Below are 72,089 nucleotides of genomic sequence, written 5' to 3'. Positions count from 1 at the left end.
ACAGTGGGGTACAGCTTGCAAAGCCACAGTACTTGCATATTAAGGATACACAGTAGTCACAGTACTTGTATGTTATGGGTACACAGTGGGCTACAGCCTGCAAAGTCACAGTACTTGCATGTTATGGATACACAGTAGTCACAGTACTTGTATGTTATGGATACATAGTGGGGTACAGCCTGCAAACTCACAGGTTTGTATGTTAAGGATATATAGTGGGTACATCCTGTGAAGTCACAGTCCTTGTACGTTATGGATACACAGTTGCCATAGTACTTGTATGTCATGAATACACAGTAGGTTACAGCCTGCAAAGGTGCAGTACTTGTATGTTATGGATTCACACTGGGGTATGGCCTGCAATGTCACAGTACTTGTATGTTATGGATACACAGTAGTCACAGAACTTGTATGTTATGGATAGACAGTGGTGTACTGCCTGCATTGTCACAAAACGTATATTTTATGGATACTCAGTGAGGTACAGCACAAAAGAAAAACATGTTTTTATTATTCTGTTAACTTTATTTAAAAAAAAAATTTTTTTACTTTTCCTGACTTTTTCAAAAGTTTTTTCAAGTTTCTTGAAACTTTTTACCTTTTTAACTTTTCTCTACTTTTTTTTTCTTTTTTAACACTTGAGCGGATGGACACTGGACATCCACGTGATCATCACTGGAGTGGATGGACACTAGACAGGTGCATCATTAGCACTGAAGAGGGTGGACACTGGACAGATACGTTGGCAGCACTGGAGCGGATGGCTACTGAACAGGTGTAACAACAGCACTGAATCAAATGGCTACTAGACAGGTGTATTTTCAGCACTAGAGTGGATGGACACTGGACAGGTTTAATTGTCAGCACTGAAGTGGATGAACAATTAACAGATGCATCAGCAGCACTGGAGCGGATGGATATTGGAAAGGTGCATTGGTAGCACTGGAGCGGATGTCCACTGGACAGGTGTGTTGTCAGCACTGGAGCAGATGGACACTGGAAAGGTGCATCAGCACTGGAGTGGATGGACAAGAGACAGGTGCATCAGCAGCACTGGAGCAGATGGACACTAGACAGGTGCACCATTAGCATGGGAGTGAATGGACACTGGACAGGTGTGTTGTCAACCTGGAGCAGATGAACACTGGTCCGGTGCGTTGTTATCACTGCAGCGGGTGGACACTGGACAGATGCGTCAGCAGCACTGGAGCATGTGGACACTGGAAAGGTGCTTTATCAGCACTGGAGTGGGTGGACACTGGACAGGTGCATCGGCAGCACTGGAGCGGATGGACACTGGACAGGTGTGTCAGCAGCACTGGAGCGGATGGACACTGGACAGGTGTGTCAGCAGCACTGGAGTGGATAGACACTGGACAGCTATTTAATGGACACAGCAGAGCTACTTCTGGATGGATACAAAACAGGCCCTTAATGAACACAGCACAGCCACTTTAGATGGACACAACACAGCCACTTGAATATGGAGTCTGGACAATTTAAAGTCACTTTTATGAATGGACACAGCACAACCACTAGTCTGGAGTCTGGACACAGCCACTCATGTGAACACAGTGCAGACACTTGCATGGAGTTTGGACAAAGGACCTTAGTCAGCTTCAGTTGTAGTTTTGGTAATGTAACAAAAGTACAATTGCTAGCAGTCGCATGTTGGGGGCCGCCCAGCGCAGGGCAAGGCCACCCAGCATGCTAACAGCCACCTGCAATGCAATCACAATGCAATTACGTTCACATCGCAGACCCGGTAAAATAAGGGTAGCCCCCTACCTGCACAGCCTGGCTGCGAAGGCAGTCGGACCACCGCCATCTTGCCCATCAAAGTGGCTGCATGTGATGTCATGCAGTAGACCCAAGGCCCTGACCCCCTCATTTTTGCTGCAACACCCCCACAATGCCATTTTGCCACCCCTGACCACACCGCGAACGCCTGTGACTGTCAATCGGGAAAATGCGATCACATTGCAGGTGCAATCACTACTGAAAAAGGTCCACAGTCTGGACACAGCACAGCCACTTGAACAGCAGAGTACAACGCAGCACACAGCAGCATGCCTGAGTACAGAGTGAAATAGCAGAGTCACCGCCGCAGGTCCCTTATATAGAATCCAAAACCTTTGTGAATCCAGTGCCAGGATGAAGATGTTTTGGAATCCGAGTCTAGCGGGAAAACCCGAGCTGCGGCCCAGATTGACCCAGATTCCGAAAGTTCGGTTGGTCTCGGATTCCAAGGAAAACAAACCGCTCATATCTACTTATAAATGTTGATCTTTAATACAGTGCACTTTGGAGTACAGAAATAATTCAACATACACATAAATTACATGTCACTAAATATTCTAGGTGTGTGCCAAATAATTACATTTGAAAGAAGAATATTATTTCTCAATTTAATCAGGAATGTGGGAATTAACGTCCATATATCTCTATAGCAGCAGTGCTACATAATTAATTTGTAACAACGCAGATAACGAACTCAGCTAGTAAAAAACACTTAATTCACACATACTATAGTCTTATGTAAAACATATAAAGTTTAGTATGTTACAAACTGAGCATAAATATTAAGCGGGGTCACACAATCATTCTCATTCCAAACTTACATTTTTTGCTTTTCTTTAAGTCAATGTAGCATTCTCAAAACTAACTAGAATTCCACGGAGATTTAGATTTTTTAATTGAATTCCAGAGGGATAGTGTGTCAAAGGACCTTATTTCCTAAGTGTGTTACTGCCAAATAACTCCCTTCTCGCTCACAGGAGTATATATGAATTGACATCGTGATCTAAACAAATCTGACTAATATTTGACATGAGCTTTCCCAATGCAATTTTAATTCTTGAAATTATATTAAATCTTTGTATAAAATTCAGGTTCTGTGTAGGATTTAAAATGTAAGAATTATGTATTGACTGTTTCATATTTCAAGTAAGTACAGTACAGTATTGCAGATTTTTTTTGTACTACAATTTTTATTCTGTGTAATATTTTAGCAATATCAATCCATCTCGAAGGGAAAAAAAAATTATATATACATATATATATATATATATATATATATATATAAAAAATAACCAAAAAGTTTAAAAATACAAAACTTATTTTACTAATTTCCTTTACTGTGAAACATGTTGAATGGATTTTAATTTTAGGTTTTGTAAAAAATGTTGCTACACATTGAGAGTTATTCAGGTTTATTAGCAATCCAGAAAAGCCCACTAATAGGCAAAATCATGCTGCACTGCCGGTGGGGCAGATGTAACATCTGCAGAGAGATTTAGATTTGGGTGGGTTATATTTGGGTTGTGTCTGTGCAGGGTAAATACTGGCTGTTTTATTTTTACACTGCAATTTAGATTTCAGTTTCAAAACAACCCACCCCAATCTAATCTCTGCACATTTTACATCTGCCCCACCTGCAGTGCAACATGGTTTGCTAACAAAAATGAATACGGCCATTTGTATATTCCAAAGTGTACACTATTCTTAAATATTGCCATTGCTTTTGCTAAGTCTTATTAGACAATAGTAGGCATATGCAAATAATTATAATTAACATTTGTATATAAATAAATGCAACAAGCCATTTTTGCTTAGAATGACAGTTACAGATTACGGCTGTGTTTTTATTCATTTATACTTCATCAGTTGTAAGCAGTACCACTACATTATTTTGATGTGATTTTTAATTCTTATAACTAGCTTGAGAAAAAAAGAATAAAGCATTGAAAACATTTCAAAAACTAATAAAATAAGCATCTAAACTCTTGTCCAGTGATTCTAAATGTAAATTACTATAAATCTTGTACTTTAGCACCTGTTTGCTTAGAAATAAAACACGGAATAAATAAGAGTATAGCTGATATTAATAAAAGTCATCCGCTTCCTTTCTTTCAGGGATACAGTGCCGCCAATGTGATGTACTCTGTTGGTGAACTCTATTTAAATTAATCAATGTAAACTGTTTTATAATTAACACAACAGAACTCCTTCCATAATGAAATGCTTTGAAAACATCCTGGGCTTTATGTTAAATATAAATATCTTACATACAAATAAGGTAACTTCTTTAAAATAATGCCTTCAAACTTCTTTCAAACAATGCCTTAAAACTGTAAGTACAGTATATGGACATGCAAAATCTAACAAGCATTATTGTATTATTTTTTTATTTGCTACTGTGTGGCTTTTATTTTACCTAATCCATGACCAGCAAGAACTTTGTAGTACACCAGTGCTGTCTATTAATGTAGTAATTAAAAATGCATGGACAGTAAAGTGGAAACGTGAACAAAATAAAGAAAGACAAACTATAAAGATTCAAAGGGGGGGGAATTCAAATGTTTGAAAAGTCGTTTGGGTGTCTGTTTTTTCCTGTCTATTAGATAGACAGACACCCAACTGACTTTTCAAACAATTGAATACCCCCCAAATAGTCACTAAGCATCTAGTTCCATATGGATCAAAAATATTTATACCATAAAGAAAGCAAGTGAAAGTGAATTCTTTGTTTTATTTTCATGGAGTTAGTGCTTCAAGCCAATGAATCTACTTGGCTCTTTTCTCAATAAGATTCTGTTATGGTCTCCTTTTATTTTTAATGATGGAATATGATTAGGTGGCATGAACTATAAGTCTATAAGTTTACTATAGGTCCTTTATGATGAAAGTGCATCAATTTGGGCGCAATGGTTTACACTTATTTAAGCCTTTTTACTAGACAACCTGTTTATAGCAAATCTATCCATGAACATTCTAACAGCTTTTCCAATGTAAACTAGTTTGCATGGACATACAGGGTGGAGTCACATTATTATGACCATAAGCTAATAGCCAGAGTAACCGCCACGTGCAGCACAGACAGCAGCGAGATGGGCTGAACGGTCATTGTAGAAGCACCTCTGGTAGCCCCCAGGTTTCTTTTGATGGTGAGCTTCTGCACTGTAGTGACGGTTGGCCCTTATACACCTTCGTAGCCGACGTTCACCTCTCACATCAATGGCACGTGGTACTCCACAGTTTCCACATCAGTTGGTGCCATTTGTCAAGTCACGATACACCTTCACCACAGCAACACGCGAACAGTTCACAAACTGCGCTGTTTCAGAAATACTGCCACAGCCAATAATCATACCTTTTTGTAACTCTGATAAATTGCCCTTTAACCCATGACAGCAACGAGTGATATGTGTGCAGACGGCCTATTGCACACCTTATATAGCCGTCAAGTAAGTTGTAGTATGGTATGCTGGCGGCCGGGCTCCCGGCGACCAGCATACCGGTGCCAGAATCCCGACCCTATGGCATACAGACAGCTGGGCAAGCACAAATGAGCCCCTTGCAGGTTCGCTACGTTCACCATGTTGCGAGCATGGTGGCATGCTACGCAACCCACACTATCTATTCTCCCTACGGGGGGGTCGTGGATCCCCAAGAGGGAGAAAAGGTGTTGGTATGCCACGTGTCAGGATTCCGGCGCCAGTGTACTGTGCGCTGGGATCCCAATAGCTGGCAAACTAAAGACCACCCATCAAGTCAGCACATGACATGTAATGTACTTCATGGGCTATGCGCTGCCGACGTCAAATACAGGATGTGGTCATAATAATGTGACTCAACCATGTGTTATTGCATACATTGCATATTTGTTCTCATCTGTCATATGAAATCTGATATTATTGATATCATTCAATCCATTAAATTTATCTCCAGTGAGAATTTGTTGGCAATGAACACATCCAAAATATCTGAACACAGATATCTGAATTAGGTATCAGCCAAATAGTCTGAATTCCGATGCTACAGTAACTTCTAAATGTGTAATTATGTCTTTAATGTTTGAACTTCATTTATACAAGAACATTGAGGACTGTTGCAATTCTTGTACTAAATTAGGGTCAGTTTGTATGAAGTGTCAATGTCAGAAAATTGCTGTTTTGGTTCTTTTGAACGAAATTGAGCTTGTGCTCGAATTTACATTTCAAACACTGTTATATGTGAAGGGAGATGCGCAATCTGCTCCAGTCTCCATTTCATGTAGCACCAGCATAATATGCCTTATTTTACATTTACATGAGGACAAATTGCCAATAATGTAGAAATTTGTACCAGGGGCATATTTAGAGAGGATGTTGTCCATGTACAGTCTCCAACTTCCCTGCAATTTTGCATGGCCACCATATCAGCCGCTAGAGATATCAGTACTGAAGAAATGGGTGCAGGGAATTTAGTGTGGGCCCCTGGATCTGAGGAAATTTGTTAGCCGTTGGGCAAAAAACCATGTGCACTGCAGGTGTGGCAGATATAACATTTGCAGAGAGAGTTAGATTTGGGTGAGTTATTTTGTTTCTGTGCAGGGTAAATACTGGCTGCTTTATTTTTACACTGCAATTTAGATTTCAGTTTGAACACACCCCACCCAAATCTAACTCTCTCTGCACATGTTATATCTGCCCCCCCCTGCAGTGCACATGGTTTTGTCCAACTACTAACAAATTTGCTGCTGCGATCAGGTCTGAATAACCCACATTGTTCAATAAGTAAGTTTTTCACATTGCAGCACATTTATCAAGTACATTGTATAAAATGAAAGGTAAAAGCTGACAGGTTGTTAAAGATAACTTCTCCATTTAAACATTGCTCTAGTTTTAGAAATTTTGATACCTGTATGTTCTGTTCTTCTAATCCTCTTTTTAGTATTTTTTTTTTTTATGTAGCGTTGTAATTGTGTTTTCACAAAAAGGACTATGTGGTCAATCAAACTGTCTGTGAAGGGGATGAGTTCCCATAGCAAAAGTGTAGAAACGCCAACAATGGCACTGTAACTCATCCTCCTTATGGCCCAATTTCACTCCAGACTCGCAGCTTTATGGGACTGCGAACAAAAACCTACGAGTCCAGCGGTACTATAAGTGCTGCATATAGCCACACTTACCCACAGGGGATGCAGTCAGTTTACCTCCAATCAAAATCCCGACGTTCAAAATCCCGACACCAATTGACCGATGGTCAAAATTCCGACAAGGTCAAAATCCCGACATGGACATAATACCGGCATTTAAAATACCGACAAGGTCAAAATACCGACATGTAAAATGCCAACAGGAAATGTGCGCAAGGCAGCACTAACAGACCAAATTCCCCAAGGTGTCACCACACCCAACACAAGAATTTAGACAACAAGGAAAAAGTGGAGAATTCTACGTCTATACAGGCGCCATGGAAATAGAACAGTAAAGGATTACAATAATAAATCATTATAAACAGTAAAGAATTATATTATGTTCCTTAAAGTTTTTCTAGTCAATCTTCTTCTAATCCTTGATTTTTTTTCAAACAGGTATTTCTCAGTCCCCAATGGGTGTATGAAAAATTAAACACAAAAAAATACAACGTGTAGTATTGTTTTACACTATATATGTCCTTACAGTCTCCAAATCTCAGATGCAAAAAGAAGGTTAGATGTGGAAGTAGGTTTTGGCACAGAAGGCCTACCCCAACTCACAGAAAAGCCTCCCAGTAAGTGTGCATAAAGGTATCTTTACATCTTCTAAATTCCACGTGTGGCCTTCACCAGGATTGAATGAATGGTGCGTACCCCACTCCCTTTTGACACAGATTCTATAAAAAACGTAAAGGTATCTTTTCCTTATGTGTAAATACAATGTCATGCGTGCCACACTCACGGGTTAAAATCATAAAGGGACTCCTATCTGGGTTTCTTTACATCACAATCATCTCCTATTTTCACAAAGTATGAAGGATGTATTTCCCCACCAGTACATGCAAAGTTGAAAAAGTACTTGTATCAGCCAAAACCACATATACAATAAAAAAGTTTATTTCACATAAACCCTATAGTTGGAGTATATAGGACAAAGAAAAAAAGATATTAAAAAATAGTAAAAAAGTCCGTCAAAAATATATACAAAAAGCGGATGTCCACATGGTAAACAACAATAAAAATACCTCAGATTTCTTTAAAAAGATGGTATCACAGTGCCCAGTTCTGTCGATGCGTTTCGGCTCAATTGGAGCCTTCCTCATGACATGTGGGCACTGTGAGGCCTCATGCTATTTAACTTGGATGTGACCAATCCTAAACACAGGAAGTGACACGATGATTCATAATTTAATTAACAGAAATATATATCAAAACAAATCCTAAAATATCTGCATATTCAAATACATATAGCGCACAATATAATTTCTGATGATATCATCAAAATTAAGTTTATAGCTTGTTTTAATGAGTTATATACCCCAGGAAGTGATACTCTCCGGAAGTGTTAGATCGTATACTACCAGCGTTTATAATAATAGTTCAAACATTTACTGCTATTAAGGGTAACCGTTCCAGGATAAATATCCTGGGTTAGGGGTGGAAATGCCATTAATCTAATGGAAAACAGACAGTGCCACTTTGCGTTCCAAACGGAGCTGTCTGCATTCCACTGACAACTTCCGGGAACCGTCAGCTGCTACCTTATTGGTCCAGCTGACGTTCAATGCGTCTGCGTTCCACGGCAGCTTTCCAGAGTCGCCAGTTCTTACTGATGCAGTTAACGTGAAGCGGAGGGAAGAGTCCCCTGCGTTCCACGATGATACCACCCTGCGCTCCATATACATTAAACAAGAAGCGGAAGAAAAAAATTACATTCCATCAAAAACAAATCACTACTTCTTTCAAATTAGACCTAATAATATTATTATCATGGAATCTATATAAAAGGGAATATTTGAGCATTGGTCCGGTCTCCCATTAATCCAATACCCCTGTGTCACCTGGAAACAGGCATCCATGGATACAAGGAAAAATGGGAGAACAAAACAAGACCACTGCCCAAGAAGTTCACCAAAATTGAAAAAATACGTGAAAATAGGAGATGATTGTGATGTAAAGAAACCCAGATAGGAGTCCCTTTATGATTTTAACCCGTGAGTATGGTACGCATGACATTGTATTTACACATAAGGAAAAGATACCTTTACGTTCTTTATAGAATCTGTGTCAAAAGTGAGTGGGGTACGCACCATTCATTCCATCCTGGTGAAGGCCACACGTGGAATTTAGAAGATGTAAAGATACCTTTATGCACACTTACTGGGAGGCTTTTCTGTGAGTTGGGGAGTTGGGGTACGCCTTCTGTGCCAAAACCTACTTCCACATCTAACCTTCTTTTTGCATTTGGGATTTGGAGACTGAGAGGACATATATAGTGTAAAACAATACTACACATTGTATTTTTTGTGTTTAATTTTTCATATACCCATTGCGGACTGAGAAATACCTGTTTGAAAGAAAATCAAGGATTAGAAGAAGATCGACTTCAAAAACTTTAAGAAACGTAATATAATTTTCTTTTTCATCCACTAGGGGTCACTGGAGTACTCTTGGGATATGGACGGGCGCAGCCGAACAAAGGCACTGAATATTTAAATTTAGGACTCTCCACCCCTCCATATCCCCGAGTACCTCAGTGTACGACCTCAGTGTTTTTTCGGTGCTCACAGCACTAACATCGGCTTGTGGGAAGATTCCCACATTTGGTGGAAGATTTTATTAAATTTTTCATTTTTACTTTTTATTTTTACACTTCCCTTCCCAGTTTCTAGAAAAACATGGGTCCGGGATGGTGCCGCTGCAAGGCAGCGCATGGCGTGCTGGTCCTCACAAAGAGCACCCTCACAGCCACAGGCAGCCCACTGTCTCCTGCAAAGAGCTGGACGGAGCTTACAGAAAAAGCCCCGTCACAGCCAGGAACAAGCTGGACGGAGCTTACAGAAAGAAGCCCCATCACAGCCAGGAAGAAAGCCCCGTCACAGCCAGGAACAAGCTGGACGGAGCTTACAGGAAGAAGCCCTGTCATAGCCCTCACTACATGCGGCACGACGAGCAAGGTATGGTGGGGTGTCAGGGCGGTCAGCTCACGCTGCCGCCCTGCTGTGTGGGGAAAGTGCTCCTTTACCGATGGCCGCCGCTGATACATACTCCCGCCGCTGCTTACAGGTGCCGCCGCTGATTATCCAGCCACCGCTGTGCGAGGCCGCCCGAGCCAGCCACTCTACGCTGTCGCTATCTAGGGGAAACAGCTCGGAGCGGCCGCACGTCACTCAGAGACGCCGGCCGCTCTTCCAGCGCTGATTACCCGGCCACCGCAGCCCGCCGCTGATTACCCGGCCACTGCTTTAGGAGAGGCGCCGCCCGCTCTTCCGGACGCAGCTCCCCGGCGCTATACACAGCGCTCCCCTGCTTCCGCTAGGCTCCCTGCACCCGCTCCCGTCCGCTGCAGGTACATGAGGGGAGCAGTAGGGGGGAGAAGCTACCTCACAAGCAGCGCAGCTGCAGGGGGGGTGAGGGGGAGTAAATGCCCATAGCAGCAGCACCATATAGCAAGGCTGCATGGGTTAAGAAGTCATAGGCTGTCCAGCTTTTTAAACAGACAGTTAGTTATAGGCTATCAGTGTCATAACCTAAACTATGTTTCTAACTGTAAGCATGGCAGCCATTTTTAACCATGTTTCCTGGTTTTTCTGTTAAGGCTGCCATATAATGTTAATACAAAATTCACTGCAGGCAGTGTTTATATTAACTGGAAGGCTAACTAAAGGCATGTATTGTAAACTGCATGTATTTTACTGTATACTAGACCTGTGATTATCACTGTATAATAGGCTATTAAGCCTATATTAACACTGCAGCAGGTATTGTAACCTGTCCTGTGATTTTCAGTGTAAGCATGGCATGGGGGCCATTTTAATCATTACTGTTTCTTCCAGTTTATAATTCCAGAACATTCCGGCCATACACCTCTACTCCACAAGGAGGCGCAGGGGTGTTAGTGGGAATTTTGGTTCAGGTTTCACATAAGTTAGCCATGTAAACTGTATTTCGACATAATTCTGGAACATTCCTGCCCTACATCTCTAAGCCACCAGAGGCGCAGGGGTGTTAGTGGGAATTTGGTTCGGGTTTCACATGCCCATGTGAACTGCTTTTCACATAAAGAATACTCTGGTTTCTCTTCACATCGAAGAAATCTTTCGCTTTTACTAAAGATTTCCGTAGAGAGAAACAACCATGAGTTTCATATCAATATGCTGTTCAGCAATAAGATATATATATCTCACTTTGGAAAACATTTTTCTTCTAGCCTTGGCTTCGGCAAGGGTTTTGTTTTCATATTTGGGTGCCTTGTATTCCAAGCCACCGTATTTGAGTTTTCTCATGACAAAGCAGATCTTCGGACGAATTCCGCTTTCGTATTCTTCACATCAATATACCAATAGTGGTTCCTGTGTGGACAGCACATTCTAGAATTCTGAATGTGGTACACGCATTACGCGTTTATATATGTCCCGAACGTCTACAGTACGTGATACGGATACGTTGTTTGTTCTCGATGATGCTGCCAACTGGAGTTAGCCAGTTTCTCAGCAGACATTATCCAGTTGGATAATAATGACTACAAGTCAGGCTTACTTTAAGGCTAAGTTACAATCGCCTACGTCAGTAATAGCTCATCCCACAGGTTCTGTGGGAATGTCAGACCCAGCGGGTCGTGGAGCGTCTACGACGCGGCTACATAGCCTTCAGTGCACCACGTTTGTGCACGTTTACACGTTATGAATGGTGGCGGCATCAGCATCTAGCTTTGGCTGCCTACTGTTACAAGTATCAAACAGCTCTCCCGCCCACGAGGGAAGCTTTGGTACGTCCCAAGAGTACTCCAGTGACCCCTAGTGGATGAAAAAGAAAATAGGATTTTGGTACTTACCAGGTAAATCCTTTTCTTTGAATCCATAGGGGGCACTGGACGCCCACCCAGAGCAGTTTTACCTGGGTTGTTTTAAGCTCAAAGGAGCTTAGGGTAACACGTTTTACCTAGTTGGTATTAAGCTCAGAGGAGCTTATGGTAACACATTTTCACCGATTGGTTCAAATTATAAAGTTCTGTCGGTTATGGTGTCAACTGTTTAGTTGACAGTAAAGTTATGGGTCAACTTTGTTGTTGTCCATTATGTTATAGGAATTCTCCATTGTCAACCTCTCTATATAGTTCCTGTTCGCTCAGTAAAAAACACTGAGGTCGTACACTGAGGTACTCGGGGATATGGAGGGGTGGAGAGTCCTAAATTTAAATATTCAGTGCCTTTGTTCGGCTGCGCCCGTCCATATCCCAAGAGTACTCCAGTGCCCCCTATGGATTCAAAGAAAAGGATTTACCTGGTAAGTACCAAAATCCTATTTTTTATTGTTTATAATTCTGTATAGTTGTAATCCTTTACTGTTCTATTTACATGGCGCCTGTATAGACGTAGAATTCTCCACTTTTTCCTTGTTGTCTAAACGCTTCTGTTTATGAACTATTGTAATTTAGTTTTGTATCCTCCAATAGCACCTCTGTGTTGACGGCTTATGATCATTAGGTCAACAAGACTTAGGTCGACAGTCATTAGGTTGACCACTATTGGTCAACATGCTCTAGGTTGACATGATCATTAGGTCAACATGGTCATTAGGTCGACATGAACAAGGTCGACAGGGAAAAATATCAACACGAGTTTTCACATTTTTTAAATTATTTTTTAAATTATTTTAACTTTTTCATACATTACGATCCACGTGGACTACAAATGGGAATGGTAACCTGTGCTGAGCGCAGCGGTAGCGGAGCGAGGCACCTTGCCCGAAGCATGGAGAGCAAAGTGAGCCATGTGAGGGGACACGGTGCACTAATTGGGCTTCCCCATCACTTTACAAAGAAAACGACACCAAAAAAAGTAAAAAAACTCATGTTGACCTTTTTCTATGTCGTCCTTGTTCATGTCGACCTAATGACCATGTCGACCTAGTCACCATGTTTACCTAATGCATGTTGACCAATAGTGGTCGACTAAATTACTGTCGACCTAAATCTTGTCGACTAATGACCCATACCCATGTTGACATCATCTAAAATGTCCTCTACTACTAAGATTTCACCTTTTTTCTATGTTGCGTGACCAACTACTGTATCTCACTGCTATTTCCACATATCGAAACAAGTGAGTTTATGATCTTCTTTCATAAAATGATCTTACTTTGTCCTGGTGTCTTCATCAAATCAGCCTCAATTTCAACAATACTGCAAATTTCCTAATCACCTTAGTGTAACCTTATTACTATTCTCAGCTCTACTCCTCGCATTCTGTCTCCCTTGCAACCCTGTAACCGCTACCCTCACAATTTTTAGAGTATCTCACTTACTCAAGATGCAACCAAAACTCTTATCTATGGTCTCATTTATTTCCCACCTCAACAACTATATCCTTCTCATATCTAGCTTTCCCTTCATCCTAAATGCTAGAGAATAATAGATTTTTGTCTCCTGTTGATACACATTCACCACAGCACTTTATAAATCTATGGAATCATTTGCCATAATCCAATTTAAATGACTCACCCTCACCTACTAAAACCTCAAAAACACAATCCCTTCACATGTCTCAAAGCTCATATTAAAATATTCTCCATCATGCCTCTCACATCTGATTCAGATCTGCATCACACCTCTCTGATACTCACTCGTCACACATACAGTAAACAAGATTTCTCCCATTCACTTTTTCACTTATGGATAGTTCTACCACTCCTGATAACCTTATCGCCCAGCCACCAAATCTTTAAGCACTGTCCAGAAACCAACCTCTTTACTGGAACTTATCCTGCTCCAACCTATATTACTCACACTGCTACTTCAATAATCTGCAGTACAATCCAGATCGGTCCGCTTATCTCAGAGCTGCACTTTTTCCACTAGAATCTTAACTTTCTCCCTACCTTTTGTTTTGCATTTTTTTTTTACTTTTTATATCTTTTTTTATATATATATATATCTCCATATATTTTCTAAACTCACAATTCATATTCCACTGTAACAAATAGTTTACATTGGAAGACAATATATCTTCATAACAATTTTCATTTAGCTCAGTAACAGTGATGCTTGAAAGTTTGTGAACTCTTCAGACTTTTCTTATTTCTGCTAAAATTTGGCCTAAAACTACATCAGACTTTCACACAGGTCCTAAAAGTCGATAAAGAAATCCAAATCAAACAAATGAAACAAAAATATTAGACATTCTAATTTTTTTGTTGAGGAAAATTATTCAATATCACATAACTGTGTGGCAAAAGTACTGTATGTGAACCTTTAGGCTTAGCAGAAATTTTGAAGGTGCAATTAGTGTCCGGTTTTTTCAATGTGTGCTATGACAATTAGGTGAGTGGAAAACCTGTATTTTTAAAAGAACAGTGATCTATCAAAGTCTGATGTTCACAACAAATGTTTGTGGAAGTGTATCGGGAGTCATTCCGAGTTGATCGTAGCTGTGCTAAATTTAGCACAGCTACGATCATTCACACTGACATGCTAGGGGACGCCCAGCACAGGGCTAGTCCTCCCCGTTGTCAGTGCCGGTTCCCCCAGAAGTGCAAAGGCATCACACAGCGGCGATGCCTTTGCACTTCAAGAGTAGCTCCCGAACAGCGCAGCTTTAGCGTGCTGGCCGGGAGCTACTTGTCGCAGCCGCTGCGGCCTTCCCCCCCAACGGTCCGGCCATGCCTGCATTGTCTGGACCGTGCCCCTTAAACAGCGTGCTGTAAAAATAAAGTGGCACTGTTCTGGGTGCTGTAAAAATAAAGGGATGCTGTAGTCCTGTGCTGTGTGCTGTAAAAATATAGGGACACTGTTCTGTGTGCTGTAAAAATAGAGGGGTGCTGTAAAAACAAAGGGGCACTGTTCTGTGTGCTGTAAAAATAAAGGGGCACTGTGGCCCTGTCCTGTGTGCTGTAAAAATAAAGGGCACTGTTCTGTGTGCTGTAAGAATAAAGGGGCGCTGTGGCCTTGTCCTGTGTGCTGTAAAAATATAGGGGCCCCATTCTGTGTGCTGTAAAAATAAAGGGCACTGTTCTGTGTGCTGTAAAAATAAAGGGGTACTGTGGCCCTGTCCTGTGTGCTGTAAAAATAAAGGGATACTGTAAAAATAAAGGGGCACTGTTCTGTGTGCTGTAAAAATAGAGGGGTGCTGTAAAAACAAAGGGGCACTGTTCTGTGTGCTGTAAAAATAAAGGGGCACTGTGGCCCTGTCCTGTGTGCTGTAAAAATAAAGGGCACTGTTCTGTGTGCTGTAAGAATAAAGGGGCGCTGTGGCCTTGTCCTGTGTGCTGTAAAAATATAGGGGCCCTATTCTGTGTGCTGTAAAAATAAAGGGCACTGTTCTGTGTGCTGTAAAAATAAAGGGGTACTGTGGCCCTGTCCTGTGTGCTGTAAAAATAAAGGGGTACTGTAAAAATAAAGGGGCACTGTTCTGTGTGCTGTAAAAATAAAGGGGTGCTGTGTCCTTGTCCTGTGTGCTGTAAAAATAAAGGGGCATGGTTCTGTATGCTGTAAAAATAAAGGGTTGCTGTAAAAATAAAGGGGTGCAGTAAAAATAAAGAGGCACTGTTCTGTGTGCTGTAAAAATAAAGGGGCACTGTAAAAATAAAGGGGAACTGTTCTCTGTGCTGTAAAAATAAAGGGGTGCTATAAAAATAAAGGGGTACTGCTCAGGGTGCTGTAAAAATAAAGGGGTGCAGTAAAAATAAATAGGCAATGTTCTGTGTGCTGAAAAAATAAAGGGATGCTGTGGCCCTGTCCTGTGTGCTGTCAAAATTAAGATGCACTATTCTATGGGCTGTAACAATAAACGAGCACTGTGTCCCTGTCCTGTATGTTGTAAAAATAAAGGGGCGTTGTCCTGTGAAATGGAGAACAAAAATTTGGAGTAAAAAATAGTAAAAGATCAGGAACCACTTCCTAGTACTAGTGCTGAAGCTTCTGCCACCAGTCATGACATTGAAAATGCAATTCCATCAACGTTGTCTGCTAAGGCCAATGCCCAATATCATAGAGGGCATGTTAAATCCAAGAAGCAAAAATTAATAAAAAAAAAAAGAAGAAATTATCTGATGAGAAACGTAAAATTGGCAATATGCCATTCACGACACAAAGTGGCAAGGAAAGGCTAAGGCCTTGGCCTATATTCATGATTGGTGGTTCAGCTTCTCATGAAGATGGAAGACCTCCTCCCTCTCAAAAAATGTAAAAAATAAAGCTTGTTAAAGAACAGGAAACAGCTGTGCATTCAGAGATATCGCAAATCCCGAAGGAGAGTCCAACTGTGTCCACGGTTGCGATGTCTAGGCTTGACCTTCACAACACTGTATGGGAAGAGGAGGCTCCTATCTCCATTTGCATGCCCTCTGCAAGAACTGGGAGGAGCACTGCCAGTCCAGTTGCTGAAATTGAGATTGAGGATGTCACTGTAGAAGTACACCACGAGGAGGAGGATATTGGTGTAGCTGGTGCTGAGGAGGAAGTTGACAATGAGGTTGCTGATGTGGCTTGTTTGAATAAGGCACCACTGGAGACAGTTGTTGGGATGAAAAAGCCCATTGTCATGCCTGGGCAAAATACCTAAAAATCCAGATTCAAAACCAAAACCTGAAAGGGTGGTTTTGGCAAAACCAATCCAGATGCAAAACATGAAAGGAGTTCCAGATCCAAAACAAAAACACAAAACCCGAAAAGTGTCCGGTGCACATCTCTAATAATATTGCAAATATTCTTGTGAACAGTAGAATACAAAATCTTAGGAAACACAGTTTCTCAAGTCTGAGCATTTTAATTTTTTCAGGTATGAATTTTTGGAAATGTATTTGGTAGAAACAAAATAGATGATGATTATTATTATTATTATTATTATTATTATTATTATTACTACTACTACTACTAATACTACTGCTACTGCTACTACTACTACTACTACTATTACTACTACTACTACTACTACTACTACTACTACTACTACTACTCAGAAATGACTATGGCCAAACAAAGTTTACAATCTAAGCATCATGGGAAACACTTGACAAATAAACAGCAGTTTGTGGAGAAAATCCTAGCTACTTAAGTGATTCTTGATTCCAGAGTATTGGTAAATACAGGACCATGGCTGCAGGAAATTAGTAGTCACATGCAAAGCATCAATTTATTTTAAGTAGGCAATCACAGAGCTAGATTCTGGCTCCAGACAGTTGGCTAATTAGGTACAATACTATCTCCTACCTATAACCAGTTAGTAATGGAAGCTAACGACCTAAGGTTAGATGTGCGAAAGCTTCTAAAAGTGAAAAGTAAAGGTGTTGTCCAGAGCAACCAATCATATTTTAACTATCAATTCTCTACTGCATTTTAGAAATGATAGACACAATCTGATTGGTTGCTATTGGCAATTCCCTATTTCTGTTTTAGAAGCTATAGTAAATCTACACCCCTAGTATCTATTTCTAGACAGTTGGTAATTACAGGTACTTTGCTAGTTTCTTACTCTTAAACTGGTAAATACAGGGGCTGTGCTAATTGTATGTTCCTTGCAGTTGGTTTAAATAATTTCCAAACATCATCGGCCAGGACTCCCTGGCAGTAGGTGTGGCTCCATATTTGAATTTTGGGCCTCGCTGCAGCCCCACCACTGGAAGCATACAAACCCACATACAGTTACCTTTACCCATTGGAATGTATGACATAAGCCACATATTTTCCTGATTTGTTTTAAAACCAAACCTGTATGAAATCCAATGTAGCTAGTATATGGTTGTTGTTATCTGAAACATAATTGAAAACTACGGTAGTGTATAGAGAATTCAAAAAGTAAATATCTGATAATTGAGAAATGCATAACAGAGGTGCCTTCCTTGCTGTTGAGAAATTCTTGAAAAATAAAACTATTTTTAAAAAAGAAATAATTGTTTTATTGAAGCAAAAATATTGTACAAAATCCAGACAAATATAATAAAACTTTTAGTTTGCCCACACTAACAGTTTTGTTATTTTGCAGGATGTACTTCTTGAAAATGGAGGCTAATAACATCACTGTAGTTACAGAATTTATTCTATTAGCTTTTGAAGAGCTCAACCAAATGCATATTCTGCTTTTTAGTATAGTTTTATTAATATACAGCACATGTGTTTTCGGAAACATTGTTATATTTTTACTAATTACATTTAATCCATCTCTTCATACACCAATGTACTTTTTTATTCGTACATTTACCATTTTAGAAATTGTATTTGTTTCGGTCATTGTCCCCAAGTTCTTAGATATCCTCATTGCAGCTAACAGCAGGATATCGTTTATTGCCTGTTTTATACAGTTGTATTGTGCAGACACTTCTGGTATAGTTGAATGTTACCTCCTCGCTGTGATGGTCTTTGATCGGTATTTAGCCATTACCAATCCATTGCATTATTCCACTATAATGAGCCAAGCCTGTACTAAACTTGCAGTGTTTCCATGGGTTGTCGGCTTGGCGGGCTGTTCCATACCTACCACCTTCACAGCCTGTTTGAATTTCTGTGGTCCTAATCTGATCAATCATTTCTTCTGTGACTTGCCTCAACTGCAGAAATTGGCATGCTCTAAATCTTACGTCAGTAATCTGGTTACAAGCATAACAGCCATATTTGTTGTGCTTCTTCCTTTCATCATAATTATAGGATTCTATACACAAATCATAATCACTGTCTCAAAGATTAAGAGTGTGGAGGGTAAACAGAAGGCCTTCTCCACCTGCACTTCTCACTTAATGGTAACTAGTCTCTTTTTTGGTACAGGAATCATCGTATATGTCAGGCCAAATGGCAGCCAGTATGACAAATTCCTAGCACTAACATACACTGTTGTTACGCCATTGTTGAATCCTTTTATTTATACACTGAGAAACAAAGATGTCAAGAAAATTTTCTTTAAATCAATGAGGTTGTTCTTAAACCTGACAATAACTAGAAGTGGACACATTGAGAAAAGCTGCACTGTAAAATCAAACTACTGACAAATGTAAAGGTTATGGGGCCTATCCAACATTACTTAAGGGTCTGTTACACATGTGTAAACGCTGTTTTAAATAAGACTCCCATTCATTATTAGGAGCCCAATAGGGCCACCTGCTATTAAGCAAACTCCAAAAACTGAAAGTTTTCTAAGTCTGCCTGCGAGAACAGCGTTTCTTCTATGAGCCACCTATGGGAAGCAGGTCCAGGGTTGCAAGGAGGTATCCAAACTGATCCCTCCTCCACCGCTTCACCGCGCATCCTTAGGCTGTGTGCATGCATGACCTTAGATCACAAATGTGCAGAAGCCAGCACAGGGGTGGTAAATACTGTATAACTACTATGGAAGTAGCAGTTTTAATGATAACAGGGGCAGCTGCTTTTTGGAGCAGGTGTCCCTGCACTGACGCCATGCTGAATTACTCCCTTAATTAAGTATCCATAGCCACAACTCATGACAAGTTGAATACTCAATCATTGCTCCCCAATGATGAATAGACCACTAAATGTTTAAATATGTGCAGTATTTCAAATTATTTTAGAGAATTCAATTGAAAGATAGAAGTACAGTTAGACAGCAGGGCATACAATATGTCAAAATCAGTCCAACTCACCTTTCAAATAAGCTTTTAACCCTTGTTTAGCCATCATAAAAGCCTGGTGACCTTTCAAATTGAATTCCAGATCCAAAAAGACTTGCATGTGTGGAGAATGTTTGGTCTATTTCCTCCGCTGCAAACAAAATTAGCCAGCAAAATATTGCAATACTGTAGTAAAGAATGTTTATGCATGTTAAGAGTTTATTGTATTTCTTGAATGATCATTTTATGTAATTACTTCACTTAATAATTGCGTAATTCAAAGCATCTGTGTAAACACACTGCCCCACCCTCCACCTCTATACTTACTGTACGTTCCTTGATGCCTGTTTATTGTTTCTTAGTTGTAAAAAGGTTTAAGATATGTCATTTCAGAATGGTATTTTCTATGCTTCTAAACGGTTGTATCATTGTCTCTCTGTTTTCTCTACCGCAATATATGTATTTATTTATGTAATCTTTCATGGTGCCCCCCTCTCCCCCCTTTTCTTTTATCTTTTTCTTTTTCTTCTTCCCATTTCTTCTTCTTCTTTTTTTCTTCTTTTTTTTTTTTGGGGGGGGGGGGGGGGTTATAAAAAAAATGTCAAAATTTGTGCTGTTGATATGCCTCTTTCTTTATATTCTATGTGATACATGGGATTTTGATTCATAATGTTCCGTAACATCATTACCTATTTATCTATGTTGTTGTTTATGATATTTTTCAATAAAAATAACTCAAAAAAAAAAAAAAAGGTTTAAGCTACAGGACTGTATTTTGAGGGTAGAAACAGTCATTTGTGTGATTGCTCTTAGTTTATACAATTATCCTATTCACGTCATTCTGAATACTCTGTCTTTTATTAAAGTTTAAATTAAATACATTTGATCCATGTCAATAAATACATATCCAGAACCATTCATCTTCTATGTCACCTTTGCGAGTGTGAGATCTTTGGTACAATAAAAAATTATGCAATGAGCTATTATTGTGGTTGGAGGATTTTGGGACTAATTTAGGAAGGATCGCTACTGCGATTGCCTGCGCAGTTTCCCGCATGTGCAGAATGGATTATGCATGATCGCATGCAGCCCTCCATAAGCCTCTGCCCGATTGACAAGCAGAGGCAGTTAGCGGGGACAGGCAGCATTGCCAGAAACAGTGATGTGTTGCCCAATTTGCCAGGAGTGGCAAGGCCAAGGTCTGTGTCTAAAGACGTAGGTTTTATGACCTCGCAAGGTCCCCTGCGACAGCCTGCGATGTTGAAGAGCCTGCGATGTTGAACCAATACTGTGACGTTGGTGACACTAATAATGACACTCATAGTTTTAAGAAAAATTGGCTATGAAAATGATTTCAGTGCATGGAAACCACATCAGATGTTTACTCTCTGTGAATTGGACTTTTCAATGTAATGTAAATCATCTGACAGTAAATTAGTTCCCAGTATCAATTTTGCAAACAAAAGTAAAAAACACTGGATGGAATCACTAATACCACGTATTTAACAGTTGGTTAACGGTCAGCATAATACAAAGCTTTGTGCGTAGCTGATTCATCTGGTCAATTCACCTACTGTATTTTGGGTGCATTTGTTTGTTGTACAGTAAGTGGTTTATTTGTTGAGTGTTAGACAGCATTCTCAGTTGAGCTGCTACAGAATACCTGTACTTGCCAATTTTATTATTATTGTGTTTTTTTGGTTAGTTTTATTTTTTCACTCAGCATTGCATTCTGGATTTATCAAATAGTATAAACAGTAATATTGAGAGAATATTTTTCAGACACACTAGTTATAAATATTATATATACATATGTTTAGGAAGTGCAAGATTTATTGTGCAGTGTTTGTTATGCTAATTTAATGGTTATGCTTGTTTGTATGATTGCAAGGCTGTGCATTTGCTCCATTTGTAAAACATATGAATACAGTATTTTAATGGTGTTTCATTATGACAAATGTTACTAGTAATTATATGATAAGGAGATTGTTTCATTGCTAATTTTTACAGTTAAGGGAAAAGTTTTCAATTTTAGAGGTGTATTTTTTTAGACTTTTAATAGTACTGTTATCACATTTTAATGAATATAGTTTTGTTCTATTAGAGATGCTTTAGAGGTTTACTTGCATCCTTTTTCTTGATGATGACCATGGCATTGACCATGGTTATATTCTTATGAAATAGGAATTAATGACAAAATGCATCAGAAATGCTTAATTTCTTGAAACCATTCTGCAGCAACCATGCAAGTGACAATTTGCACAATATTCGTGAAATACCTGAAAAATCAAACATCTTATTTAAGGATTATGGATTACTTTGTATTTAAAGACCATTTGTGGGATCTGTTCCAGGAACAAAAGAAAAACACCTGTGTGATCTACAGCTAATTTCAATTGTCTGAATCCCAATGATCTCCTCTGTGACAACTGGCAGTCATCTATAAGTATACCATGCTCAAGTGTGCCGTTTGCTTTCACAGTCCCAACACTGTCTGTTCTTGTTGAATTTATGTGATATTTTCCTGAGTGCCTGTATGTTGGTCTGTTTAACTTCAGTTGTCTGTTATGAGGAAGTAGTGACAGTATATAAGGAGCTATGGCAATTTAGCAGCATATACTGTTCAATAAAGACGATTAACAGCTTCAAACTGAATTTAATGGAAGACAGAGTTTTGTTAAGTATTATTATTCATAGTATGGCTAATGTAAGATATATTGAATTGTGTCTATAGATTAAAATAATGTTTTTATCAATTGTATGTATTCTATTTTCTATCACCATTAAATTATGTTTTACAAAAGAGATAGTATAGTTTTTTTTTCATATATTTGATTATATGTTTTTTTAAAATCTTACTACAGTGCTGATAAACTAGATATTTGCTGTCTTTAGTACAGCTGGCTCAGTCAGACCCTAATTATTTCCTACTGCCCACTATGGTATTCCCTTTTCTGGTTCAATGTTGTGTGACATTGGAAACAGTGCTTGAAGAATTTCATTAACTTTTATATGACATGCTAAGAAAAGAAAATAATTATATTTTTATTGGACATATACTGTTACAGTGGCAAAAGCAAAGGCAGACCAGAAGTCATTGAGGAGACTATGTGGCAGTTACATGCGGTCAGGGTAGGCACAACCTTACCTGTCATACTCTAGTATACTCCAGAGTTTTCACTATAAAAATAATAAGAATAATACAAAGAAGATATTTATAAATATTTATAACTTATACATATCATCTTTATATTATTCTAATAATTTGTATAGTCAAAACTATCTAGCTACTAGCCAATGCCTCCCTAACTATTGACCCCACTGCACCTCACTGCCAGGCATAATTAGAGCCCGTTTGTGTGTCTTGTTGAGGCATATTAAGGAACACACTGACAATAACTCAGAGACCATGTAAATATCTGGCTTCTCTATTTATTTTTACAATAAATATTTTTGCTCACTTTTTTTAAAGTAAGTTCTGAAATTAACATTTATTATGGGTTCGTTTTTATTGAGAAAATAAGTTTTCGCATTACAGAAATTCTGCACCATTGTAGCCATACATAAACTATACCACAAAATGACAACCATTCCGTAATGTAGTTAAAGGACATAATAGGGGAAGGGAAGGGAAGAAGAGAAGAAGAAATAATGAATAAATAATGATAAAAAAATAAAAAGAGAAAACAGAGACAAAGTACAATCGTGTCAAACAGTACATAAGTACAGTTGTGGGTATGAGCACACGCATGCCCCGTCAATACACATTCACACATCCGTGTAGACGTAACATAGAATTTTTAAGATCTACAGTATCTTGTAAGCGTGGTATATGCAGAAATTAGAGAGAACAAATGCTAACAAAGACAAACCATCCTAAAGGACAAATTAGCACTTAGCTATGACATCACATAAAACAATGAAGGGATAGAGTAAGATTATTACAGTTTTCTGATTCAAACTATGTCTGGGGCAACATGGGTATTGTAATAGATCGACTTTAGTAAACATTTGACCAGGGAAGAAGAAGTGGCCATAGAATACTTAAATCCTATTGTCTCCATTTCATAACTGCACTGGACATAAGATATAATCTTTGCTAGCTTTGGAGCGTCAGTTCTTTTCCAATATCGGCCTTGAACAGCCCTAGTAGCGATCAATATATGATCTATAACATATGTATATACCACTTGCATGGAAGGAGGGAAGTGGTGTAGAAAAACAATTTCAGGTAGCATTGGAAGGGAAATATTTGTTACATTCTTCATCAATTCAAAGACCTCATCCCATAATAGTCTAATTTTTGGACACATACAGTACATACATTTAATACTATATTCTAAGATCAAATGTTTCCACCTCCTTGACAGAGAACACTGACCGCAATAATAAACTGAGCTGAAATAGCAACACTGTATCATAAAGTCTTTAAACAGACCTACCAGGGCTGTTAGTAAAGTGCTACAATAGTGCAACAATAGCCAGTGTCTAGAGTGAGGTTTCTTGTTTCTTGTTCAGGTGTAAACATTTGATCTTAGAATATAGTATTAAATGTATGTATGTGTGTGTGTATAATAATTTTTTCTTTATTAAATTCTATATTTATATAAGCAAGTTCCCTTACTGTTTGTGTGAAGTCAAAGTAGACACCTGATATTTATTAATTAATACATCTAGCGCAATACACTATTTTTTCTTTTTTGCTTCTGTGGTTTTGGGGATCTTGCGAATCCTTTAGTGTTTGCAGCTGATGTTGGACTTAATTAATTATTAATCAATATTTCATTGGTTATTTTCGACGGGATTTGGGGTGTTTTTCACCCCTGAAAATTAAATTTTTGGACACTGCAAGAATACGTGAATTAAAGTGCCTTCCAGGCCACAGTGTCTCCAGCAGAGGATTCCGGCTAGATTTTATGTAGTTTATTTGAGGTATGGTAAAGACCATGAATCACTTTAAACATCATTTCTGAATGGTTGATTCAGTTAAACATTTTAAAAGTGTTGATGAAAACCTTCTCCCAGTCCTCATTCATTAGTTCAATATGTAACTCTAGTTTCCATCCAATCTGTATTTGTAGTTTTGGGTTATCTAGGGGGGCTTATGACCAGAAGGGGAAAACTTAGATAACATATATGGGGGAGGGGCCGGGAAAGAGTTTATGTCAGATGAGTTTGTTAAATTCCAATGTCTAATGCGTAGATACTTATAGAAATCTTTAGCTGGGACAGAATATTGTGTTTGAATTTGTTGAAATGTTTTAAGAAGAGAATTACTATGTAAATCTCTAATCGAGTGAATGCCTAAATCCTGCCAGTTCTGTAGTGAGAGATCAAGGATTCATTTAGATAGTGCCAAAAGGGAGAGGTTAGAGGTTAGAGGAGGGGAGGGTGAATTCACCTAGAAAGTAAATCAATTTATCCCAGATTGTCAGCGTATGTGAAATATTCTTTAAAGACAGAGCTGAGCGAGGTAGCCTGTATCCACAGTAAGTCACTCAGAGGGAAGCCTTTGCACATATGTCTTTCAATGTCAACCCAGGCATCGTAGGTCCCAGTAAAAGTCAATCTTTCAACTGGTCAAGTAGACATGCCTGCTGGTAGATTTCAAGGCAGGGAAAAGCAAGTCCCCGCTTGCACTTGGAACTTTGTAGACAAGCCCTGGCTATCCTAGGTCTCTTATTCTTCCATAGAAAATGAGTAAAACTTATTAAGTAAATTAATTGGGACTAAATAAGGATTGGTTCTGAATAGACAGAGGATTTTGGAAAAAAGCATCATTTTAACAGAAGATTGACAACCCATCCAGGAGATATCATAATTTATCCACTTCTTAGTTAGATCCATAAACTGGGTAAGAAGGGGTAGGTAGTTAAAGGGTATCCCATCTGAAAATTGTGAGGGAATTTTACTTCTGTTGAAGGGAGAAGGTTTGCCAGGAGTAGTTATAATGTGACTGTAATGTTACCAGAAGAGATCAATCTATACTAAGGGGAAGTGCTTCAATTTTAGAAGTGTTTAATTTATAATATGATATATTGGAATAATCCTCAAGAATTCTATGAAGAACAGGAAGGGAAGTATTGTACATATTGGGAACCAACGTAGCTGTGTAGAAATTCTTATTTTTTCCGTTAAGGGCTCTATCGCTAAGGCAAAGATTAGGGCTGATAGGGGGCATCCTTGTTGGGTACCATTGGAGATAGGGAAGGAGTTTTAGAGAAATCCATTGCTAAAAACCTGTGCAGTGGGGTTAGAGTAAAGGTGTAAAATGGCTTGCAAAAACCTCAGTCATATAGAGCCTATGAATCCTATTGAAAGCGATCTCTGCATCAAATGAAAGCAATAATAGAGGTTTCTGGGTAGTGGAGTGGGCTTCTAGCAGATATAATACCCTTCTTGTATTATCTGAAGCTTGTCTGCCCATCGTAAAACCTACCTGCTCTTGAGCAACCAAGTCAGGGATCAATGGATTTAACGTATGTGACTAGTTTAGCGTACATCTTTATGTCTGTATTTAAAAGTGCAATAGGCTTATAATTCTGACATAAAAATGAATTCTTGCCGGGTTTTGGAATTGTAACAATCTGAGCCTGTAACATTTCGTGCAGTAAGGGATTTTTTTAAAGTGTTATTATAAAGATTTAGTAGGACGGGAGACAGGGAGTCTTAAAAGGTAGTATAAAAAGTATTAATAAACCCATCTGGGGAGGAGATTTATCTTTTTAAGACATTTCAGGGTGGTGTGGAGCACTTCAACAGTCCAAGGATAACATACAGTAGTTCTAAGGCTACTGAGGGCAGATAGTTGGTAAATGAACGAAGTCTAGAAAAGATTGTATGAGTGATACCGAGGGTTGAGGTGTAGTGTTATCTCGCTTAAGATTATATAACTGCTCATAATAGGAGGCAAAGTGATTAGCAAAATCCTTGGGATTAGAGAGTGAAGAGCCATCTGATTTAGATAAGGCTTTTATTCAACTGATTATATTTTTGCCCCTTAGCTTACATGCTAAAAGTTTACTTCCCCTATTACCTAAAGTATAAAACTTCTAATTCAGTTTAGTAATTGTACGTTGTATCTGGGAAAGGGGCAGGCTCTTAAATTTGCATTTAGCTTCAGTTAGGGTTGAATGAACAGCAGAGTCTTTGGGGGATTTTTTATGTTGAGATTCTAACTTCACAACCTCTTTCTGATAAGCCACTTGAACTTCATGATTACGTTGCTGTATTCATGCTGTTGCCTGAATTGCAGCTCCTCTCATGACTGCCTTAAGGGAGCACCAATGGTTGTTGATGGAGGTGTCTACAGGGTCATTGACCTCTAGATATAAAGTCAATGCTTGTTGTAAGATATTTTGTTCATCTTCATCATTTAAAATATAATCCTGTAATCTACAAGGTCATAGGGGAGAACTAATCGATTTAGAAGACCAAGACCACACTAAGGGGGCACCGTCAGATCATGTTATCGGTAATATTTCAACCTTGGGGATAAGTTGCAGTTACCAATTGTCGATGAGGAGGTCAATTCTTGAATATGATTTGTGTACAGCAGAATAATATGTATAATCTTTTACTCCAGAATTCCTGATCCTCCATGCATCATATAAATTGAATTCTGCCAATAGATGTGAGAAAGATAAAGCTAGAGCATGTGATGCTGTACTAGAATGTTTGTCGAGGGAGGAGGATTTGTCTAACTGGGGATTGGGTAAGAGGTTAAAATTTCCCATTATGAATACTGCACCCTTTTTAACTTCCTATAATTTTTGAAGGAAGTTTTTAAGGAAGCGAGGTTGTCTGGTATTACGGGCATATAATGACGTGAGCGTAACATATCCAAAGTGTAATTTACCTACTAAAATCAGGTATCTGCCATCGCTATCTACCCATTTACCCTCTAATTGAAAGCAGCCTGACTTATGGAATAAAATGGCTACTCCATTCCTCTTAAATGGACCACAAGAAATATATGATAATGGATAATTATTGTTAAAGAATTGAGGGGGAGAGTGCAACAGAAAATGGGACTCCTGTATAGTGACAACATCTGCCTTTTGGTCTGCAAATTATTTCAGAGCTAAGCGCCTCTTACAAGGAGAGTTAAGGCCTTTTACATTAAGGACAAAGAATTTCACCATGGCGGATATTAAACATGAAGTGATACAAGACTGTTAAAGATATCAGCGGATTTTCAGATAAAGTGTGAGAGGCATGCCTATACTTCACAAACAGCAAATGTTAGAAGCATATGTCATACGATGATACGAACAAAAAGTCAAATAGATAAGAAAAAGAAATGAAAGAAAAAAGAACAGAAATAGCGTCCACAGAGGAGCTAAAGATTCTGGCACTGGAAATACGTGATGAACTAGACATTATGGGGGTGGGAGGGCGGGGGGTCAGCTGTAAGTACCCATCACCGCCTCCTAACTGTTAACAACAAAAACAACAACTAGTAGTAATCCTACTTGTAATAAACAGTAGATATCAAAGAGAAATAAGACAATCATGAAAACCAACCTAGGAAATCTATACAATGTCATATACTAGAAGAATAAATCAGATTGTATCTCTAAGTATCAGTAGCACCTACATGTATAGATAAATACATATGGTATATACAGTATCAAAACCAGTAAACACAACCTATTGTAATTTACAGGAAAGAGAAGGAGATAAGTGACAATAAAACAAAATTACCACATTTTCTCACAATCGTAGATCTTAACTTGCAGCTGTAGATCATTCTGTAGGAATTTTTTTAGGTGATGAAGCAGATTGGCTATTGATAGATATGTCCAATTCTTCAAAATTGTAGACCCGTATTCATGAGACTGTATCACTGTGGGTTTTCCAATGCGTAAAACTATTAGCTTGGTCAAAAATCCCCATTTGTACTGTACATTTGCTTTTCTCAGGGCGGACGTACTGGGACAGAGTGAACATCTCTTAGTTAATGTTACAAAAGAAACATCCAGGAAGAGCTGAAGAGAGTCCAAACAGTCCAAAGTCAATATGGAAGGCAGTGCAGCCTGGAGAATTTGTTCTTTAACATGAAAAAAGTAAACTCTCAAGAGAGTGTCTCTAGAGGCTGTGGCAGGGGCTTGTTTGTATTTTGGAAGTCTGTGTATTCTATCGATCAGCAAATCTGACAGCAGTGTGTCCGGTAAAAGCTTCTGAAAAAGATCTGTGGCGAAGTCATAAAGCTCAGCATTTGTGACCGAATCTGGAATGCCCCTTATCTTTATATTGTTTCTTCTAAAGCGATCCTCTAGATCTATAATTTTCTCACAGACAGAAATAACTTCCTCCTGAAGAGAGTCGTGGGCGGTGATTAAGTCAATATGTTAGGCAACCAGCACTTCCATTTTAGATTCTATGTGGTCTGTTCTGTTGCCAATCTCAGACATGTCAGACTGCAGCGCTTGAATATTAGACTTAATGGGCCCTACAGACTTGGCAATGTGCTGCCGAGGTGCCCGACGGATTATACAGCCAGCGGGCGATCCAGCGGCAGGGGGGGAGTAACAGGTGGAGGGAAGTTTCTTCACTCCCCCTGTCATCCAGCTCCATAGCAATGCATGCTAATATGGACAAGATTGTCCATATTGGCCTGCATGCATGAGCAATGGGGCACCAATGATGGACGAGTGCTGGACCACGCATCATTCATTGTTGGTGCCTACACACTGACTGATATGAACAAGATCTCGTTCATTAATGAATGAGAACATTCATATCGTTCAATGTTATCTGTCAGTGTTTAGGTTCCTTTAGTTCCATGGCAATGTCCATTTTAAAGGTAGAGAGCATAGAGTGAATAGAACAAAGGGGGTAATTCAGAGTTGATCGCAGCAGCAAATTTCTTAGCAGTTGGGCAAAACCATGTTCACTGCAGGGGGACAGATATAACATTTGCAGAGAGAGTTAGATTTGGGTGGGTTATTTTGTTTCTGTGCAGGGTAAATACTGGCTGCTTTATTTTTAAAGTGCAATTTAGATTTCAGTTTAAACACAACCCACCCAAATCTAACTCTCTCTGCACATATTATATCTGCCCCCTCTGCAGTGAACATGGTTTTGCCCAACTGCTAACAAATTTGCTGCTGCGATCAACTCAGAATTTCCCCACAAATTGTGACAGGACCATCCAGTGAGTCCGTAAATTCTTGCGGAAGTGTAACTGAGTGTTGTGGGATAAGGAAGAAGACGAAGCTTGAGGGGCCGATGCGGATTCAGAAGGAGATGGGGTCGAACAAGCTTTGCCTCCCGAGGATGATTAGCCAAAGAAATGGTCTGGAGGGGCAAATTTGGACCCTTTGAGCTTTGTTGGAGGCATGTTGGAGCAACTGTGATGCAGATTTTTGAGTTATATAAGTAGGTGCAGGATTACTAATTCAGAAAACCATATCAGCAGGGGGTGGCATGAGGACGAAGGTAATTAATCACATTGTCAGATGCTTTGATAATGAAACATAAAACTGCATAGGATGTAACTGTCAATTAAATCCACTAGGTGGTAGAGCAGAAGACACCAGGATCAAGATACATTATTTTCTATTTTCTAGGACCCGATTTTCATATTATTTTTATTATATTTTTATTTTTATTTATATTACATTTCATTCCCTTACAGTGAAAAGATCTCCTATAGATGGTTCACCGGACTGAGACATAAAAACCGTCCCAATACTACCCAATTAAACCAAAAAGGAAGAACAGCTATTATAGTACTAAAAAAATAACAACATTGATTGTTCTTACTCAAAGATTAAGAGAAACAGAGGACCATACAAAGTTTTAATTTTACATCAACATGTGTGCACCCCTAGATGTTATCAATTTCTATGTTATCTTTAAGACCCAAAGGAAAAAGGGACCCAATAGAGACTATCCAGAAGGCTTACATAATCTGCCAAATATATCTCCACCCCTCTCTGTGGTGGGGATACATTCGATGCCCTGTATAGATAGACCTTCAATAGTGCCCTGATGTTTAGGCTGGATATGAGCTGATAGACTATGTGATCTAACACCCTTGATGATATTGCGTCTGTGTTCCAAAAATCTTACATTAAGCTTCTGAGTAGTGAGGCCCACATATTGCTGTCCACAAGTACAAGTTATCAAATAAATTATATATGTAATATTACAATCAATATGACTACATATCTCAAAGTCACTCCCAAGTATTGGACTTGAAAAGTGTGCTCTTGTCTATCATATATCTACAGGTTATACAATTTGGTTGGCTGCATCTAATGCAAACATTTTTGATAAATGATTGTTGAGCCAAGTATTCTGTTTTCTTATTTTTTGTTGCACTGCAATTTAGATTACAGTTTGATATGGGATGCGGTCAAGATCCAACCAGACGGAATCCCGGCGGTCGGAATACCGACACTGGAATCCCGACCAGCACAATCCCGACATATTCTCCCTCCGTGTGTGTCCACGACACCCATAGAGGGAGAATAAATTAGTGTAGCGAGCCCGCAAGGGACTGCGTTCCGCTCACCACCCCTGTCGGGATTGTGCTGGTCGGGATTCCGGTGTCGGGATTCCGACCGCCGGGATCCCATCCTGCGGGATTTGGTACTGACCCCTTTGATACACCCCTCCCAGATCTATATCTCCCTTCACATTATGTACAGGATGAAATGAAGTCCAAGTTCGGCAGCCGTGCATTGTTTAGCCTTGTACATGATTGACCCCTTAAAAAACGTCAGAGTTCAACTGGCATCCCGAACTCAGACTTCCTTACATCCTGATCTTTATATCTGCTTCACCTGCAGTGCAGCATGGTTTCGCCCTCATGGGCTTGCTCACTTCCTGTGCATGTGCAGTTCTGACCCGATTGCTGCGCTGCGAGAAACTGCGGTGAGCGATCAGATCGAAATGACCCCTAATGTGTTTTATATTTTCCTGTTGCAGGCTGGGGGTTTTTTTCAGTAGGGGCCAAAGTTTTTTTTCATGGAGGGGCCAACGTGTTTTATTTTTATTATTTTCTGTGGGAGATTATGTGGGGGGGTTTCTGTGGGGGACAATGTATTTTTTTTGTGGGGGCCCATGTGTTTTATTTTTATCCTCTGCGGGTAAATGTATATTTTTTTTGCCCATGAGGGCCAATGTGTAAGTGATTCCTGTGTGGGCCAATGTGCTTTATTTTATTCTTGTCCCATGTTTTTTGTCTATACATGAGTCTGAGTTGCACCAAGTATATGTCCTGATGGTGTCCATAAAGAGTTGTAGTACAGATTACGATGTATGCCCCAAGAAGTGTATTAGAATTGTGTTGGGTGTTCCTAGGTGATTCCAGGGGTTTGGCTAAATAGTGCAGATGTAAGGTACTATGCATGTGTTGCTGAGAGTAGTTGCATATAGAGACGCTGAATTGCTCACACTGAAGGCCATAATCAAACGGATGATCTGTACCTAGCATAGGGCTGGTGAAAGATTCATGGTGCGACTGATGGTGGCATCTTAACACACACGAAGCATGATTAAAGCATCTGTAGAAATTGAAAGTGGGTGTCTCTGTCCTTGCATTTTGGGACACACAGATGTACACCAGGGAATGGCATTATAGTATCATTAACATAAAGTCACAGTCACAACTGCAGCAAAAGATGCAAGGAGTACTGCAACTGCGTCCAATTCAGAATCAGGCCCTATCACAAGGGATCCCGTCCCCCTCAACAGACCTCACCCCCTCAACGGGCCCTGCCATCATTAGGGTTTCTACCATAAATTTCCCGGATTAGTTGTCCATCCTAATCTGCCCCTGCTTACCAGCAACTCCTATGATCCAGTGATCATCATTAAAGAATCTGGCTTGCACATAAAAAACGAGAGTGTTTCAAACATGCATATACATTGCAATAACATCATATGCTCTTTTCTTTAAAAATAAGGCTTTACACTTCAATGCTATAATTCAATAGTTTCATATACTAAAAACTGATTCAGTATGATTTACCAGCGGATGGGATGCTGGCTGTTGCCATCCCGACAGCGGCATCATGCCTGCCAGAATGCCTGCAGAGGGGCAAGCGCCTAGAGTCCCCTTGCAGGCTCGCTGCAGTCACCACGCTGCAGTCTCAGTGGCTCGCTGCGCTCACCACAGGATCTATTCCCACTCTATGGGTGTTGTGGACACCCACAAGTGGGAATAGCCCTGCTGTGCCAAGATTCTGGCTGGCAGCATTTCTAGCTGCCAAGGTTCAGGCATCAGTATTCTGACTGCCGGGATATCGATATCTGGCAAATTGACTGCATCCCCTGAAAACATCAATTAACATGTCTCAAATATCATTGTTTCATCAAACATGGTAAATCTTTCCTGAGACATGGACTGTTCTCTGTTATGAAGACTGTCATCTGTGTCAGGTGAAGGACTTATGGGACCCATGCATCTGGCAAGTATCAGGGCAATTCCTTATTTTGTCAAAGCCTGGGTTGGGAATCGGGGAAACCCAACATGTTGGAAATCTTTGATTCACTGATTCTGAACAAAAAATTATCAGGATCAGCGAGTCATGATTAAACTAATTCCTCAACAGATTGATAATTGTCTGATTGGATCAGCAGAACAGGGAATTGCAGCTCAGGAGTATGGCCACATTACATTAATCATGTTGTCCTCATGTTTGTTAGGTTGAGGTCTTAAATCTACTATACCTGATTATTTCTTATTTCTATTCATAGAAGTATCCAACTTGGATAAGGGCAAAAATTATTGCAAATCATAATAATAATAATAATAATAATAATAATTTTATTTAGGTAGCACTCTTTCTTCAGTAGTACTCAAGGCGCTGAACAGACAATGAACATAAACAGTACAGAAACAATGAAGTACCAAAAAGCTTTTCATAAAATACAGAGAGCATGGAGATACTAAAAAAACCATTAAGGAAATGCTTGAGCAAACATGGAAGTCTGGAGTCTGTTTTTGAAGGATTCTAGAGTGGGGGCCTCTCAAACTGTGCTCAAGTACCATAGAGTCGGATCTGGTTCATCACCCAGATGAATAACAGAGATTCTGGGTACTGCTAAAAGTCCTTACTCTACAGAGCGCAGTAATTGAGCTGGAGAGTAAAGTGACCTTTTGTGGTCAGAAATGTACTAATCAGATACAATCCCTAACAGTATTCTCCTCTTCAACAACATCCTCTGGACAGTGCTATTCTGTGTTTTTCTGGATATTTCTGATGGATTTCACATAATAATTAAGGGACTTGAACATTCTCCTTTGGAAACCATGAATTTTAATCTGGGCCATACCACTTCCATATTGAAGCTTGTTTTGATAAATGCGTCAGTCCAGAATTCACTTTACCAGTAACTCCCCATGTTCATTAACTCAGATAGGACCTGGGGGAGGAAAGATATACCCAGGATATGGATTTTGCATCACTGGTTTCAATGGGGAGCTGTGAAAAACTGGATGAATCTTCATGGAGTCTGGGAGTTCAAGCTCAAAGGTAACTGGATTGACCTGAGCTAAGATCTTAAAGGGGACCTATGAATCTTGACCCTAGTTTTGGAGTATGCACACTTATTTAAAGATTTTGTGTAGAGAGACTTACTTTACCACTAATCTTAAAAACTGGTGTCGCTTTATGATACCTATCAGCAATTGTCTTATAACTGTCCTAGGCATGATGCAATGTTTCCTTTAACATCTTAAGATTACTTTGTAGATGTTGTAGTCTATCAGCAACAGCATTTGTTAGTTTAAAGATGAGGACTGCGCTCACTCATATATGGATATATGGGGGTATGTAGGGAGAGGGGTGGGGAGAGGATTCGGTGCAGCTAGACTGGGAGGTGTCCAACCTCTTTGATAGATATAAAAAGTGGGGGGTTGTCAGTGCACACAGAAATGGGGGTATGTGGATTGGAAGGAGGGGAGGGTGGGAAGGGGAAAAAAAAAGAAGTAGGGTGGGGTGGGGATGTGGAGATGGAAAATGTGGAGTGCGGATTAAATGTGTGGTGGTTAACAATGTACTCACAAACTAAATGTATATTCAGTATTTCTGACAAATTCAGTAACTAATGGGTGTTGGTAAAATTAAGTACTTTTTTTTACTATAGATAATAAATGCTCAATGAGATAATAAATGTCAGGTAAACCTTTAGGGAATAACTTTACCATAGACTCTAAATGAGCCTAAGTACCTTGTATATATTCAACAAACATGGTGATGGGTATAGTATATAGTTATAAAGGTGCTAGGTGTTTGACTATAACGGAGTCCCGCTAGTCATACCTAATGCCTGTGAAATAACCAGTGGGAAACAGGGTAACAGGCTTGTTGTTAATACTTACCGCCGGGGATGCATGATGTGCACCTGTCCCGGCTCAGCTTCCGTCCCTTTTCCCTCTGGTGTACCTCTTGTCTCCTTAGGTGCGTGTCTGTGGTACCCAGTCCCAGCCTCGGTTGCCGCTGATCTCCCCGGCTCGTTTCTCCGCTACTTCCGTTTTTTTGCGGTCACGTGATCCGGCGCTGTCCTGTGTGCTGTTTCACGGGCTCTCTCTCTCTAGCCAGGGAGGGAGAAATAAATGTTCAAGGTGTAAATGTCCTTAGTCGTTAGTGGGCTTCGGTCCAACGTGTTTCAGCAACTGTGCCTTTTTCTAGAAAACAAAGAGTACATAAACAAATAGTACATAAAAATAGAATTAAAAAGACAATGTATTATACAGCCCTTATAGTAAACATCAACAATGTAAACATTTGAGGACAGTCTATGTGCATAGTTTTCAAATGTGGGACTTCTGGCTCATACCGTTTTGGGCATGTGGTGTGTGCCTCGATGTTTAAAAGGTGGGTTTCCAGCAGGCGGCCCAGCAACACACGACACACTTTGCCCAATGCAGATGGTTACAGCAATTCACCGGAGAGAGTCCAAGAAGTTCAAAGTCCCAATACTGGCACAACGCATTTTGGTTAGGTCATCCTTTTTCAAGTGCTTCTATTTTTATGTACTATTTGTGAAATCCATGTTTTATGTGCACTGTGTCACTTTATAATCATGGATATTTAAATAAATTCTACGTCTTTTTTATCATAAAATGAGGCTTTGTCCATAATATTGGTTTGCAATTTCCTTGAAGATATTAGCGCTCACCACAGATACCATTTTTTTGTACACTATTGATTCTTGACACCTGCGTTTGTGTCTACTGGTATCTTAAGAGTTTGCTGCTAAATTTCTTCAAAGTGCGCAACACTCCACCCAATCAATTATTTGAGATATATCGGACAATGCCACCAATATTGTGCGTGCATTACATTTGGGAAAAATCCAGCACGTCCCATGTTTTGCACAATCAATTAATTTGGTGGTGCAGAATTTTTTTTAAAAATTACAGGGATATGCATGAGATGCTGTCGGTGGCCCAAAAAATTGCGGGCCACTTTCGGCATTCAGTCACCACGTGCCGAAGACTGGAGCATCATCAAACATGCCTGAACCTGCCCTGCCATCACCTAAAGCAAGAGGTGGTAACGAGGTGAAATTCAGTACTCTATATGCTTCAGAGGATGGAGGAGCAGCAAAAGGCCATTCAAGCCTATACATCCACCTACAATATAGGCAAAGGAGGGGAAATGCACCTGACTCAAGCGCAGTGGAGAACCCTTTGAACTTGCCACACGTGTAGTCAGTTCAGACACTGCCATCTTGAGTCAGGTCATTCCCCTCATCAGGCTTTTGCAGAAGCATCTGGAGAAATTGAAGGAGGAGATAAGATGGAGCGATTCCACAAAGTATGTGGGACTTGTGGATGGAGCACTTCATTCGGTTAACCTGGATTCACGGGTGGTCAATCTGTTGAAATCAGAGCACTACATTTTGGCCACTGTGCTCGATCCTAGGTTTAAAGCCTACGTTGTATCTCTCTTTCTGGCAGACAAATGTCTGCAAAGGTTCAAAGACCTGCTGGTGATAAAATTGTCAACTCAAGCAGAACGTGACCCATCAACAGCTCCTCGTTCACTTTCTCCCACAACTGGGGCTGCGAGGAAAAGGATAAGATATCCAAGCCCACCCGCTGGCGGTGATACAGGGCAGTCAGGAGCGAGTACTAACATCTGGTCCGGACTGAAGGACCTGCCAACGATTACTGACATGTCTACTGTCACTGCATATGATTCTGTCACCATTGAAAGAATGGTGGAGTATCATATGAGTGACAGCATTCAAGTAGGCATGTCAGACAGCCTGTACGTATACTTGCAAGAAAAAGAGGCAATTTGGATGCCCTTGCACAAACTGGCTTTATTTTACCTAAGTTGCCCCCTCCAGTGTGTACTCTGAAAGAGTATTTCATGCAGCCAGTAACCTTGTCAGCGATCGGCGTAGGAGGTTACTTCCACAAAATGTGGAGAAGATGATGTTCATCAAAATAAATTAGAAATTCCTCCCTGAAGACCTTTACCAGCAATTGCTTCTAGGAAGTACACAGGGATCTGTGATGGTGGATTCCAGTGGGGACGAATTAATACTCTGTGAGGAGGAGGATTAACACAGTAAAAGGGGTGAGGAAATGGAGGATGAGGATGAGGTTGACATCTTGCCTCTGTAGAGCCAGTTTGTGTAAGGAGATATTGATTGCTTCTTTTTTGGTGGGGGCCCAAAGAAACCAGTCATTTCAGCCACAGTCATGTGGCAGACCCTGTCGCTGAAATTATTGGTTTGTTAATGTGTACATGTCCTGTTTATACAACATAAGGGTGGGTGGGAGGGCCCAAGGACAATTCCATCTGCACCTCTTTTTCTTCTTTGCATCATGTACTGTTTGGGGACTAGTATTTTAAAGTGCCATCCTGTCTGACACTGCCGTACAACTCAAGGGTTACTTCCCATATAAGTCCAGAGGTACTGCCATATAAGTCCAGTCCAGTGGTGCTGTCTTGTGCTGCATCAGTCCAGTGGTGGTGTCTTGTGCTGCCATAAGTCCAGTGGTGGTGTCTTGTGCTGTATATTATTTACTTCAAATAAAAGGCTTATATGCATTACTTATATTATTATCCAAATAATTTTTTACAGGGTTTGCCCTGTGTGGTGTAGGGGTACGCTCACCTGTGCTGCATATTATCATAATAGCTTCAAATGAAAGGGTTATTATTATCTAAATTAATTTTACAGGCTTTGCCGTGTGTGTGTTTGGTTTAGGGGCAGCAGCAGATCTTGCTATGGGCACACGGGATTTTTGCCCGGGGCGCCGCCTTCCGGGGGGCGCCGGCACTGTGAAAGAAACTAGACGGGTTACGCTACCCATCTAGTTTCCCTTCGTGGAGAGGACCTTTGCTGTACAGTGCGCGATGACGCGCACCGCACAGCATTATGGGACTGGCACATAGACGCTAGGGGTCATAATTGACCTCTAGTGTCTATGCTGTGCTATGGGAGAGACGTCATGACGTCTCTCCCATAGATCCAAGGAGCAGCGCTGGCAGAGGACAGCAGCGGTCGGAAATTAGGAGCAGGGATAGTAAGTATTAATTAGTTTTTTTTTGTAAGCGGCGCTACTTTACAGGGGGCACAACTCTACAGGGGCACAATTCTACAGGGGGCACAAATGTGGGCATAACTCTACAAGGGGCACGACTCTACAGGGGGCACAAATTGGGGCACAACTCTACAGGGGGCATAACTGACCATGCCCCTGTATGGAGCCATGCCCCTGTTTTTGCCCAGGGTGCCACAAGGGCTAGAACCAGCCCTATTTAGGGGTACGCTATCCTGTGCCACCAATATTGTGCATGTATTACATCTGGGCAAATTCCAGCACGTCCCATGTTGTTTGTGCCGCACATTTGTGTCGCTTAGCTAAGTCATACAGCTACCTCATTGCACCTCTTTTTTTTCTTTGCACGATGTTCTGTTTGGGGCCTAGTTTTTTTAAGTGCCATCCTGTCTGACACTGCATTGCCACTCCTAGATGGGCCAAGGGTTTGTGCCGCACACTTTTGTTGCTTAGTTTAGTAATACAACTACCTCATTGCACCTCTTTTTCTTCTTTGCATCATGTGCTGTTTGGGGCCTATTTTTTTAAATCTGCCCTTCTGTCTGCCACTGCAGTGCCATGCCTAGATGGGCCAGGTGTTTGTGCCGCACACTTGTGTCACTTAGCTTAGTCATACAGCCACCTCGGTGCAACTTTGAGGCCTTAAAACAAGGGCCCTCATTCCGAGTTGTTCGCTCGCAAGCTGCTTTTAGCAGCATTGCACACGCTAAGCCGCAGCCTACTGGGAGTGAATCTTAGCTTCTTAAAATTGCGAACGAAAGATTCTCAAAATTGCGTTTACACACCTCTTAGCAGTTTCAGAGTAGCTCCACACTTACTCGGCATCTGCGATCAGTTCAGTGCTTGTCGTTCCTGGTTTGACGTCACAAACACACCCAGCGTTCGCCCAGACACTCCTCCGTTTCTCCAGCCACTCCCGCGTTTTTCCCAGAAACGGAAGCGTTTTTTCACACACACCCATAAAACGGCCAGTTTCCGCCCAGAAACACCCACTTCCTGTCAATCACACTACGATCGCCTGAACGAAGAAAAAGCCATGAGTAAAATACCTAACTTCATAGCAAATTTACTTGGCGCAGTCGCAGTGTGAACATTGCGCATGCGCACTAAGCGGAAAATCGCTGCGATGCGATGAAATTTACCGAGCGAACAACTCGGAATGAGGGCCAATATTGTGAGGTGTGAGGTGTTTAGAATAGACTGGAAATTAGTGGAAATTAATGTTATTGAGGTTAATAATACCATAAAATCAAAATTACCCCCAAATTCTGTGATTTTTGCAGATTTTATGTTTTTTTCAAAAATCATCCAGATCCAAAACCAAAACACGAAAGGGTGGTTTTGGCAAAACCAAGCCAAAACCAAAACACGAGCTGGGAATTAGAACCAAAACACAAAACATGAAAATTGCCCGCCGCACATCTCTAATTTGTATTCTATAGCTATGTGTTTATCAGGTTGGTAACTCCTGATAGTTTTTAGTAGCTGCTCCTATTTTGCGCAAGAGTTTATTCAATCAGCTAGTAATTTGTATATATGTTTTTATATCCCAACTATGGAGCATTTTGTGGGAATGAAACCTTTTCTAATATACTGTACATTGAATTACATCCATTTTTCTTTGTTCTGATTCTTATACGCCAAACTGGAAATAGTCACTGACAGTCTGCTGCCACTCTTCGACCTATGTCACGGGATCAATTTGCGCATGCACAGAATGGCTCCTGTACATGCGCAAAGTACCAAAAATCTGTAATTTGCAACGATGACCTGGAAAATAACTGGACTTAAGAAGCAAACTTATAATTTATTTTATTAATCTCAATTGTTGCTAAGGAAGACAATCTTGAAATACTGACTTAGCAATCATTTGCTGAGCAGTATCAGAAACGGCAAATTCTTGATCAGAAATATCAACTTCCATCATGGTGGCTACTGCTTTATTAGGTCTACTAGGACACTTTGATACATAATGCCCTGGTTTGCCACAATAGAGACACAAGTTCTCCTGATGTTGAGTCTTTCGTTTAAACTTTAAGTGTGTCAAGTTGCATGAGTTCTATTTCAAATTTAGTGTCTGTTTCACCTTGGCAGTATCAAAATTTGAAGCAGTAGATTCACAATAAGTTAGGGAAGTCCACACTGAGGCCTTTCTCACTTGCCAATTATCAGTTAAATGGGTGTCAATTTGAATGCAATGTTGGTTAAAAGATTTCAGTTCATTAGCTGCATCTGCCTGGTTTAGTTAAACTTTAATAGGATCTTACAGTCCTTCATGGTAAACAGACATTTGTACAGTACCTCAGCATTCCATGTGGTGTCAAGAACCCATCTCTGAAAATCAGCAGTGTATTCTGCAATTGGTTTGGAGCCGTACATGGGTGCTTCCCGGGTGCGAACCACCTGAGCCCCAATTTGCCGCTGTCCCCAACCCACCATATTGTTGGGGTTGTTGATATCAGCTTTGATGCGGACAGGACGGCGCTTGGAGATTACATGATCTCCAAGCACCGCCTGTTACTATAGTGTAAACAAGATACTGGTCGCATCGACCCGGCTTTCCCGTTCACACAGCGTGCCGGGTTGAACATGCATTCAACCCTGCTTGCTACCCGAGTTGAAATACCAGGTTATTCGGCCCAGATTATGTCAACTGCCCCTTTTCAGATTGCACAGTAACATGAGTTATGTGCGCTCATGTGCAATAACCGTGTTAAAAGCTGACGGTTTGGAAGGGGTATTAATCTAATTGCTATGAGAATGTCATCAAGACTCTAATATGGGAATCTTGGTCTCAATGTAGGGGGAAGCCCATGCCAGTGCCACATCTTTAAGTAGCAATAAATACAACATACTGTAGCTTCATCTTTTCAGTTTTGAAGTTGGATTTATATAGCTCAAAGTGCATCTGACAATGATTAATAAATACATGAAACTTTTGAGCGTCTCCACTAAATCTGGCTCATAGGATAGGAAATGTAGCAGAAGAGGGTGATAGTGCAGTTGATTGATTCTCAAATTCTAAAATACAATCTTCATTTTGAGATATTTGAATACAAAGTTCTTGAAAACTATTATGTGCATCCCAGGCTTTTTGTGAAATGGTTTGCGCTTCTTGCTTAAGCTGTGAAATGAATCCAACAAAACTTTATTTCAGTGATATTAATTCTACCTGGCACTTAGTTTAAATGGTGGCTAAACTTGATATGTGCCACACATCTTTGGCGGACTCCATTTTGGGTTTGAGTATCCTGTTACGTCCCTAGTGATGTATCTGAATTCCAGTAGCTGACAGAGGGTTTGCAAGCAGTGGGGTATTCAGGTACAAACAGAGAGATGTAGACTCAAGGCCAGTATCCTAGTGGGTTGTCAGACGTATGCAAACATCGGTATATCAGCAAGTAATTACAGGTAAGCAAAGTATGCTGCAACAAGTAAACAGGTACTGAGCAGAATACTCAATCATGGTTTAACTCAGGAAGTGCATATTAATAGGCCCAAACAGGAAACAGTATCTAATATGTATTGCTCTGAGATAGCACTGCCCATCTTGGAAAAAGGCAAAACTAAGGGCAATAAGAGACAAATAGTGACCTCTTGTGGTCTGAGGTGTGATAATCGGATACAATTCCTAACACAGTTTTTGGTTAACCTGTTCCTGCTCATTTTGACTATGTTGAATCATATGTTTTAACCTGTTCTTTTTTGTATTGGAATATTTGTTCTAATTCTTCTTCCCATCAGCATTGGGGGATCAACCAAATACAGTCCCTTTACCTGCGGCTCAAATCAAGCTCACTATCCCTATGCTAATTCCCTTCCCTTTGTTGACACTCAAACTTGACCCAGGATTGTCACATTTGAACTCTTTGGAGACAGAGTGTCTCGATGCATTGCCTACACTACACATTAACCAGGCTCATCTTACCCACGGCACTAATGCATAGGCACATGTACTGCACCAAGCTGCAGGTGCAATTTAGTATGCTGAGCTGTGACTCAGTACGTAGCATTTTTTTCTATGTCCATAGTCGTAGGCACACTAACTGTCCCAGCTGTGCAGTATATAGGATGTTCGGCAGCAAAGCTGAGTGTGGCTACATCTGTACCTTGGTCAGCTCACTAGAAAAAAATATAGTTATGCTACAGTAGTTACATCAGGAGAAAAATGAGATGGAATCAGATTTGCTGACTCCTGCATGATTTGTGACATTAGATTGTGAACTAATTTCCTAAAAACTAGGTGACACCTTTGATATTAATTAGCAGTCCATTAACTCTTGATTTTTAAAATATTTTGTAATTTAAAAAAATATATATTTTTGAATTTGGACTTCTTGTCATGACATGGAATGTCACTAATATGGCAGCATCCAGTGTGGACATAACATCTGTTATAACAAGTGCAATATACACTACAGTAATTTCAATAAATCTCACTATCTACTAAAACATATATAGGATTAACTTTATTTTAGCACAGAGCCAAGGAGCACAAGATTTCCACTACAAGAAGGTAAACTTTGAAAGGGTGTTTTCTTTGTGTGGTTTTTTTCTACTCTCAGGTGTCCCATTAACACTACACAGCTAAGATAGCTTGGTGCCAAAGGAGAAGTGTTCCCTATGTAGCAAATCTACATGTCCCTCTTCTGTATGGCATAAACTATAAATGAATGAACATTTTATTCATGCGAGTCTTTTCAAGATTCTCTCTACTAATATTCAAGAAAGAAATAATATTGTTTATTTTATTTTTTTAACAGTTTACATTGGAATTATGCGTGACTTGTCACAAGTAAGTGTTTTTCTAATGTTATAAATAATTGTGTTTTGGTTTTAAGAAATGCTTATTCTATTACAGTATGTAGAAGAAACTGAAAAGGAAATGACTGTACATCAATATAACACATACCAACTTTCCCTAAAGATGGTCATCCATAAAATCTGTGCCCTGGTAGAATGGAAAAAAAAAAAATCAAAATTGGTTATATGTTTGATATTATGTATACCGGTAGGGAGTTGCAGCTAGCAAATTGTTCTGTGTTTAAACTTTATGGCTGGAATGTAATGAATTCCGAGTTTGGCGGCAGTGTCGGTTGCTGGCCGAACTTGGACAGGGCAATCATGCACAAGGCTAAACCATGCGTTGCACATGATTGCTCCTTTAAAAAAAAGTCTGACTTCAGTCAGCATCCTGCACGGCCTCCGATCTTGGACTTCATTACATCCCGGCCTATATTTTGTCACCATTGTATTATCTCCAGTTGGTGAGATTTGCATTTCAGTGCTCGTATTGCTAACAAAAAATTTAATAAAATGTGTTGCTTTGCTCTGAACTTTTCCCAGCATGGATTTCAGTATAGTATTATTTTTCTTTATGGGGACAGTAATATACAATACAAACAATACTAAACTGTCCAAATAAAATTATGCATTTACTTTAATCAGATTTAGTAAGTTTTGAGAATGATGCAATTTAGATCGTTTGACTGGAATCATATGTTTGAAACCCATCAGAAAAAACACTTATATCTCTCCCTCTGTCTTTCTGTGCAAAAACCTAAAAAAATAATTGAAGTTTGGAGGTATTTTTTTATTATTTGTCTAGCAATGTGAAATGGTCATGGCCATGTTCCCTATATATCTAATATTTAGCCATTTCTAACTTCATTTTGACTTCAGAAAATACAGTGCATTCATTTTCTGCATTTCACATCTTTATATCTGTGCTATTAAATCTTTTGGTGTTATTGAAAACCACATTTTTAAAAGCTCTTAGTTACCAATGTGTCCCTTTATGTATTACTGTACTTTACAAATTTGTTAAAATTTTAATTCCTGTTGCGAAATTAGGGGACATTTCCTCAAATAAATAAAAACTATTTTTTTCTAGATAATAGGTTTAGTCCTGATTTACCTGGGCCTATAAATTTTTTTTTTTTTGTTTAATCTTTGGAGTTTGTGTTTTTTTTCCGGTTGATATTTTCTTTTTTCTTGTGTAAAGGCCCATATAGATGGGCCGATGCGGGAGAGATGTGTGCTGAGCGAACTGCTCAGCTCACATCTCTCCCGCCGCTCAGCACAGCGCGATCTGTGCTGAGTGTGCAGGGGGAGCCGCTCATTTCACCCAGTGGGTGAAATGAGTGACCCGCTAGATTGGCCTGCATGCAGGCCAATCTAGCACCAGCGATAGCGATGCGCGGGGCTGCGCATTGCTATCGCTGTGGGGGTACACACGGAGCAATAATGCTCAAATTCTAAGCAATCTAGTCAGATTGCTGAGAATATCGCTCCGTGAGTACCCCCCTTTACTGTCTGTATTATCAAATGTGCAACACAGCAATTCACCTAACTGAAGTAGCAGTCTCATAAACTGAACAATTTTTCCTATTAAATGCAAAGATTCCCACTTTAACTTATTCCATCAGATTTTGCTATGGAGCCTAACAATTACAGATTATGGGCCTAATTCAGTAAGGATTGCAAATTCTGCTAATTAGCAGATTTGCAATCCTTTGGATAGTGTGGTGGGGGCCACCCATCGTTGGGCAAGGCCGCCCAGCATGCTGACCGGCACCTCCCCCCATTCAACAAGCATAAATTGCGAACCAATCGCAATTTCTGCTTGTTAGCAGAAATTGAGGAAGCCTCCTGCCGCCTCAGCTTAGCTCTGCCCCCCATTTGTGCCGCACAGCCCCCGCAATGCTCCGTCTCCACCCTGGAAATGGAGCATTGCTCCCCGCGCGTCTGCCTCTGCCTGGTTGACAGGCAGAGGCGATTGCATTTTCTGCAGCCCTCCCACAGAAAGTGTGGGCACATGCGCCCGCGGGGCAATCGTAATAATTCCGGTTAGATCACAACTTGCGATCCAACCTGAATTAGCCCCTGTGTCTGCCCAGAAAATCTTTTATTGTGACCTAATATCTCTTTTGTATTTTAAACAATGTAGATGTTTACAGGAGAGTCTAATATAACAAAGAAGTAAATACTGTAAATCCGCATCAGTTGAGGTGAGCATATTGGATATATTTTGTGGTAGGAAACAAATTATTTTTGTATCTTATTTTATATGTAATAAGAGTTAAAAAGACATTGTATTTGCCCAAAAAATTATATGTAACTAGACCAGGGATGTGCAGTCAAGGTAGGCAGGGGAGTCATACTCCCTGTCAAACTCTTGAGATTTTCTATAAAACTATTAGAATTATGCAAAGATAATTCTGGAAAGATACTCTAGTCCACCTCTATTAAGCATTTCTAGTATCAAAATAACCTATATGACCTACTTCACAGGACACAAAAAGCCCAATTATATGAATCTCCTCTGTTATATTGTTCTCCTCTGAAGTCCCACTTGTCCACCCAAGTGGGACTTCAGGTGGACAAGTGGGACTTCAGAGGAGAACAACACGCTGCCGCCAAGTAGCTCCGGCGGTACACGGACTGACGTCACCTCCCGGCTTTGCAGTTACACCTTTCTCCCGCTGGACGCAGCGGTGAGCTCAGCGATTAACACCGCCGGCCACGGACAGCCCTAACATCGACGGCTGAGGAATCCCGTGGGTAAGGTAGGGACAGTTAGGCTCCGGACATCTAACTCTGAATACCACCAATTTAAATCTTTCTCAAAAAAGCTGTAAACAATCGTGTTTTTAAAAAACGAATTATTTTTTTTTTACAGGTGCCACATTCATTTACACATTTTTTTCCCATTCACCTACTAGCTCGTTTTTTCATTTATAGTAAATAATATATACTGTATATGCAGTATAGTGGGGTCCCTTGCCGGGGGCTGCTGGCTTAAATGCATTGATCAATACTAAAACTCCACTGTTTATTATTGTTAGTTCTATTTAAACAATATGGTCACATACCGTGTCGCCCCCCCAAATCTAGGAATAGGTGAGTGCCGCGGAATAGTGCTTTTTGTTTATTAGATTAATTTTTTTATTAATTTTTTTGTGATCACATTTTCTCATGCACTGTTTTAACTTAATTATAGCTAGTGTCAGCTGTTCTCTTAGGTGCTTTACAACAGGTGTGTTCGTAACTGTCTCACCTATATAAACAAAGTTGCTGTGAGCTTTAGACCAGATAGCATACCTAAAGTGTTACACTGATGTAATAGCTATTTTTATGGTAATTATTTTGAGCAATAGAGTAGGACCTGCAATATAGTGGGGTCCTTTGGCAGGGGACTGTCAGCTTAAATACATTGATCAATACATGACCTAACTCCACTGCTTATTATTGTTAGTTAAAATAGTGAGTACATAGACCCTGTGATTTCTATTTAAACAATGTGGTCACATATCCATGTTGTCCCCCAAATCTAGGAATAGGTGAGTGCTGTGGAATAGTGCTTTATATATGTGTGTGCATGTGTGTGTGTGTGTGTGTGTGTGTGTGTGTGTGTGTGTGTGTGTGTGTGTGTGTGTTGCTTTCAAACTATTGGCCCTCATTCCGAGTTGTTCGCTCGCTAGCTGCTTTTAGCAGCATTGCACACGCTAAGCCGCCGCCCTCTAGCAGAATTGCGAACGAAAGAGTAGCAGAATTGCGAATAGAAATTTCTTAGCAGTTTTTGAGTAGCTCGAGACTTACTCCTACACTGCGATCAGTTCAGTCAGTTTCGTTCCTGGTTTGACGTCACAAACACACCCAGCGTTCGCCCAGACACTCCCCCGTTTCTTCAGACACTCCCGCGTTTTTCCCAGAAACGCCAGTGTTTTTCCGCACACTCCCATAAAACAGCCAGTTTCTGCCCAGAAACACCCACTCCTGTCAATCACACTCCGATCACCAGAACGATGAAAAATCTTCGTTAAGCCGTGAGTAAAATACCAAACTTTTGTGCTAATTTACTTGGCGCAGGCGCACTGCAAACATTGCGCATGCACTGTTTGCGACTAATTGCTCCGTTGCGAAAAAATCTAACGAGCGAACAACTCGGAATCACCCCCATTATTCTGGTGTAGTATGTTGTAAGTATAAGGTGTAAGTATACAAACAAAGTATTAGTAATAGCATCTAATATTTCTCTTACAGGACTCCCTGTCTTACACAAAGGAAGATGTGAATAAAACCATTGTGACAGAATTTATCTTAATGGCTTTTTCTAGTTTGCAGCATTTGCAGATTCTACTTTTTGCTGCCATTCTGCTAGCATACATAATCTGTGTCACAGGAAACATTTTCATAATTGCTTTGGTCAGTGCTGTACCATTGCTACATACTCCAATGTATTATTTTATATGTACTTTTGCAGTTTTAGAAATCATGTTTGTGTCAGACACTGTTCCCAATCTTCTTGCTAACTTAATTTCTGGGAACAAGAAGATATCACTACTTGGATGTTTCACACAGATGTATGCCTTCAATGGTTTAGGTATTACAGAATGTTATCTTTTGGCAGTAATGGCCTTTGATCGAAACTTAGCAATTAATAATCCTTTGCACTATTCAACTATTATGAGTAAGGTACTTTATATTGAGCTAGCTGTAGCTCCTTGGATTGTTGGCTTTACCATCTCTTTTATGACTACAATTTTCACAGCTCGTTTGAAATACTGTGGACCAAACAAGCTTGACCACTTTGTCTGTGACTTGGCTCCACTGCAGAAATTGGCCTGCTCCAATCCCTTCATCAGCAGAGTGGTCACACTCTTAGCAGCTATCCTTGCTACAGTTATCCCATTCATTATCATTATAGCTTTTTACATTCACATCATTAACACAATCTCAAAAATTAAAAGTTCTGAAGGCAAGCAAAAAGCCTTCTCCACATGCTCCTCCCATCTTATTGTAGCCAGCCTGTATTACGGAACAGCCATCATTGTGTACGTCAGACCCAATGGCAGCCAATATGACAAATTCCTGGCTCTTATGTACACTGTTATAACACCACTGTTGAACCCATTTATTTATACTTTGAGGAACAAGGATGTGAAGTCAGCAGTCAGAAAATCAAGACTATTTAAGCGTGTTCTTGGCTCATATCCCATCTAGCCAAGTTTCACATTGTGCTCTTTTAAGAATATACTGTATGTTTGATTTTCAAAATGATCTGGATGTATTGCAAAGGTGGCTTAATTTCAAATATTTTAACTAATGCAACAGACCGTATTCAATATTAAAATCTGCATCATGTGAAATTAAAATAGTTACTGTTCCATTTGAGTTCTTGTTCTCGAAATAATATAGTTAATCAAAGTTATTTGGTAGAATATTCCTTTCTAGTAAATGATAACCATTGACATTGATATCTCACATTAACTGATTAACAAACCACATTTATTTCCAGAATCTGATAATTTTGTTAAAGACTTATTGGCCTATGGACACTTATTACAAATATTGAAAAGGGAGTTGAGAGAGTGATTGTGCAGTAAATAAATCTCACAGATAAACACCAAGTACCACAAAAAAAACAATAGACTGTAAATTTACATTGTATTTATCACCACATTTTTTCATTATTTTTCTTTCTTCCTCATGTTGGCATATAACAGACAAAAAGGTAAATTATAGTATAGGATCTGGATTGTTTTTTAGCGCTTCTTTTGCACACCACAATCGGATCCTTATAGGATAATTAGAAGTGAAAAGAGGATAGGCACAGTTTCTTATTCCCAATCAAAAGAAGTATAATACAACCTTGTGCAGCCATCTTATTATATTACAAACAAGTATCTGCAAATTAGTATTCATCATTTATAACATTGCTAATACTAAGGTACTTTCCATGATAAGAAAATATACTTTTGTTTTAATTTATTTTTCAGATTAAATAATAATAGGTAATATTTGCAAAAGGAAATAATAACGTAATGATAAATTTCATAACAACATGGACAAAGATCTAGTGCTTGAAATAATCATATACAGTATGTTATTTAGAAAATAAATCACCAGGTCTGGATGATAAGAATTTATGTCTTCTTAAATAAATAATGAACTAACACACACTCTCCCACCTTGAGTATTAACAGTAACTGAGGTGACCATGAGTTTACTTTATACACGCCAGAATGACAGATGGTGGGCCCTGTGGACATTTGGTGGACTGCACTGACATATATTGATGATCAGGTAGTTAAAATACTGCACAACTAATATACACTTATAAAATCAAGAGTCATGTATTTTATTAAAACTCGAAATCTCATATCCAGTTTTAACTTCCATTTCAAATTACTACTTTGTTACTATGCTACAACCAACATTTTAGTGACAAAATTACAATTATTACCGTGGGCAGGACAGAATTCTTCTACAGGCTTTTATGCGCATAATTTATTGTGTGCACCAACGTTTGTCTCATTCTTCCCTTTTTCTATATTAAAGAGAGAGAGAGAGAGAGGGAGAACATAATAAAAGCCAGTACGCAGATAGGAAAAAGTAAAGAAAAGGAGACAAATTGAAAAATTACACCTATAAAAATATATTGTTTTTCCTCTTAGGTATGGATGAAGCACCCACTGCATTAGATCAGCCTAACGATAAAAAGCCAATACAACCACTGGAGTCTGAATGAGAATAAGGGCACACAAACTAACCTACCTGCCTACTGCTCACCACAGAGACAAACTAGGCAGCTACTGTTCTCTTAAAGATGATTCCAAATGTGATTGTAACAAATTATTCTGTAAACATGTATCAGGTATATTGGTTTCAAGGTTTGCAGCGAGGATGTCCTCTACTTTCATATTGTATGGTGTTATAGGGGTAATTCAGATCTGATCGTAGATGTGCTAAAGTTAGCACATCTACAATCAGTTTCTCAGACAAGCGTGGGGATGCCCAGCACAGCACAGTCCGCCCCGCATGACTGGCCCTATCCCCCCTCCATAAGGGTACAAAAGCATCGCACAGCAGCAAGGCTTTTGCACCCGCTGAGTAGCTCCCTGCCAGCGCAGACCCTGCGCACTGACAGGTCGCTGCTCGCCGCATCCCGGGCCGCAGCGGCTGCATGTGATGTCACGCAGCCGCCGCGGCCTGCCCCCGCAATGGTACAGACACGTCTCCATTGTCCGGACTGCGCCCCGCTGTGCGTGTGCACTCCACATAGAGATTCAGACTGCGATCCACTCTGAATTAGGCCCCATGTTTGAGGGAAAAAGAAAGAGTTACACTGATTAGAGTTGCTGAAGAACATAAACTCTGAATTTTTTGTAATCTTGTGATCTGATTTTCCTGTCCAAAAACCTTTGGTCTCTTCCCATCAAAAACATCCCACTCCTGATGGTGATGTTGTTAAAGATAACACTCTGTTCAATAATATTGTAACAATGGTGGTCATTCTGAGTTGATCGCTAGCTGCTTTCGTTCGCTGCGCAGCGATCAGGCAAAAAAATTGGCACTTCTGCGCATGCGTATGCTGCGCAATGCGCACGCGCGTTGTACTATTACAACGAACTACGTAGTTTCACACAAGGTCTAGCGAAGGAAAAGGGCATTTCTGGGTGTCAACTGACCGTTTTCAGGGAGTGTTCGGAAAAACGCAGGCGTGGCTGGAAAAACGCAGGCGTGGCTGGGCGAACGCAGGGCGTGTTCGTGACATCAAAACAGGAACTGAATAGTCTGAAGTGATCGCAAGCGCTGAGTAGGTCAGAAGCTACTCTGAAACTGCACAAAAAAGTTTGCCGCCGCTCTGCGATCCTTTCGTTCGCACTTCTGCTAAGCTAACATACACTCCCAGTGGGAGGCAGCATAGCATTTGCATGGCTGCTTAAAACTACTAGCAAGCGATCAACTCGGAATGACCCCCCAATATCCGGTACATACTGTACATGGGGACTCTGCTTCAGAGTGACCAAGGTGTTTAAAAAGTCAATGAGTGCTGAACATATCCCAGCAGAACTATTTAAGTTCCTTGCATAAAACGTACATAAAGTACTATGATAAATGCACTGGTAAGGCTGTACAGGAAGATAAGGCACTATCATTACATTGAGACATGAAATGCTAAGTTCAGTAGTATTTCTTGAGACATTGAATGGAGGTATAAATACACAGCATATTTTAATCACATTTCTAACTCTTCACACAATCTATTTTTTAAACCTATTTCTAATTTTGAGACATTTTGTAAAACTCATATTAAATTAAGTATAATAAAAGTCAGTTTTAATATATTGTTTACTCAGTGTATCACATAAGACATATAATTTCCTCTTTTTTGTTCTTCTGGGTAGAGGAGTATACTGTATGTGTTGTAGGTATGGTATATCTTATGTAATATGATTTGACCAGGGCCCACATTTTAACCAATTTTTAAAAACGTGTCAACTTCTTGGAATAAAACAACCACTACATACAAAATATCATCTACAATTCAGTGGAAAACGCAAATCTCACAATTTTACAATTAAGATCTAACTATCTAAAATATACAAAGACACTAGTTTCCAGTAGAAATGAACAAAGAAATATGAGACTGCGCTTTGACTTAAAAATATATTTATATATTAATACATTAAAAATGCACTACAATACATAGATACCGGCCAGTATCCTAATACACATATATTACATATAAAAAATGTTATATAGTATAACACCACTACACTGTCTGCTGGAGTCTCTGCATGTGCATTTTGCATGAATTTTAAGCTTTTAAATATAGCTGTCTGATTATTACATCACTGGGAGAGTTATTGTCAGTGACTGCAGTGAATGGTGCTTTCTATAAATCTCTGCTGGTTATTAACCCTACATTGGAGTGTATGCATGTGCTTATTGCATGAACTTTGAGCTCTCAATATAGCTGCTTGTCTACGTCATCATTTGGAGAGACATTGTCAGTGACTGCATGGCAGGGTGCTTTTAATTATATCTGCTGGGTACTGACCCCTTACATGGATGTTTATGCATGTGCTTATTGCATGAATCTTTAAGCTCTCAATACTAACCATTGGAGAAAGCATTAACACCATATGAAAAGCTTTGGTGTGGTACAAAGTGTGCTCATTTATTTTTTGAGGCTTACTCCAGCTTTACTTTTTAATTGAAATCTCATTCGGTACTGCTACTAATATATTATCCTATTATAGGACAATTTGGAATATATTGCTGTAGTGGTATTATACTATATAAAAATTTTATATGTAATATATGTGTATTAAGATACTGGCCGGTATCTATGTATTGTAGTGCATTTTGAATGTATTAATATATAAATATATTTTTAAGTCAAAGCGCAGTCTCATATTTCTTTGTTCATTTCTATATATTTGGGGATATTGGGATCAAATCCCCGAGATTAGCTGCTCTGACTTAATCAGTGATGGTGCCAGGTGTATATATTCTGTGTCTGTGTAGTTTCCAGTAGACAGAACCTTTGCCAATGATATTGCATTCTATCAGAATATTCCCTAATAGGAGTTGTGCTTGTTACCTCACACTGCTGCAACAGAATCTCTGTGGCTACACTACTTGGATCTTACCTACTATCCTATTCAACGGGACACCTATTCTACAATCTGTTAATCCTGCCCCTTGGTGGTCCTGACTGTATAGTCTTTCAAATTGATGATCCGCCTTGCATCATTCTACTGGTTGTCATCTATAGGCTTATGCTGTGGAAGAGTGAGTGCCCCTTCTGATACCTTCTTGATCTGCATTCCAACACCTGCCACTGGGTCCTTAAGCTGCGGTGACTCTGGATCACTACTGAACATTAGTTGTCACTTGGATCTAACCTGTTGTTCCCCTCAGTGGTGCGCCCTCTTCATGGACTGGTCGGCAGGCTGTTTGGCAATCCCGCTTACAACTTTCTGGCTGATGGTCTGCTCTGCATCGTATAGTGCCTGTCTTGTCTGGTACTTCTTTGTGTGAATACCTACACCTGTTGAGGCTTCCTGAAACTCTTGGTGCTGGCTGAATTGACTGACTGCAGTCTGACAACTTTATTCCCGGTACTAACGCTGTCATCTCCCTTTTTTGCTAATACAGTTTTATTGTTCTCTGATCCTACTCTTGGTTCCTTTCTCTCCTTGTGTGTTGTCCTTACCCTCCTCATACCTTTTCCCCATCCCCCCCCCTTCCCACCCCATCTTTTTCCCTCATCTAGTGCCTCTCTCTGCCACGATTACAGCTTTAAAGATGTCCCGTATAATTGGGGGATTGTAGCATTTGGCAATGTCAGTTAAGGTACTCAAGGGCCTGGAGCTGAAATTTCTGAACGGCCTATTGTGTGTTACTGCAGGGGGTGTGACCAGCTTGACGGGTGCATGGCTACTGATAATGGGGGTGTGATCAGTGTGTATATTTTATATGTGTGTGTGGGTGCGTATACGTGTGTGTATGTATGTATGTATGTATGTATGTATGTATGGGTTTGAAAAATAGAAAACTCTCAGCACTTAAATGTCCAATTATCTCCAAAAAATGGGATTTTAATTACCTACAGGTAAAGCCTTTTCTCGTAGTCCTTAAGAAATATTGGGTAAATCTATTATGATGGGTATAGACTGGGTCCAAAGGAGCCAGTGCACTTTAAATTTCTTCAACTGGGTGTGCTTGCTCCTCCCCTCTATACCCCCTCCCACAGGCAGTTATAGGTAAAAACATACCCGAAGGAGAAAGGACATATATGAGAGAAGGAATATGATAACAAAGAGTGGTGAGATTTACATACCAGTACACCACTAACATATAACAACCAGCAATGACTGGTAACAACAACTGCAACAGCTGAACAGGTAACCACATAACAAGAACCTGCAGAAAAGTCAATGCACTGAGGCTGGTGCCCAATATCCCTTATAGACTACAAGAAAAGGATTTACCGGTAGGTAATTAAAATCCTATTTTCTCTAGCATCCATAAGGGATATTGGGGAATCTAGTATGATGGGGATGTCCCAAAGCTTCCAGAATGGGTGGGAACATGCGGAGACTGTTGCAACACCACCTGCCCAAAGTGGGTATCCTCTTTGGCCAGGGCATCAAACTTATAGAACTTAACAAAAGTGTTCTTCCCTGACCAGGTAGCAGCTTGGCATACTTGTAAGACCGAGACTCCACGGGCAGCCGCCCAGGAAGAACCCACTGATCTTGTAGAGTGGGACTTCAGAGACTTAGGAACAGGTAAGGCTGCCGACACATAGGCCTGTTGAATAGTAAGCCTAATCCAATGAGCAATGGACTGCTTTGAAGCAGGACAACCCTTTTTCTGCACATCATAGAGAACGAACAAAGAATCCATCTTTCTGATCCGAGCCGTTCTCTTGACATAGATCTTCAAGGCTCGCACAGCCTCCAATACCTCCGGAGGAGCAGAAGCGTCAGAACTGGACAGAATCACAATAGGCTGATTCAAGTGAAACACAGAGACAACCTTCGGCAGGAACTGCTGTCTAGTCCGGAGCTCCGCTCTGTCCCCGTAAAAGACCAAGTATGGACTTTTACATGACAAGGCCTCCAATTCTGAGACATGTTGAGCAGAAGCCAGGGCCAGTAACATCACCATCTTCCACGTGAGGTACTTGTCTTCTACCATCATCAGAGGTTTAAACCAGGAGGACTGTATAAATCCCAACACTACATTCAGATCCCAAGGTGCTATAGGTGGCACAAAAGGAGGTTGGATGTGGAGTACCCCTTGCAAGAAGGTCTGAACTCCTGGCAACAATGCCAATTTCTTCTGGAAGAAAATGGAGAGGGCTGAGATCTGGACCTTAATGCAACCCAGATGTAAGCCCTTATCCACACCAAACAAAAAGGATAAAAACAGCGCTACCAGGTGCTAATATTCATACAAATATGCAAATTTTAATGAATGATATTAAATACCATAAACACATGAATATAAAATCAAATAGACATCAAATGAATAAAATAAGCCTCAATGCCAGTAATATTACCAAAGTGATTTTCCATGGACTCTATGAAGGCCAAGTGATAATTAAGAATGTTCCAATGCACATGCAATGCCATGCACGGATAACCGGATTATAATTACCAGGTCCCAAGTGGAAATATAGCCGGGTATTCCACCTAGCGAGGTAAAGATGATTCTGTCCTACGCAAATGTAAATGGGGGTTCTCCCCTTTTATTAAACGTCCACATAAACGGATTCTGGGACGGTCTCCGGATGGTTAAATATTGAATGGGTGAGAGCTCTAAAGACCACTATGGGTCATCCCAAGCATAAATGTCCAGGTTTATGAAAAGCAATGGATAGTCAATTCCATGGACCACTGCAGATGGTCCCAATCACTGGCCTGGCGACGTCCTGGTCATAGGCTGGCAATCTAACGCGTTTCACTGTCTGTTTGGCAGCTTTATCAAAGCTGTCTGCCAAACAGACAGTGAAACACGTTAGATTGCCAGCCTATGACCAGGACATCGCCAGGCCAGTGATTGGGACCATCTGCAGTGGTCCATGGAATTGACTATCCATTGCTTTTCATAAACCTGGACATTTATGCTTGGGCTGACACATAGTGGTCTTTAGAGCTCTCACCCATTCAATATTTAGCCATCCGGAGACCGACCCAGAATCCGTTTATGTGGACGTTTAATAAAAGGGGAGAACCACCATTTACATTTGCGTAGGACAGAATCATCTTTACCTCGCTAGGTGGAATACCCGGCTATCTTTCCACTTGGGACCTGGTAATTATAATCCGGTTATCCGTGCATGGCATTGCATGTTAAAGCATTGGAACATTCCTAATTATCACTTGGCCTTCATAGAGTCCATGGAAAATAACTTTGGTCATATTACTGGCATTGAGGCTTATTTTATTCATTTGATGTCTATTTGATTTTATATACATGTGTTTATGGTATTTAATATCATTCATTAAAATTTGCATATTTGTATGAATATTAGCACCTGGTAGCGCTGTTTTTATCCTTTTTGTTTGCTTTGCCACATGTGGTGACTGACTATCACGCTAATCTAACAGCCGCTCAAGAAATCAGCCCTGTTAAAGCGCCCGGAAAGAATATACTAATTTATTAGTATATTTTTTACGAAACCTTATCCACACCAGCCTGCAGGAAACGTAAGAAATGTCCCAAGTGAAACTCAGTAGGCAGATACGTGCATTCCTCGCACCAAGAGACATATCTCCCCCAGATATGATGACAGTGTTTTGACGTCACAGGCTTCCTGGCATGAACCATGGTAGCAATAACCTTCTTGGAAAGGCTCTTGTGAGCTAGGATGTTCCTCTCAACCTCCATTCCATCAAACGAAGTCACTGTAAGTCCGGGTAGATGAACGGTCCTTGTTAAAGAAGATCTCTTCTTAGTGGTAGAGGCCAAGGGTCTTCGACGGACATGGCCAGAAGATCCGCGTACCATGCCATCCAAGGCCAATCTGGGGCAATTAGAATTGCCTGGACTACCAGATTTCTGATGCATTTGAGCTCCCTGGGGAGTAACGGAGTCGGAAGAAACAGGTAGACCAGCCTGTAAGGCCAAGGCGATGTCAGTGCATCCACTGCCCTTGCCTGAGGGACCCTGGCTCGTGAGCAATACCGGGGAAGCTTCTTGTTGAGACGAGAAGCCATCATGTCGATTTGTGGGCAGCCCCACTGGTTTATGACCTGCTGGAACACCTGCTAGTGGAGTCCCCACTCCCCCGGGTGGAGATTGTGATGACTCAGAAAGTCCACTTCCCAGTTGTCCACACCCGGAATGAAGATTACTGATATTGCTTTTGCATCTCTTTTTCTGCCCATAGGAGTATCTTTGACACCTCTCGCATGGAGGCTCTGCTTTTTGTCCCTCCCTGTTGATTGATATACGCCACTGCTATGGCGTTGTCCGACTGTACCTGGATCCCGTGATCCTTGAGCAGAGGAGAGGCCTGAAGCAGAGCATTATAGATCGCCTGAAGTTCCAGAATGTTGATCGAAAGGAGTCTTTCGTGGGCTGACCACCTGCCCTGGAACTGCGCCCCTTGGGTGACAGCTCCCCATCCTCGTAGACTCGCATCTGTCGTGAGGAGGGTCCAATACTTAATTCTGAAACTCCAGCTCTCCAGTAGATTGGAGGACTGCAGCCACCACAGGAGGGAAATCCTGGCCTGAGGTGATAGCTGTATCATCCGGTGCATCTGAAGATGTGAACCGGACCATTTGCTCAGGAGATCCAGCTGAAAAAAAATTGCATGGAACCTGCCATATTGGATCGCCTCGTAGGAGGCGACCATCTTCCCCAACAACCTTATGCAAAGATGGATGGACACTCGAGCAGGTCGGAGTACCATGCGGACCATTTCCTGAAGTGTTCTCACCTTGTCCTCTGGTAAGAACACCTTCTGGGCCACAGTATCCATCTACATCCCCAGGAACAGAAGCTGTTGAGTCGGATCCAGGTGGGCCTTCTGTAAGTTGAGGATCCACCCATGGCGTGACAGAAGTTGGATAGTGCGGTCGATATAGAGCAACAAAAGCTCCCTGGATCTTGCTTTGATCAGAAGGTCACCCAGGTAAGGAACAATGTTGACTCCCTGGACCCGGAGTTGGAACATCCTCTCCGCCATCACCTTTGTGAACACCCTCAGAGCTGTGAACAGGCCAAAGGGCAGTGCCTGGAATTGGGAGTGATTGTCCAGCAGTGCAAACCTCAGGTACTCCTGATGAGGCGGCCAAATCAGAATATGGAGGTAGGCATCCTTGATATCCAAGGAGACCATGAATTCCTGTTCTTACAGGCCTGCAATCTCTGCTTGCAGGGATTCCATTTTGAACTTGAACACCTTCAAGTAAGGATTCAATGATTTTAGATTCAAAATGGGTCTTACCGAACCGTCCGGTTTCGGCACCACAAACAGGTTTGAGTAAAACCTTTTGCCGCATTGCGGTATTGGTACTGGAACAATGACGTGGGACTGGACCCACTTTATGATGGGCTGTTGCAACGTAACTGGCATATCCTCCAAAGCTGGTAAGCTTGATTTGAAAAATCAATGAGGAGGAGTACTGTCGAATTCCAGCTTGTAGCCCTGAGAAATGAGATCTCTGACCCAGGTATCCTGGCAGGAAGCCTCCCAGATGCTGAAGTGACACAGTCGAGCTCCCACCTCGAGATCTCCTTGGGGTGGGTGGTCACCGTCATGCTGAAGCCTTAGCTGAAGCAGAACTGGTGGTCTGTTCCTGAGAGCTGGTGCTTGCAGGATTTCTGTACTTACCTCTGGTGCCTCTAGTTGCATTAGAGGCACCTCTGGCCTTAGATCAAAATCTGTGAGACTGAAAGGACTGGACAGACGGCCCTGGGTAGGAGCGTCCCACCGGCGGGGCCCCATAGGGGAGAAATGTGGATATCCCAGCCGTAACTTTGTAAATCCAGGTATCCAATTCAACCCCAAAGAGCCATTCCCCAGAAAAGTGGAGGGATTCCACACTATGGTTGGATTCTGCATCCGCAATCCACTTACGCAACCACAAGGCCCTGCGCATCCACACTGCCACGGCAGAAGTCCTAGCATTAAAGTTCCCCATCTCCTTGACCAAATCACAGAGGACATGTGTAGTGTTCTGAATGTGTTTTAGGAGGGTCACCATAGTGACCAAAGGCATATCCCCCGAGAGGCTCCACTGAATTTGAGTGGCCTAGGAATGAATGGCATGGGTCATCCAGCATCCCGCAATGACCGGCCTTTGCGATACACCTGCTGCCATCTAAATATATTTGAGTGTAGTCTCTATTTTCCTATCCCCAGGATCCTTTAAGGCAGGGGTGGCCAGACTTTTGGAGTTGGCAATCTACTTTGAAAGCTGAAAAGCTTTCATGATCTACCTAGGTGGGACAAAAGTGTGCACCACAGATGCATAGCCAAAAAGGGGGCAAGGCATAACAAAAAGGACGTGTGACCTTCTCGCTGAACAGGGTGTAGGACTGTCTCACCTGAAATCACAAATTGGCCGCCCACAAGTAAAAACCTCAAACACATTGGCCCCCACACAGTAGTAGAAACACATTGGCCCCCACACAGTAGTAAAAACACATTGGCCCCCACACAGGAGTAAAAACACACTGACCCCAACACAGGAGTAAAAACATACTGACCCCACACAGGAGTAAAAACACATTGGCTCCCCACATAGGAGTAAAAATACATTGGCCCCCACACAGTAGTAAAAACACATTGGCCCCCACACAGTAGTAAACACACATTGGCCCCCACACAGTAGTAAAAATACATTGCCCTCACACAGTAGTAAAAATACATTGCCCCCACACAGTAGTAAAATTGCCCCACACAAGTAAAAAAAAATTGTCTCCTACAAAAAAATAAAACATTATTTAAATTGTCTCAAACCCCGCTCCTCCTACCTTCCCCATATAACACTTCAATAACACCACCAAACACTACCTACCAAGCAAGTAGCCTGGCAGAACAGCAGCTCTCTATGACAGCACGCCATGACAGGCAGGCCAGGCAGTCGAAGGAAGAGAAGCAGCGGCGGTAAGCTCCTCATAGCGTGTGGGTGACATCATGACGTCACCGGCGCACTGCACTACTGGGAGCCGGTTACGTTTAGTTAAGTTGGTCGCGATCTACCGGCAGGTGCTCCGCGAGCTACCGGTAGATCGCGATCTACCTTTTGGCCACCCCTGCTATAAGGTAAAATAGCCTGGGGCAGGCAGCACCACCTTTTTGGACAGTTGAGAGACTGATACATCAACCCCTGGGAGTTCCTCACAAAATTTCCTACCTTCAGGAGCAAATGGGAAAGTGCGCAACATTTTTTTGGACACTTGGAATTTTTTGTCTTGATTTTTCCAGGCCAGCTTGAATAGGTCATCTAACTCTGCAGAATCAGGGAAAGTGACATTGGGCTTTTTTGTACAAAGAAAAACGACTGCTGTGACGCAGTGTCCTCTATAGAGAGCTTTAACATGTCCCTAATGGCCAGAATTAGGGGTTCAATAACCTTAGCAGAATCAGAATCCCCACTAACAGGGTCTAAGTCCTCCCCATCCTCCTGTACATCCTCATCTGTATCAGAGAGTAGTGCAGGTAAACCATGCTTTTGTAGTCCTGCACGAGAGGAGGGTGGCTGTGCCACATCTGCCCTAGCAGCTAAGTCTGCAACAGCTTGTTGTAGTAGCTTAGTTTTCTGTACATTAGCAGTGAGCTGGGATGACATATCTGACATCATAGTTTTAAGAGACCCTAGCCAGTGGGACTCTGTACCCTCTCCCCCAGCCCCTTCACTGATTTGTGAAGATTGGCTGCATTGTTCACAAGAAACAGAATCATATGATACTGGAGAGAATCTAGTGTGACATACACTGCACAGCTTGTGTTTACCCATGTTTCACAGTAAGCACAATAACATACACATACACACAGACAGTTATATTGCAAGCCTACCCTACTGTATGTGAGAGGAGACACACAGAGAGAAGGACACCAGCACACCCTTAGCTGTATAGCCCCAGTGAGGCGGTCAGCAAACTATATCACAGTAAACACTAACAAATTCTGTCCTGTAGGCATAGAGGGGAGGAGCCAGCACAGCCAGTTGAAGAAATTTAAAGTGCACTGGCTCCTTTGAACCCCGTCTATACCCATCGTACTAGATTTCCCAATATCACTTTTGGATGCTAGAGAAAAATCTATTTTTGAAACAAACATACACAGAAAGTAGAAAAATTTCAAAAATGAAAATCTGATAAAACACACTCCCTTCTTTAAAAATGGGTGGTCATCATCCTTAGTTCAGGATCAAAACCTAGAAACAAAAAAAGACAATGTGCCAAATAGTGCAGTATGTGACTGAAAATGTGTGTAATCCTTACATACTAGTTCTTTTTTATTATTTATATATATATATATATATATATATATATATATATATGTACCAGGAGATTGAGCTGCACTCACAGACTTGTGACAAGGAATAAATCCCCGGCGAAGACAAAGAGTCAGACAACCAGGGTGCTGTTCCAACGTTTCATGTCTATTTAATAAAAATGTCGTAAATTTGATAAAATGTCGTAAATAGACATGAAACGTTGGAACAGCACCCTGGTTGTCTGACTCTTTGTCTTCGCCGGGGATTTACTCCTTGTCACAAGTCTGTGAGTGCAGCTCAATCTCCTGGTACATGCAAATTCCATTTAGAACTGCACCACAGCAGCTGGATAATATATTTGGAGTGCCGGACATCCTTTTAGTCTATATATATATATATGCCTCCATAGTACAACAGACAGAACAGGAGAGCACACAAAGAAGCTAACTCAGCAATCGTTGTGGCTGCATCTTTTGGCAGTCGCGCATCTTTAGTGTTAGATTCCGCTATAAAGCCCTTCGCTTGTGTACAAGTGTGCATCCATCCAAATGTGCAAGGACTGAAATGCGAACTTTCAGCATCTATAGACACAGGGCCTGATTCAGACCTGGTCACTGCTGTTCGTTTTCGCATGCATATGCACCGCAATGCACACGGATGTCGGACAACAACGGTAATCGTCGGTCAGCTACACGATGGTGTGAAAATTTAATTTGCATGGGCGTTCGCAAGGTGATTGACAGGAAGAGACCGTTTGTGAGTGGTAATTGACTGTTTACTGGGAGTGTCAGGAAAAACACAGACATTACCAAGCGTTTTCAGGGAGGGTATCTGACGTCAGCTTCGGAGCCTCTTCTCATCGCACTGTAGGAGTAAGTCCTGGGCTGCGCAGAGATTGCACACAGTTGATTTTTGCAGCTTGGTGCACACATGCGATCGCACACTTGCAGGGCGCATTTACACTCCCCCTGAGGCGGCGACTGTCTGAGCGCGGGACAACAAAGTTAGCAGCCCAGCGATCAGGTCTTAATCACCTCCACAGTTCTTAGACACCACCATCGGTCACACCATGGAAACATAGAATGTGAAAGCAGATAAGAACCACTAGGCCCATCTAGTCTGCCCATGCACATACACAGACTTACACACTACGGTTAATTTTTCTTTCTTTTTGTCGGGAGCCAATTAATGTACCAGTATATTTTGTATTTTGGTAGGAAACCGGGGTACCTGGAGGAAACCAAGGCAAGTACGGGGAAAATATACAAACTCCACACAGTCAGGGCCATGGTGGGAATCGAACCCATGACCTCAGTGCTGTGAGGCAGTAATGCTAACCATTACACCATCCCTAATTACACCTGCCCTATGGAAGTTGCAAACTTAATGTCCTGTTATCGTGCATTAACACATGGAATCTGGGATTCGGTATCCAGACTCATTTGTTACCGCAGCTCTGGGGGCCGCTGATCGGGGATTATGTTATAGGTGCCCCAATAAGTGCCAGGTATTGGGGTTAACTGAATAGCAACAGGCGAAGCAATTAGCTACAGTAAACTACTGCAGATAATTGAATACCAGCCATAGGGGGGAATTCAAATGTTTGAAAAGTCGGTTGGGTGTCTGTTTTTTCCTGTCTATTAAATAGGAAAAAACAGACACCCAATTGACTTTTCAAACATTTGAATTCCGCCCATAGTCTACGTTTCGGTCCCCTAAGGACCTTTGTCAAGACCTCAGAGCTTGTTATTCAGAGAAAACAAACTCTCTTACCTGTGCAAGTAGATCTATAAATGCTACTGGGGCACCCTGATTGCCTCCACATACAGACATCACCGGAAATTATGTAATCAGTGTATCTCCTACATTAGCAAACTCCATCTAGCCTCAGAACCTATTCATAATAATAATAGTAATATTTATTGGATTCAAGATATCCAGCTAGTTTGCTGGCTCTTCAGATTACCTAACAACATAGATAACAAATCTGCATGCTGTTATGATTCCAGCACTCTGGTCAGAGGAGATCTGATGGCAAGGACCAGAGCACTGGAACGGAATGCTGGGGAAGGGAGCAGGACAGAAAAATAGCCCCTGGCGCCCTAACTCTGCTGTCTCACCCGTGTTGTCAGAAATCCCCTGCGAGACTATGGTTTCTTGAGCCCTTGGCAGCCGCGTTTGAAGGGCGGATTATGTCTGCCCAACTTTGATGCCCCCCGGTCTTAATGAGAGACAAAGGGAAACCCGAGACAGGGTGATAACAAGAGGCCCTCTAACTAAACAACCAGGCCAGGGGCTAAGCAAACTCAAAACTATAATATGTGCGGAGAAACCGCCAGGGAAAAGGACAACCAAAATATCCACTTGTCCAATTCTCCTACCCGGCACCGCCGAGTACCAGAGAGGACTTGTGGAAGCGGAACCCTCCGCAAATGCTCCAAACACAAAATATAAAAGGTAAAGCGGCTGAGCCGCAACACACGGCAGAGCCGCAACTCACGAACACCACTGGATATAAAACGGTGATCAGTCAGGACTCCAGGGAACCAAACGACCTCTTGGGATGAGATGACAACTCCCGAATACCGGACTTCTGAGGACTGGAATAACCGGATACAGCAGGACTGGAAACAGACTCTCAGCAAACAAAGGCAGCATGCAGGAAGCTATTACCGGCGTCTGTGAGAAGCCCTGGGAGTGTATTTAACAAGGAGTCCTCCAATCAGCTGCTAAAGGCTGATTAGAATAAATGCCGTGCAGCTGCCTTGCTGCACGGCCAGAGAGCAGGTGAATATCTTAATTTCCTAAAGCCTAGCAACGGGGAACGCGGTCCGCCAGTGGCGTCCCCGTTGCTAGGGTCCGTGCGGCTCAGCGCGCCCGGCGTCTAGCGTTGCTAGGGAGCCGGCGGCTGTACGTGCACGGCGTCTCTAGTTGCTAGGCGCCGGGCCGCGCAGACAAGCGGACCCCGGCGCCTAACAGTACCCCCCCCTTGAGGAGGGGTCAAGGAACCCCTAAAGCCAGGTTTCTGAGGAAATTCCCGAAAAAATGCCCTCTTGAGCCTCGGGGCATGAAGATCCTTATCCAGGACCCAAGACCTTTCCTCCGGACCATAGCCTTTCCAGTGAACTAGAAAATACAGTCGGCCCCGGGACAATTTGGAACCGAGAACCTTCTCTACCAAGAACTCCTGTTGTCCCTGTACATCCACTGGAGATCTACCCTGAGAGATCTTCCGAGGAAATCTACTGGAAGAAACGTATTGTTTCAACAGGGAACAATGAAACGTATTTCCAATCCTGAGAGATCTTGGTAAACGTAACCGAAAGGCAACTGGGTTGACTCTTTTAATAATAAGAAATGGCCCAATAAATTTGGGTCCCAGTCTAGCCGAGGATTGTCGAAGCCTGATGTTGCGAGTCGACAACCACGCCCTATCTCCCACCTTAAAAGTGCAAGGACGTCGGAGCCTGTCAGAAAATTTCTTCTCTCAAAAGGCCGCTTTTCTGAGAGCAAGGTGCACCTTTTTCCAAATGGCTCTGAGATGGGAGGTTAAGGTTAGCGAGGAGACTGAGGAATGATAAAAAAAAGAATTAGCTCTGGGGTGAAAACCAAAAACTGAAAAGAATGGAGACTCTTTAGTGGAGGAATGACAAGAATTATTGTAAGCAAATTCAGCCAACGGAAGAAACTCGGACCAATCATTCTGGAGTTTGCCTGAATACAAGCGCAAATATTGTTTCAATGATTGGTTAACTCGTTCGGTTTGCCCGTTGGATTGTAGGTGGTAACCGGATGTTAACGACAATTTCATCTTCAATGAGGCACAAAAACATTTCCAGAATTGTGCGATGAATTGTGGACCCCGATCAGAAACAATATCAGTAGGCAACCCATGAAGCCTGAATACATGGCGGAGAAACAAAACTGCCAACCCTTGGGCAGAAGGCAATCGGGGAAGAGCAATAAAATGAGCCATTTTACTAAAACGGTCCACTACCACCCATATGACTCGGAATCCGGCTGAAAGGGGAAGGTCAACCACAAAATCCATGGAAATATGAGACTACGGCCTGAGAGGAACATTTAAGGGCATAAGTTGCCCGATGGGCAAGGAACGGGGAACCTTATGCTGTGCACAAACCTGACATGAATAAACAAATTCCTTGACGTCTTTAGAAAGACCAGGCCACCATACTGAGCGAGAGACTAACTCCAATGTCTTAGAGACTCCTGGATGCCCTGAAACTTTGTTATCATGGAATTCCATTAAAACAGTAGCTCTCAAAAACTCAGGGACGTAAAGACGACCAGCAGGAGTAATTCTAGGAGCTTGGTGTTGAAGCTGTTTTAACTGGGTAAATAAATCTTGTGTGAGGCCCGCCCAGATGACCGAAGATGGAAGTATGGGGGTAACAGGATTGTTATTGTGAACCGGAAGAAAGCTACGTGACAGGGCATCAGCCTTAGTATTCTTGGAACCAGGCCTGAAAGTGATTATAAATTTGAAACGCGTAAAAAATAATGCCCAACGTGCCTGCCGGGCATTAAGCCGCTTAGCCGATTCAATGTATTGCAGGTTCTTATGGTCAGTCAATACCGAAATAGTATGTTTTGCTCCCTCCAGCCAATGCCTCCACTCCTCGAAAGCCCACTTTACCGCCAGTAACTCCCGATTACCAACGTCATAGTTGGATTCAGCGGAGGAGAATTTCCTGGACATAAAGGCACAAGGATGTAACTCCAGAGACTCCGGATCCTTTTGAGAAAGGATAGCCCCCACTCCAACCTCCGAGGCATCAACCTCCACCACAAAGGGCAATTCCGGATTAGGATGTCTGAGGACTGAAGCCGAGACAAAGGCTTGTTTCAAGGCCCGGAAGGACAACTCAGCTTCACGCGACCAGTTGGTAGGATCCGCTCCTTTCTTTGTCAGAGCTACAATGGGAGCAACCAGGTCAGAAAAAGAATGAATGAACCTCCTATAATAATTCGCAAACCCTAAAAAGCGCTGAATTGCTTTTAAATTGGTGGGTTGCGCCCAACTAAGGATGGCCTGGAGTTTCTTTGGTTCCATGGAAAATCCCTGAGGGGAAATTATGTACCCTAAAAAAGATATTTCCGTGACATGAAACTCACACTTCTCCAGCTTGGCATATAAATGATTCTCGCGTAACTTTTGAAGAACCAGACGCACCTGGGTAACATGTTGTTCCATTGATTCAGAAAAAATCAGGATGTCGTCTATGTAAACGACCACGAATTTCCCTAGGAAGTCACGGAGCACATCGTTAATGAGGTCTTGAAAAACTGCCGGAGCATTGGACAGGCCGAACGGCATCACCAGGTATTCGTAGTGACCCGACTGAGTACTGAAGGCCGTTTTCCACTCATCTCCAGATTTAATTCGGATGAGGTTGTACGCTCCTCTAAGGTCAATTTTAGAAAAAAATCACAGCAGAACGTAACTGATCAAAGAGTACAGAAATCAACGGCAAAGGATAGGTGTTTTTAACTGAGATCTTATTCAGGGCTCTAAAATCAATGCAAGGTCTAAGCGAGCAATCCTTTTTCTCCACAAAGAAGAAGCCTGCACTTAAAGGAGATTTTGATGGTCTAATAAATCCTTTCTCAAGGCTCTCCTTTACATAATCATTCATAGCCGCAGTTTCTGGCCCGGATAATGCATATAATCTTCCCTTTGGCAATGCGGCACCAGGAATTAACTCAATAGCACAATCATAAGGCCGATGGGGAGGCAGAATGTCCGCATTGCCTTTGGAGAAAACATCAGCAAACTCCTGGTATTCCACCGGAATGAGTTCTGGAATGATAGCTGCTGCTCTGACTGGAAACGTGATACATTCCTTATCACAAAAAGTACTCCATTGTGAAATCTCCCCCGACCGCCAATCAATGGTGGGATTATGAAAGGCCAGCCAAGGGTGACCCAGAACAACTGGAACTGCTGGGCAATGTGTAAGAAAGAACTCGATTTTCTCGGAATGTAGAGCTCCTACTGTAAGTAGTACAGGGGGTGTATGGAGAGAAATAATCCCATTAGACAGCGGACTCCCATCTAAGCCATGCATGGTGACACACCTACCCAAAGGTAACTGAGGAATGCCTAAGGCCTTAGCCCAAGTTAAATCCATAAAGTTTCCTGCAGCTCCACTGTCAACAAAAGCCGACACCGAAGAACTGAGGCTGCCAAAGGAAACTTTAACTGGGACTAAAAGGGAGTTATTCGAGGAGATAAGCTGCAGACCTAGGTGAACCCCCTCACAATTCACCTGGTCAAAGCGTTTCCCGACTTGTTCGGACAATTACGAGCAAAATGTCCCTTACCCCCACAGTACAGACAAAGACCAGAATTTTGCCTTCTGGCTCTTTCTTCAGGAGACAGCCGGGAGAGACCCATCTGCATGGGCTCCTCTACGTCTTCAGGAATGGAATATACACACGGACTTGACCTTACAGGTGCTCCTTTTTCAGCCCTCCGCTCTCTGAGACGACGATCAATCTTAATAGAAAGCTCCATGAGTTTATCGAGAGTCTCAGGAGCGGGGTACTGAAGGAGACTGTCTTTTATAGACTCTGATAAGCCGAGGCGAAACTGACTGCGCAGGGCTGGGTCATTCCAGCCACAGTCGTTCGACCAATGGCGAAACTCCGTACAATAAACCTCCGCAGGATTTCTACCCTGTCTGAGAGCGCGCAACTGACTTTCAGCGGACGCCTCTCTATCAGGGTCATCATACAAGAGCCCTAAAGACTCAAAAAAAGCGTCAACTGACAACAATGCCGGATCCTCTGCTCTTAAACCAAATGCCCAGGTCTGAGGATCCCCCAGGAGCAAAGAAATAATAATCCCGACCCGCTGAGATTCAGTACCCGAGGAAGTCGGTCTTAAACGAAAATAAAGCTTACAGGATTCTTTAAAATTAAAAAACTCTTTTCTATCACCAGAAAAACGGTCAGGCAAATGCATCTTTGGTTCAGGGACTACCCTTGGGGAAGCTCGCAAAAGATTTTCCTGCGACTTCACCCGAAGAGAAAGATCCTGAACCATCTGAGTAAGTTCTTGAATCTGGCTGACTAAGAGCTGACCAGGATTTGGCCCTAAACCTGTTGGATTCATGAGGCCGATAAACTCTCACAAAACTGAATGAGAAAAAATTAAACCCCGTTTAATTTTAAGTTTTGGTATGGCCGGTAATAATGTTATGATTCCAGCAATCTGGTCAGAGGAGATCTTATGGCAAGGACCGGAGCACTGGAACGGAATGCTGGGGAAGGGAGCAGGACAGGAAAATAGCCCCTGGCGCCCTAACTCTGTTGTCTCACCCGTGTTGTCAGAAATCCCCTGCGAGACTATGGTTTCTTGAGCCCTTGGCAGCCGCGTTTGAAGGGCGGATTATGTCTGCCCAACTTCGATGCCCCCCGGTCTTAATGAGAGACAAAGGGAAACCCGAGACAGGGTGATAACAAGAGGCCCTCTAACTAAACAACCAGGCCAGGGGCTAAGCAAACTCAAAACTATAATATGTGCGGAGAAACCGCCAGGGAAAAGGACAACCAAAATATCCACTTGTCCAATTCTCCTACCCGGCACCGCCGAGTACCAGAGAGGACTTGTGGAAGCGGAACCCTCCGCAAATGCTCCAAACACAAAATATAAAAGGTAAAGCGGCTGAGCCGCAACACACGAACACCACTGGATATAAAACGGTGATCAGTCAGGACTCCAGGGAACCAAACGACCTCTTGGGATGAGATGACAACTCCCGAATACCGGACTTCTGAGGACTGGAATGACCGGATACAGCAGGACTGGAAACAGACTCTCAGCAAACAAAGGCAGCATGCAGTAAGCTATTACCGGCGTCTGTGAGAAGCCCTGGGAGTGTATTTAACAAGGAGTCCTACAATCAGCTGCTAAAGGCTGATTAGAATATATGCCGTGCAGCTGCCTTGCTGCACGGCCAGAGAGCAGGTGAATATCTTAATTTCCTAAAGCCTAGCAACGGGGAACGCGGTCCGCCAGTGGCGTCCCCGTTGCTAGGGTCCGTGCGGCTCAGCGCGCCCGGCGTCTAGCGTTGCTAGGGAGCCGGCGGCTGTACGCAGACGGCGTCTCTAGTTGCTAGGCGCCGGGCCGCGCAGACAAGCGGACCCCGGCGCCTAACACATGCGTTCCATTAGAGCAGAACGCATAATCGGAAGTCCGCGCACATCCGCTGCTACTGGAACTTTTGGTACTGCGCTCAATCCAGTTGAAATGCATGGCACTATGCTTTCAGAGCACTGTGTTTCCATGTTTCTGGCTTGCGTTCTACCCAAGTGGAACGCACAGCCCTCTGATAATTATAGGACCACCATATCGCCACCACAGGGCACGGTTTATACAAACACATTATATATATCTATCTATCTATATATATATATATATATATATATAGTCCCTCTATTGCTGAATGAGCAAGTAGCACGTAAGGATATATTGCCGCTGCTCGTGTAACACATGACTGGAAAAAGCACTAAGTGCTGCAGAGAACGAGCAGCGGCAATATATCCTGATGACGGGACTAGGTCTTGAAACGAGCCGTTGAGATTTTGTCATGCTGCACATTTAATCATTGTATGACTATGGAATTTGTCATGGATCATTAAAATCCTTTTTTCAGTAACCTGGAGTGACGTGCTACTTGCTCATTCAGCAATAGAGGGACTATACAAACACAGCATGGGCACCCAAGTCACTGGTTTTCTCTATACAAGGAGTGTTGGATGATTTAAAGATACATATATATATATATATATATATATGTACTGTGTATATATATATATATATATATATATTGTAGATTTATGGAATTTTATATAACGTATATTTATTATATCATATATTGATATAATGGTTTATGTATTTTATATCCGCAAATATATTATAATAGGCTTACAAATAGGTGGGCTTATAACAAAAGGGGTGATGTTAGTACTGGTCCAATCACACAATATGTTATGCGTGGACGTTCCTATTCATATACCTGTGATTGGCTCAGATTTAAGGAGCTATATCTCTACTGTCCAGGAAATATTTCCAGACAAAGTTTAAATATACTTTACAGAGATACTGTATATAATCCTGGCTCATTAAATACGTAAGTTTTATACTTTATGACTACAAGTCAATTATCCCAACTTGCAGAGCCTTATATAATATATGCAGATTTCATCTATAACTTTAGTGATTCCGAAAATGAGTTCAAGACTTGGAATACCAGCTCTATTTTGTCTAGTACATTTATTATAAGTGATATAAAATACAAGATAAGATAACACAATTGTAATATGTCTTATAATTTATCTATGCTTCCTTAACCACGGTACATACATAAAACACAAACAGTTTTACAAACTTAAACAATTAATACACATACTGTACACTTGCAAGAATATGTGAGGGCATAAGTCATAGCTACCGTCTTAGGATCTTGTTCCCTCTGGACGTCGTTCCTTCCTTCTCTCCTTCTACCCCTCTAGCTCTCAGACCTGCCCCTTTTATCCCATATTTCCCAATCCAAACTTGTATATTCCTTTTTCTTCCCTTGTAACTGATAACTGCCAGACTCCAAAGTGTCATAAACCATGTCCAATTGTTCTGCCTCAAGGTGGCAAAACAGGACATTTAGTCTGAGGTCATAAATATTGTTACTTCCTCAAATCATCGAAGATCTTCCTTTGGGTATTTGAAGTGTAACTATATTTGTTTGTATCTGGTGTTAGCATCAACAATTGAAACTTCTTGGTACAGAAGAAGTTCAATAGATCTTGTGCTGTCATTGTTTCTGGCCTGCCGTATAACTGGACAAAAGCCAGATGGCTTACACATTACCTAAAGATATGCAGATCCTTGATTGTGGTCTTAACACTGCATCTAAACATTCCCCTGCACACACAAGCATATGTTTGCATATTATGGGCCCAAGCCAAGTGAACTATTCACTTTATCTACCATATTCTAATTATTTATTTGTTGTGAATCAAGCATACAGTATCCATATACCTCCATCTATATACATGTTACTAAATTCTCTAAATATATAACTAATATGTTCAAGCCTATTTCATACCTATTTCTTATGATAAACTGTATATACTCCTAACTGGTTAAAATCACATTGGGTCGTTAATCATAATTCCATTAAGAATATTTGCTCTACTGTTGGCACCTCCTAAGTTATATTTTGTTTATATGATTACATATATGGTAACAATATATAAATATATATATATATATATATGAAGTTGAAAACGATGGATAAGATCTGAGCGACCAATGGTGGCAGCAAATTAAAAGGACTGCTAATTTTCTTAAAAGAAGGGGGTTTATTAAGGAACAAATTTTTTTTTATATATATAAAAACATACAACTGGCCAGTCGGGGTTGCAACATCCACAGGAGCTAAATATTAGCACGATGGAACCCTAGGCACATATAAATGAAAAACATCAAAATTATTCTAGCAAGAAAACAATTTAAAATTTATGCGGAGCACGTAAAAAGTTTGAAAACAAGTTGGAAAGCATGGGGTTATTAAAAAATACAATTCAAATGTTAAAAAATCTAAAATCTAAAAACATGGAATTGATGAGGGATACATGAAAATTGGAATGCAATTAAAATAATGGAGATGATATGAGTAGCTTAACTGAGGATTCAGTAGTAGTATCAGGATTCCTCCAGTGCATTTCGTCTGGTCTGACTTCATCCCTTGATGAAGTCAGACCAGACGAAACGCGTTGGATGAATCCTGATACTACTACTGAATCCTCAGTTAAGCTACTCATATCCATCTCCATTATTTTAATTGCATTCCAATTTTCATGTATCCCTCATCAATTCCATGTTTTTAGATTTTAGATTTTTTAACATTTGAATTGTATTTTTTAATAACCCCATGCTTTCCAATTTGTTTTCAAACTTTTTACGTGCTCCGCATAAATTTTAAATTGTTTTCTTGCTAGAATAATTTTGATGTTTTTCATTTATATGTGCCTAGGGTTCCATCGTGCTAATATTTAGCACCTGTGGATGTTGCAACCCCGACTGGCCAGTTGTATGTTTTTATATATATAAAAAAAAAATTGTTCCTTAATAAACCCCCTTCTTTTAAGAAAATTAGCAGTCCTTTTAATTTGCTGCCACCATTGGTCGCTCAGATCTTATCCATCGTTTTCAACTTTTAATCTTTATCCTGCACTCGTACTA

General features: G+C 41.2%; 2 protein-coding genes and 1 non-coding gene across 3 annotated transcripts; all 3 read left to right on the top strand.

Moving 5' to 3' along the window:
- The first annotated feature begins 11,027 nt into the window (after window positions 1-11,027).
- Window positions 11,028-11,147, top strand: LOC134981598 (U5 spliceosomal RNA). The gene has a single exon (XR_010190718.1). It is a non-coding gene; the product is annotated as a U5 spliceosomal RNA (small nuclear RNA).
- A 6,809-nt stretch (window positions 11,148-17,956) lies between these two features.
- Window positions 17,957-18,934, top strand: LOC134979950 (olfactory receptor 10A4-like). The gene has a single exon (XM_063946557.1). The coding sequence runs from the start codon at window positions 17,957-17,959 to the stop codon at window positions 18,932-18,934; it is 978 nt and encodes a 325-aa protein (XP_063802627.1).
- Window positions 18,935-33,978: 15,044 nt separating this feature from the next.
- LOC134979949 (olfactory receptor 5V1-like) lies at window positions 33,979-48,062 on the top strand. Its single transcript, XM_063946556.1, has 2 exons — window positions 33,979-34,005; window positions 47,103-48,062. The coding sequence occupies exons 1-2, from the start codon at window positions 33,979-33,981 to the stop codon at window positions 48,060-48,062; spliced, it is 987 nt and encodes a 328-aa protein (XP_063802626.1).
- The last annotated feature ends 24,027 nt before the right edge of the window (window positions 48,063-72,089 follow it).

The sequence above is a fragment of the Pseudophryne corroboree genome, chromosome 12, assembly GCF_028390025.1.
Source record: "Pseudophryne corroboree isolate aPseCor3 chromosome 12, aPseCor3.hap2, whole genome shotgun sequence".
Taxonomy (NCBI): domain Eukaryota; kingdom Metazoa; phylum Chordata; class Amphibia; order Anura; family Myobatrachidae; genus Pseudophryne; species Pseudophryne corroboree.
This window is presented reverse-complemented; position numbering and strand designations above follow the sequence as displayed.

Excerpts from the sequence above, each read along its gene's own strand:
- LOC134979950 (XM_063946557.1), top strand. The coding sequence starts at position 17,957 with ATGGAGGCTAATAACATCACTGTAGTTACAGAATTTATTCTATTAGCT.
- LOC134979949 (XM_063946556.1), top strand. The coding sequence starts at position 33,979 with ATGGAGTCTGGGAGTTCAAGCTCAAAG. Across the intron at positions 34,006-47,102 it reads CTGGGAGTTCAAGCTCAAAG|GACTCCCTGTCTTACACAAA; the intron begins GTAACTGGATTG and ends TTTCTCTTACAG.